This window comes from Spermophilus citellus (genome assembly GCF_964194105.1).
Source record: "Spermophilus citellus genome assembly, chromosome: 4".
NCBI lineage: Eukaryota > Metazoa > Chordata > Mammalia > Rodentia > Sciuridae > Spermophilus > Spermophilus citellus.
The window spans coordinates 151429622-151490569 of NC_138185.1; the positions used below are offsets into that span (position 1 = coordinate 151429622).

The window sequence follows — 60948 nt, forward strand, 5'->3', positions numbered from 1 at the left end:
TATTTTAACACATAAGAAAGGCTCAACTAGCCATTAGGGAAATGCAAATTACTACCACAAGGAAATACCACTACACAATTATTAGAATGGATAAAATCAGAAAAACCAACAATGTTAGTGTTAGCAAAGACATGGAGGGAGTGTGTTATGGTTTAGATATTAGGTGTCCCCCTAAAGCTCATGTGTGAGAAAATGCAAGAACATTCAGAGGTGAAATGATTGTGTTATGAGAGCCTTAACCCAGTCAGTGAATAGATACCTTAAAAGGGATTAACTGAGTGGGTAGGGTATGGCTGAAGGAGGTGGGCATTGGGGGAATGACTTTGGGGTTTATATCTGGCTAGTGGAGTCTCTTTCTCTGCTTCCTGGCAAGGTTCTAAACAGCTTCCCTCCAACACATTCTTCCGTCATGATGTTCTGCCTCATCTCCAGCTGGAGGAATGGAGCTGGTTGTTTGGACTGAGACTTCTGAAACTTGAGTCCCAAAATAAACTTTTCCTCCCCTTAAATTGTTAGCAGTGAAAAAGCTGACTAAACAGAGTAGAACACTCACCCACTGTTGGTGGGCATGTAAAATGGTACAACCACTTTGGAAAACATCTGACATTTTCTTATAAAATTGAACATAAACTACTTATTGACCCAGAAATCTCACTCTTAGGTATTTACCCAAAAGAAATGAAAAATTATCTTCCCACAAAAGCCCTTATACAAATATTTATGACTGCTGTATTTATAATTGTCCTAAACTTAAAACACCCCAATAGCTCTCCAGGGATGAAATAGATGAATAGTCTGTGATATATCCAAGTAGAAGTCTGGTGAATGTCCCTCCCCATAAGATAGCCATGTTGGAACCTGTAGTGAAAAAGGACTGCAGAAATGATTAAGGACTTTTTCCCCCAGTACTGGGTATTGGATGACTAAGGAACTTGAAATTCACAAGTATTCTTATAAAAGAAAGGCAAAGGGAAATTTGATTCCAGACAAGAGAAGAAGTCATTGTGACCACCAAGGTAGAGACTGGAGTGATGTGACATGGACATAAATCAAGGAATTCCATCAGCCACTGAAGCTGGAAGAGGTAAGAAACAGATTCATCCCTACAGCCTTACAGCCTTCAAAGTCCTTGTCAACACCTTGATTTTGGCTCACGAATACTGATATTGGACTTCTGCCCTCCAGAACTCTAAGAGAATGAATTTTATGTTGTTTTAAGTCACCAAGTTTTTGGTAATTTATTACAGAAGTCAGAAAAAACTAAGTATTCCAGCCGGTGGAATACTACTCAGCATCAAAAAGAATGAATTATTGAAGCACTCCAGTAATCTCAGAGGCTCCGGAGGCTGAGGCAGGAGGATCACATGTTCAAAGCCAGCCTCAACAACTTAGCGAGGTCCTAAAGCAACTCAGCAAGACCCTGTCTCCAAATAAAAATATAGAAAGGTCTGGGGATGTGGCTCACTGGTTAAGCACCACTGGGTTCAATCCCTGGTACAAAAAAATTTCAAAAAGAATGAATTATCTACATACACAACAATGCACATGTGTCTCAATGCAGTATTCTTAGTGAAATAAACCAAACTGAAAGACCACATGCTGTATGATTTTATTTATATGACTTTCTTGAAAAGACAAAACTGTAGTGATAGAGTAGTTCAGTGGTTGCTAGGGGTTGGAGTTGATTACCAAGGGGAGCCTAAAGAAGTTTGGGGGGATGATAGAACTGTCTTGAATCTTGATTATGATGGTGGTTTGTACATTCTTATTAATTTGTCAAAACTCATAAAACTGTACAATGTAAGAGGTTAGATCTTATTGTATGCACATGTAAAAATAAAAATTTTAAAATAGCGCAAGCTTCAGCAGCCAGGAAAAATATGGAAGTGTTAAACTTCAAAGATCATATAACACAAATCTCTGTCCTGAGAGGCATTGATTTTCAGCACAGATCTCAATGAAAAAAAAATTTCCCTTTCCACCAGAGGATAAGTTAACTCTTTGATGGTTGACAATACATACGATATAGAAGGTGGGAACCAAGTGCACGTTTTTTTGAGGAGAGAGCACAAAGTTCCCAGACTAGAGAGAAGAGAAACTTCTGGGCTATGAGAAAAGACAGAGCCTCATTCACAGGGCACCTGGTAATACAGGTCTGCATTTGTAGGGTGTGTCAAATGGAAGAAACTTCTTCAAAAACTGTCCATAAGGTGAGTTTTAAACAACCAGAGACTAAGAATTGCAGCCGAAGGCCTGAAACCCAGGTCTAGTCCAGCAGACTCCAGTTGGAGTTTCCAGAAGACTGTGTTCTTTCCTAAGGAAGATGGAAGATTTGCCCTCCTCTTCCTGCCATTTTGGGATTTAATGTCTGAAGTGGCAACAGCCACCTTGTGGTCCTGAGGCAACAGACACTGGTGTAAATGGCCCTCTGGTAAACATCAGCAGAAGTGGAATGGCCTTTCCCAAATTCTGCCTGCTCCTCCTGTAAGGCCTGACCTTTGAAGCACCTAACTAAGAAAGACACTGCAGACCTGAAGGAGACAAAATGAACCTTTTCCTTTACTATACAAGTCATGTGTCCATTGAAAATAAATTATGTACTATAGGTGAGTTTTTAAAAACCTAGATAGGACCTCCAGTTTTTCAGTCTGGAACGTAAGGAGTTTATAAGTCATCCTCTCTGTTCTGCCTGAACAATCTGAAATATCAACAATTCTTCCTGAATTCATCAGAGAACGAGATCACAGGGCAATCTGCTGCCTCCAAAGCTAGAGAGACGGACAGACAGAAACAGAGCATCACAATTACCCTACTGGAGCAGAAACCTCTGTGAGGACCACTTCCAGGGTATAAACCTGAGGTGTTGGTGGAACAATAGTTTTTAAATTTCAGCATGACAATTCTTGAGAGTTAAAAACTTCAGGGACCCAGTAATAGAGAGTTTTACCTCTGGGAGCTCCACCAGGTCCTCAAAGCAAATGTTGGTGAAAATTCCCCTGTGCCTCTGGCAAGGCGAGAGGAAAAGGAACCATTTCAGATTTGATCAGAGCATTTTCTTTTTAGCAAGGTCTGTCTTGGGAGAAACCATTTTCAGAGCCTAAACTGTCTGGGCCTTATTAGAGCCTGCCCCACCTGGAGAAGGGACAGATCAACTCTAGCTGCTCTGGTGTCCGTGTGGGAGAAGGGAAATGCCCAATTCCAATCTAGCCTCAGCATTCTGCTCCACTTAGGGGTGAAACAGAGGCATTAATGAAGTTCATAGTCCAGGGATATGATTTTACCCAAAGAGGCTAATCATAGGAGTATAGAAAGCTTTCCTCACCATACACCTTACCACTATGTTTCTAAAGACCTGTCTGCTGCTATATATCTACCCTTCGACTAAAGCTTACAAGCCACACTACAAGGAAGACAGTTAGAAGGGACTGAATAAATATCAAAACCAGATTCAGATGCAGTAGGAATTTTGTGGAATTATCAGGCCAGGAATTTTTAAAACTATGATGAATGTTCTAAGAGCTTTAATGATAATACACCATGCAAGTACAGATGAATAATGTATACACAGGGGTGGAAATTCTAAAAAAGAATCAGGAAAAAATTCCAGAGATAAAAAACACCACTATAGAAGTAAAAAATGCCTTTGATGGAACATGACTGAGGAAGTTATTTCTGAGACTAAGGATTGGACAATAGAAACTTGTGAAGCTGAAAAAGAGGAAAAACTGGAAATAAACAAACCCCAAAATCCATGCTGGGGATGTAGCTCAGTGGTAGAGAGCTTGCCTAGCACACAGTAAAGCCCTGGGTTCAATCCCCAGCACTAGAAAACAAAACAGAAAAAAATATTCAAGAACTGTGAGAAAACTGCATAAGAGGTAATGTACATATAATGCAATTATCAGAGGAGGAGAGAAAGGAAAAGAAGCAACACAAAGGGAGCAAAAATAAGATTCCATTTGACTTCTCAAACTGAAGTGAAATATTAAAATTATTGAGGGAGGGGCTGGGGATGTGGCTCAAGCGGTAGCGCGCTCGCCTGGCATGCTTGCGGCCCGGGTTTGATCCTCAGCACCACATACAAACAAAGATGTTGTGTCTGCCGAGAACTAAAATAAATAAATTCTCTCTCTCTCTCTCTCTCTCTCTCTCTCTCTCTCTCTCTCTCTCTCTCTCCCTCTCCTCTCTTTAAAAAAAAAAAATTATTGAGGGAGGAAGAAAGAAAACCAACCTAGAATTCTTTATCCTTCAAGTCTTTTTCAGATAAACAGTCCTTTTCAGATAAACAAAAATTAAGGGAATTTGGTATTATTAGACTCATTTTGTAAGAAATGTTAAAAGCAATTAGAAAGAAGGAAAATGATAAAGTCAAACACTTGGATCCATATAAAGAAAGGAAGAATTTCAGAAAACAAGTAAATGACAATAAAATGTTTTTTCTTTTTGGCAGGGTGATGGAGATTTAACCCAGGCCTCAATCATGCTAAGCATGTAGTACCAGGGAACTATACCCCCTTCCTTTATTTTTCTTATGAAAGACAAGGTCTCACTATGTTGCCTCGCCTCGACTGGCCTTGAACTTGTGATCTTCCTACTTCTGAGTAGCTAGTGAAACATGTGTACACCACCACAGTCAGCTTATTTTTCTTATTCTTCTTTCCTTAATCTTAATTAATCTAAGAGATAATATTTTTCCTCAAAATAACAACAGTAATACTTTAATTACATGTGATTGTGTGAGTGCACACACCTTTTAATCTAGATACTGTCAGAAAGTTTAATGCCTTTTCCGTATATTTGTTTTTTCTTGCAGCACTGGGAATTGAACCCAGGGACTCCTACATGCTAGGCAAGCACTTTATCACTAAGCTATAACCCCAGCTTTTAAAAATGTCTTTTTTTTTTAAACAAGTTCTCCCTAAATTGCCCAGCCTGGCCTTGAATTTGTGATTCTGCTTCAGCTTCCTAAGTAACTGGGATTACGAGTTTGTGCCACTACGCCAGTTTCCATCTTAACTAACGTTCCACATACTGGCTGTAACTTTTTCAATTTAAAGTACAAGAGAAAAGCTAGCATGAATTTCTTTTTCCTTGCTTATAATTTTGTAGAGGGAAGATTTGTGTCTTACTTTAGATCTTAACAACCTCAGCATACATTTTTTTTCTTTCCTTATGAAGTTGAGAACTTTCACTTTTTCACTTAAAGAAAACACTTTGTGGTTTCTTTTTTTGACTTTGAAATTGCCAGTATCATTATTCTTGCACTTTGGAACCATTTTTCCTTAAAATAAAGGCTATTAGAACACTAGCCCTGTAATGCTGTGACTGATCATCATGATAGCTACTAAGTGACTATGTTAGTCGGCTTTCAGTTGCTATGACAAAAATATCTGAGTTAATCAATTTATAAGGTGAAAAGATTTATTTTGGCTTACAGTTTCTTAGATTTCAGTCTATAGGCTGTTGGCCCTATTTCCTTTGGGCCTGTGGTGGCACAGTACATCATGGCAGGAGTATGTGATAGATCTGTTTATCTCATGGCAGTCATGAAGGAAGGAGAGAGGAAAAGTTGGGGTCTTCTTTCTCCCTTTTTATGGTACTGGGGATGAAACCCAGGAGTGCTCTACCACTGAGCTACATCCCCAGTAGTTTTTACTTTTTATTTTGAGACAGGTTCTAACTGAGTTACCTAGGCTGGCCTTGAACTTGGAACCTCCTTCCTCAGCCTCCTGAGTTACCAGGATAATAGGCATGTGCCATAGCACTAAGCTAGTCAAATCTTTTTCATGTATTATTGAGAAATGCACAAGATAAAAAGTACTTTTCTTGCTAAAACAAAGAAATACTGCACCCAGCAGGTACCCTTCTCAATTTAACACAGAACTGTTAAATTACAACTTTTTGCGATTTATCATGTGAAAATAATTATTTAAAGACATTCAACACAGCATTGCTTATAATGTAAAGAGAAGTAAAAAGTCTACAATTTAATCTTAACCCATAGGAATTCCGTTATATAAAAAGCAAAGAGCATACGTACTATCCACAATGAAAAATGTTGATGTAGACCTATTTTTTACATGCAAAAATATTCACACTATGCTGTCACAGGAAAATAGGTTATAAAACCATACATAAATCTGCATGTGTTCATATGTAGATGCTAGAATTCAAAATATCTGCCAGTTACCAACTTTTTGTCTTTTAAATTTATACTTCATTATCTGCTCTGAAAAACTGGAGCTGACCCCTTTAGATATTTTCCATTTGCCAACTGGCACATGTGTTGAACTTTATCAGCACAGGGATCTGGAGTTACATTGCCTGAGGGGAATTTTCTTCCTAGTTCAGTGTGCTGCCTTGGCAGACTCCTAGGGTCGGCAGCTTCCCCTAACACCCTGACCTGTCAATTTGTTCTGTACAAGAGTGCTTCCAGTGAAACATCTCCCAGTGGGCAACTTTCCCCAGCATTCTGGAGAGAAAATTGTAAAGAAGTTTCAACACACAGCAACATAGAAACTTGTCTGCCAGCTGCTAAGCCCAACTTGTTCAGTAGCCTCATAGCCTTGTGAACTAGATCTGGAGCTCAGGCCTCAGCAGGATTTGGTTTCTCTATCTCGAACCTGGGCGATGTAGCTACCTCTTCTACCAGTCATTCTTTTATTCTTTAGAGTTCTCTTACTTACTGACTGTTTTTCTGTTCCTCTGTTACAACAATTCTTTAATTAAACTTTCCCTGCTCAAACAAACAAACAACCCACCTAGATAAAAATTACCTATAACCCTACTCTCTCTGTGATAATTACCATTCACATCTTGGTGTCACTTTAAGTCTTTTTTTTCTATACGTGTGTGTGCATATTGTGTGTGTATATACATATAGGTATTTATATATACATATATATTTATATCCATGTACCTACACATTTTTTTAAAAAATATAAGCAAACTATATGGAATGTTTTGTGAGCTTTTCTACATCAATATTTAGAGTGGTTACAAAGCATACATAACTTGTTATAAATTACCCCCTAGAGTGGCTCACCTACGTTATTTCCAAGCATATGTTTTTATAATGCTGCAGTGAATGTCTTAATGCCAGATACTTTCTTATTTATTTCTCCAGATCTTCTTTCTGCTCTTTTCCAGCCGTGGCTCTACTCTCCTTTAGGCATTAGGTTTACATCAATGGGTGCCTTTGCCCCTTGGCTTCCAGTTAACCTCAGCCAGCAGGGGATGAGAGGAAGGACAAGGGTGAGATGAGAGTACTGGTCCTGACCTCTCTTCTCCTGAGGTCTCTAAGTTGGCTGTGCCCCTCCACTAGGGGGCACTGCTCTCAAGGTGGCCACCTCTTCACAATACCTTCTTTACCTTCCTCTGACCACTCCCTCCTTTATCCTTTCTTCTGGGCCTAAGGGTGGTGACAGCTCTGCTGCTGCTGCTGCTGCTAGCCCTGGACACTGGCATGATCTCTTGTGGTTTATCTACAACTCTTCCATATCTTTATTTATTTATTTATTTTTTTATTGGTTGTTCACAACATTACAAAGTCTTCCATATCTTTATAAATCAACCTCCCTTGAGTTACCCCAGCTGGAGTGTGCCAATTATTCTCTGACTGATTCGACCTTTGTTCATAAATGCTAATGCATATTTAAATTATCTTCTTCAAGTGAATTCCTTGGTAACTTTGCTAGAACATTTAGTACACTTGTTTTACAAATGTGTGATAGATGGTAACTTTGCTAGAACATTTAGTACACTTGTTTTACAAATGTGTGATACATGTTTATTCAATTTAATTAATTAATTAATTAATTTTGTTGTTGTTGTTGTTGTTGTAACAGGGGTTGAACCTGGGTCTCACATGGTAGGCAAGTGCTCTACCAGTGAGCTACATCCCCAACTCTTTTTATTTTATTTTGAGGCAGGGGCTCACTAAACTTCCCAGGATAGTTTTGAACTTGTGACCCTCTTTCCTGCCTCAGTCTCCTGAATTAGCAGGGATTAAAGATGTGTGCCACTATGCCCAGTTATTGGCATTAATTTTAGATTGACTGTCTATGATCTTGGTTTTGCAGAGTCACCCTTTAAAGAATAAGTAGTCTACACTCTGAATCCAACCAGAAAAAAATATACCTAAGGATTTAATACCTAAGGATTTAAATATACCCAAATCCTTAGGTATATTTTTTTCTGGTTGGATTCAGAGTGTAGACCACTGAATAAAAAATAAAAATAAAAAATAAAATAAAAAGATACCTGGGATCCAACATGGCCGCCGGCGAGGAAGCAGCGATTCCAATGTCTCCACATTAACGGGATCAGAAAGACCCATTGGAACAGCGGCAGTCTACCTACTGAGGAACTTCTAGCAAAATTCCGTTAAGAGGGGACCTGCGGGGAATTGGTAGGTTTATTAGAAGTGTCAGTTTTTCCCAGACAAGTGGATCTTGGCCGGCCATGCGGGCGCGGAGGTCCACTCCCACAGCCACCAGCCGCTTCTGCAAGCGGCCAGCGGCCCAGAGCGGCACGGCCCGCCCAAACCCGCAGACGGCATCCGCCATCCCACTGTCCCGGGGAGGCCCTGCTCTCGCTCTGCGAACGGCCACCACGCCTGCCAGGCTCGCAGCCACGCGGCCGCAGCTGCCCAGCTCTACAGGCGGCCCCCCGGCGGGTACAGAGGTACAATCCCGCGGCCACCAGCCGCTTCAGAAAGCGGCCGGCGGCCCCGAGCAGTGCGGCCCGCCCGAACCCGCAGACGGCACCCGCCATCTCGCCTTCCCGGATCTTAGCCACGCAGCTGCAGCTGCCCGGCTCTATAGGCAGGCCCGGTGGCCTGGCGCAGCGAGAAGTGTCCCCGCCTGGCTCAGCAGACAGCCCGTGCCCTCCCGGCTCTACTAACAGCCCCGCCCACCCGGCGAATGGCTCCCCCCACTGAGACAGTATGAAGGGAATCTAACCAACCCTTTATGAAATAGCGAACTGGGAACTAAAACCAGAGATTGTGTCAGACCAGAGACAAGCCAGTTCCACCCCTCCCTTCGGACACTCCGGCAAGGAGCCAGGGGCCCGCCATAGCAGAGAGGGGAAGTCACCAAAGTTCGGCCAAAGAGATTCCTTCCCAGCAGAATCTACTTTAGCAGGTGTGTGACTCCCACCCACACCAGATACAAACAACCGGGAAACTTCAAAATCTCTCCGTGGGCGTGACCGTAAGGGCCAAAGGACTCTCGACCCCCAACTCCCCGTACTGCCAGTGACGAGGGCGTGACTGTAGGGGCAGAGGGAAGCAGAGAAGACTCCCCACCCCCAAATCCCCCAACCGCGAACTGAGAGGGTGTTACGGTAGGGGCGGAGGGAAACAGAGGACACTCCAGACCCCCAACTCCTCCTACCACCAGCAGTGTGGTTGTGACTGTAGGGGCTGAGGGAAGTAGAGGGGATCCTCGACCCCCAACTCCTATTACCACCAGCAGCGACACCAGTCGTCTTAGCTGCCAGATTCCGAAGGTGTGCCCACCAAAGGGGTCCGGAAAAATTAAACAATTGACTCCCAGACCACAGCTCCACAGCACTGGGGCTTAGATGAATGACAGCGAGAGTGCTCAGTAGTTAGGGAAATAGAGCACTCGGTGGGGCTGAAAGTGTAACCAAATCCTAGGGGAACTGCCTCCGGTGAGCAGGACCTGGCTGGCTGGCAGGAGGAAGGGGAGGAGGGGCCATAGAAGTGCAATGGCTCTGGACCAACAGGATTGAGAGACTCCCAGGAACTGCCTTACAGGGATTGCTGTTGACATATTGAGGGCAAAACTCAGCCCGGAGGGCACAGCTTTGCCTAAGGGAAGAGAAGAAAATGGATCTCTAAGACCTAATTTTATTTCCTATTTCATTTTAATTTTTTCTCTCCCTTTTCCCTCTCTCTCTCCCCTTCCAAGTTTTACTGCTCTTTCCATTCTCCTCTATGCTATCTATCTCCCTCTCCTTCTTTCTTTTCAAGAGCACCTACCTTCTCCTTCCCCCCAACATTCATACCAAGCATTACGTCCTCCATTTCGCGTAACTGTCTAAATACAAATAGGTGTGCGCCCTCCCCCCGCGCCTGCAAGGTAGCCGGATCTGCAAGCAACCAGCAGGTCAGGCCCAGCAACCTGGGAGTGGCAGAGCCGCCCCACGCGCCTGCAAGGTAGGCGCACCTGCTACCAACCAGCAGAACAGGCCCAGCGGCCTGCCGATGTGGTAGGCACAGTGCCCCAATTGGAGGAGGAGCAGAGCCCCTGCCCGCGCCTGCGCGGGAGACTTTGCAACTATACAAGAGTAATACAAATATATAGGGGGAAAATTCAACAACACAACAGTCTCAGTGAGCAGAAAGAAATGCGAACAGTATGAAGAGACAAGGAAAGAAAGGACCACAAGCAATGCAGGTCAACTCAACGTTAGAAGAGGTAATATCTGCAGCAGATGGAATGTCAGATAAAGAATTCAGGAGATACATGCTTCAGATGATCTGGAGTCTCAAGGAAGACATGAGACAGCAAAATCAGACAATGAAAGATCTCTTCAACAATGAAATACATAAACAAATCCAGGAAGCAAAAGATCAACTATACAGGGAGATAGAGGTTATAAAAAACAAACAAACAGAAATCCTAGAAAGGCAGGAAGCAATAAACCAACTTAAAAACTCAATTGAGAATACTACCAGCAGAGTAGAACACTTAGAAGATAGAACATCAGACAATGAAGACAAAGTATTTCAACTTGAAAAGAACATAGACAGCTCAGCAAGACTGTTAAGAAACCAGGAGCAGAACATCCAAGAAATATGGGATAACATTAAAAGACCAAACTTAAGAGTCATTGGGATACAGGAAGGCACAGAGCTCCAAACCAAAGGAATGAGCAATCTATTCAATGAAATAATTCGAGAAAACTTCCCAGACTTGAAGAACGAGACAGAATCCCAAATCCTAGAAGCCTACAGGAATGTAGGCCGAATGTGCAAAATCATAAGAGATCCACACCTAGACACATTATAATGAAGATGCCCAACATACAGAATAAGGAGAGAATTTTAAAAGCTACAAGAGAAAGGAAGCAGATTACATTTAGGGGTAAACCAATCAGGATAACAGCTGATCTCTCAACACAGACTTTGAAAGCTAGAAGATCCTGGAATAACATATTTCAAACACTGAAAGAAAATGGGTTCCAACCAAGAATTGTGTATCCAGCAAAATTAAGCTTCAAGATGGAAGATGAAATTAAAACCTTCCACGATAAACAAAAGTTAAAAGAATTCGCAGCTGGAAAACCATCTCTCCAAAAAATCCTCAGCAAAACATTACAGGAAGAGGAAATGGAAAATAACAATGAAAACCAACAGTGGGAGGTAGGACAGTAAAGGGGGGAAAATAATCAAAGAGGAAAACAAACCATATTCAGTAACATAAATAAACAAATATGGCTGGAAGGATAACCCATATCTCAATAATAACCCTAAATGTTAATGGCTTAAACTCACCAATTAAGAGACACAGGCTAGTAGAATGGATCACAAAACATGACCGAACAATATGCTGCCTACAGGAGACGCATTTGATAGGAAAAGACATACATAGACTGAAGGTGAAAGGTTGGGAAAAATCATATCACTCATATGGACTTCGAAAAACAAGCAGGAGTGTCCATACTCATATCAAATAAAATAGATTTCAAGCCAAAGTTAATCAAAAGGGATGAAGAGGGACACTACATACTGCTCAAGGGAACCATACACCAACAAGACATAACAATCATAAATATATATACCCCAAACAATGGTGCAGCTATGTTCATCAAACAAACTCTTCTCAAGTTCAAGAGTCTAATAGACCACCATACAATAATCATGGGAGACTTCAACACACCTCTCTCACCACTGGACAGATCTTCCAAACAAAAGTTGAATAAGGAAACTATAGAACTCAATAACACAATTAACAACCTAGACTTAATTGACATATATAGAATATACCACCCAACATCAAGCAGTTACACTTTTTTCTCAGCAGCATATGGATCCTTCTCAAAAATAGATCATATATTATGTCACAGGGCAACTCTTAGACAATATAAAGGAGTAGAGATAATACCATACATCTTATCTGACCATAATGGAATGAAACTGAAAATCAACGATAAAAGAAGGAAGGAAAAATCATGCATCACTTGGAGAATGAACAATAGGTTACTGAATGATCAATGGGTTTTAGAAGACATCAAGGAGGAAATTAAAAAATTCTTAGAGATAAATGAAAACACAGACACAACATATCGGAATCTATGGGACACATTGAAAGCAGTTCTAAGAGGAAAATTCATTGTATGGAGTTCATTCCTTAAAAAAAGAAAAAACCAACAAATAAATGATCTCATACTTCATCTCAAAATCCTAGAAAAAGAAGAGCAAAATAACAGCAAAAGAAGTAGAAGGCAAGAAATAATTAAAATCAGAGCTGAAATTATTGAAATCGAAACAAAAGAAACAATTGAAAAAATTGATAAAACTAAAAGTTGGTTCTTTGAAAAAATAAATAAGATCGACAGGCCCTTAGCCATGCTAATGAAGAGAAGAAGAGAGAGAAGTCAAATTACTAGCATACAGGATGAAAAAGGCAATATCACAACAGACACTTCAGAAATACAGAAGATAATCAGAAATTATTTTGAATCCTTATACTCCAATAAAATAGAAGATAGTGAAGGCATCGATAAATTTCTTAAGTCATATGATCTGCCCAGATTGAGTCAGGAGGATATAGACAACCTAAACAGACCAATATCAATTGAGGAAATAGAAGAAACCATCAAAAGATTACCAACTAAGAAAAGTCCAGGACCGGATGGGTATACATCAGAGTTTTACAAAACCTTTAAAGAGGAACTAATACCAATACTTTTCAAGCTATTTCAGGAAATAGAAAAAGAGGGAGAACTTCCAAATTCATTCTACGAGGCCAACATCACCCTGATTCCTAAACCAGACAAAGACACTTCAAAGAAAGAAAACTACAGACCTATATCTCTAATGAACCTAGACGCAAAAATCCTCAATAAAATTCTGGCGAATCGGATACAAAATCATATCAAAAAAATTGTACACCATGATCAAGTAGGATTCATCCCTGGGATGCAAGGCTGGTTCAATATACAGAAATTAATAAATGTTATTCACCACATCAATAGACTTAAAAATAAGAACCATATGATCATCTCGATAGATGCGGAAAAAGCATTCGACAAAGTACAGCATCGCTTTTTGTTCAAAACTCTTGAAAAAATAGGGATAACAGGAACATACCTCAACATTGTAAAAGCAATCTACGCTAAGCCCCAGGCTAGCATCATTCTGAATGGAGAAAAATTGAAGGCATTCCCTCTAAAATCTGGAACAAGACAGGGATGCCCTCTCTCACCACTTCTGTTCAACATAGTCCTCGAAACACTGGCCAGAGCAATTAGACAGACGAAAGAAAATAAAGGCATAAAAATAGGAAAAGAAGAACTTAAATTATCACTATTTGCAGATGACATGATTCTATACCTAGCAGACCCAAAAGGGTCTACAAAGAAACTATTAGAGCTAATAAATGAATTCAGCAAAGTGGCAGGATATAAAATCAACACGCATAAATCAAAGGCATTCCTGTATATCAGCAACAAACCCTCTGAAATGGAAATGAGGACAACCACTCCATTCACAATATCCTCAAAAATAATAAAATACTTGGGAATCAACCTAACAAAAGAGGTAAAAGACTTATACAATGAAAACTATAGAACCCTAAAGAGAGAAATTGAAGAAGATCTTAGAAGATGGAAAAATATACCCTGTTCATGGATAGGCAGAACTAACATCATCAAAATGGCGTTATTACCAAAAGTTCTCTATAGGTTAAATGCAATGCCAGTCAAAATCCCAAAGGCATTTCTTGAAGAAATAGAGAAAGCAATCATGAAATTCATATGGAAAAATAAAAGACCCAGAATAGCAAAAACAATGCTAAGCAGGAAGTGTGAATCAGGTGGTATAGCGATACCAGACTTCAAACTATACTACAGAGCAATAGTAACAAAAACAGCATGGTATTGGTACCAAAACAGGCGGGTGGACCAATGGTACAGAATAGAGGACACAGAAACCAACCCACAAAACTACAACTTTCTTATATTTGATAAAGGGGCTAAAAGCATGCAATGGAGGAAGGATAGCATCTTCAACAAATGGTGCTGGGAAAACTGGAAATCCATATGCAACAAAATGAAACTGAATCCCTTTCTCTCGCCATGCACAAAAGTTAACTCAAAATGGATCAAGGAGCTTGATATCAAACCAGAGACAAGGCATCTGATAGAAGAAAAAGTTGGATATGATCTACATACTGTGGGGTCGGGCTCCAAATTCCTCAATAGGACACCCATAGCACAAGAATTATTATCTAGAATCAACAAATGGGACTTGCTCAAACTAAAAAGTTTTTTCTCAGCAAAAGAAACAATAAGAGAGGTAAATAGGGAGCCTACATCATGGGAACAAATCTTTACTCCTCACACTTCAGATAGAGCCCTAATATCCAGAGTATATAAAGAACTCAAAAAATTAGACAATAAGATAACAAATAACCCAATCAACAAATGGGCCAAGGACCTAAACAGACACTTTTCAGAGGAGGACATACAATCAATCAACAAGTACATGAAAAAATGCTCACCATCGCTAGCAGTCAGAGAAATGCAAATCAAAACCATCCTAAGATATCATCTCACTCCAGTAAGATTGGCAGCCATTATGAATTCAAACCACAACAAGTGCTGGCGAGGATGTGGGGGGAAAGGGTACACTTGTACATTGTTGGTGGGACTGCAAATTGGTGCAGCCAATTTGGGAAGCAGTATGGAGATTTCTTGGAAAGCTGGGAATGGAACCACCATTTGACCCAGCTATTCCCCTTCTCGGTCTATTCCCTAAAGACCTAAAAAGAGCATGCTACAGGGACACTGCTACATCGATGTTCATAGCAGTACAATTCACAATAGCAAGACTGTGGAAGCAACCTAGATGCCCTTCAATAGACGAATGGATAAAAAAAAATGTGGCATTTATACACAATGGAGTATTACTCTGCATTAAAAAATGATAAAATTATAGAATTTGGAGGGAAATGGATGGCATTAGAGCAGATTATGCTAAGTGAAGCTAGCCAATCCCTAAAAAACAAATGCCAAATATCTTCTTTGATATAAGGAGAGTAACTAAGAACAGAGTAGGGAAGAAGAGCATGAGAAGATGACTAACATTAAACAGGGATGAGAGGTGGGAGGGACAGGGAGAGAGAAGGGAAATTGCTTGGAAATGGAAGGAGACCCTTAGGGTTATACAAAATTACATACAAGAGGAAGTGAGGGGAAAGGGAAAAATAATACAAGGGGGAGAAATGAATTACAGTAGAGGGGGTAGAGAGAGAAGAGGGGAGGGGAGGGGAGGGGGGATAGTAGAGGATAGGAAAGGCAGCAGAATACAACAGACATGAGTATGGCAATATGTAAATCAGTGGAAGTGTAACTGATGTGACTCTGCAATCTATATACGAGGGAAAAATGGGAGTTCATAACCCACTTGAATCAAAGTGTGAAATATGATATATCAAGAACTATGTAATGTTTTGAACAACCAATAAAAAAAATAAAGAATAAAAAGATAAAGAAACTGGCAAGGAATATAGTTCAGCATGTACTTTGATCCTTAAAAGGTTCTAGAGACCTTCAGAGATTTCTGGGCTTTTAAACAAACTTATTTTGTGAAGGATTATTAGTAGGATCCAGCCATAAAGTGGATTAAAGCAATAAATGCAGGGCTGGGGTTGTGGCTCAGTGGTAGAGTGCTCACCTAACATGCATAAGGTACTGGGTTTGATCCTCAGCACCATATAAAAACAAAATAAAGGTTATTATGTCCACCTGCAACTAAAAAACAAATATTAAAAAAAAAACAGACAAAACAATAAATCCAGCCAGATGAAGGTGGTTTGTAGAGTGGGGTAAGGCTTCTACATGTCAGTTATAATCTGGGCTTCTGAGACACCATACATCAAATTTCTTTTTTTTTTTTAAAGAGAGAGTGAAAGAGGAGAGAGAGAGACAGAGAGAGAGAGAGAGAGATAATTTTTAATATTTATTTTTTAGTTCTCGGCTGACACAACATCTTTGTTGGTATGTGGTGCTGAGGATCGAACCCGGGCCGCACGCATGCCAGGCGAGCGCGCTACCGCTTGAGCCACATCCCCAGCCCCAAATTTCTTACATAAGAATCCAGGTCCCTAAATTTGTCTTCACTTTGCAATTGAAGGCCAGACTCTACATGAAAATTTCTTATACATGAGCTTCTTTTTAAGACAATAAAAAATTTAAGGCAAGTGTGGCAGTTACAAATGTTTTCTTTTTTTAAATTTTTAAAAATGTGTTTTAATTAGTTACATATGACAGTATGATGATCTTGACATATCATACATTTGAATCAATTAGGGTATAATTTCTCATTATTCTGAGTGTACAGTTTGCAGAATCACATTGGTCATGCAGTCACATATATACTCACAGCAATAATAATGTCTATTTTATTCTGCTGCCCTATCTCCCCTTTCCCTCCCCTCCCCTCCCATCACTTCTCTCTACCAAATCTAAAGTAACACACTTCTTCCCCCCCCCCCCACATCATCATACATGTATTCTGTATAACAAAGGGGGTCTCCTTCCATCTTCCATGCAATTCCCTTCTCCCTCTCTTTCCCTCCCACCTCTCTTCCCTATTTAATGGTAATCTTCTTCTCATGCTCTTCCTCCCTACCCCATTTTGAGTCACCCCCCTGTATCAAAGAAGACATTCAGCCTTTGTTTTTTGGGGGATTGGCTAACTTCACTTAGCATAATCTGTTCAAATGCCATCCATTTCCCTGCAAATGCCATGATCTATAAAACATTTGAAATATAATTTTTCAATATAATAAAGAACTATGATACAAGGCTGTGGGCCCAGCACCATGCATTATGAGACTTCTGATAGAAAGAGAGTGGAGGGGGTGCAGAGAATATTGCACTCTTTGTAGTTTGAAATATATGAATTGGATATTTTTGAAAGTCAAAATTTGTCTAATTTTGAGGAATTTCAGTTGGTTTACCCTAGCAATTTTTCTCTAAATGAATTTAATTCTATTTTGAATCTTTACCTTCACCTTGGATAGAAAGTTAATTTCAGTCATTTGCAGGATTTCTCTACACCTTCCCTTTTCACTTGCCCCACCTTACCTACCTTCGGCCTCTTTTCCTGCCTGGGAATATGCCAAAGTTCCAGGGAGAAGAGGGCTGGAGGATAGTAGTGAGCATCTGGTCAGGTCAGTGCTGTGTCTTCCATGACTCTGTCTACTTCGGTTCTTCCTGTGCTGTTCTGGAGATGGGCAGCAAGAGGGCCAGCCTAGGGATCTGCCTGCTTAGGCACACAGTGGTTTGTTTTCTGGGGTCTTGTTTCCACAGTAGCACAACGTGGAGTACAAATGGCTTTCCTGATGACCATGACAAGGCTTACTGTAAAGAAAATGGATCATTGTCCATAGTGCCTGGAACATCATAGGCACTCAGTAAATATTGATTGAAGGAATAAATAAATGATCTGAGGTTTCAGTCCAAGCATAGTAAGCAGAATGTGCAGGAAAATAGCAATAGCTGACACTTATAGGGCTCTTAAGGTGGCAAGCCATTGTTTTAATTGCTTGACATATTTTAACTCCTTAGTCCTCAGAATGGACATATGAGTGCAGAGCTAAAGTGATATTCAAGTTTGTGGCAGACTCCTAGAATCTGACTCAAAAGCTTGTAGGTTTAAGTACTTGGTCCATACTGCAGCATAAGCATGGATTCAAGGATGTTGTCTAACTTCCTAGGGAAAGTACTAGGCCTTCGATGCCCTTGAATATTGTAAGTAGTTTCAGCACAGATTTCACCAGTGACATCTATCTATGATACTTAAGATCACTTACAAATCCTAGTCAACATCCTGGCATGCAGCCAGCCCACTGGCATTCCTATTTGGCACAATTTGCAGGACTGGTCATGTGAGAAAGACGGCTAACAGCAACAATTGCTGAGTGATGAACGGCTAGAAGTAGGGCAGCTCGGAGCATGACGGGGACAAGGAATGCAATCAGGAAATGCTGACCTGGAACTTGGAATGGATAAGTGAGGCTGTGATGGATGGAGGCAGCAGCTGCACGTACAGCATGTTGGCATGCACAGTCTGGGAAGCACTGCTTAATCTGAATTGAAACGGGCAGCTTGAGGGCAGAGAGGCAAGCAGTGACCAAAGCCACAAACGGAAATACAAACCTTTCATTAATCTTTCCAACCACACTCACACTCACGAGAACACAACTTTCCAAACAGTTGAACACAACACACTGTTGTTCTGCATCATTTTTCAATATAATAAAGAACTATGATACAAGGCTGTGGGCCCAGCACCACGCATTATGAGACTTCTGATAGAGAGGAAGTGGCCGAAGAGGCTTCAAGCTGAGACCTAATGGGCATGTCTGAGCCAATCTGTGAACAAAGAGTTTTTTGAAATGGGAGTTCTGGAATGTTTTGTTTTGAGTCTTAAAATGTTCCCCCAAAGAGCTCATGTGTTAAGCAATGCAGCAATGTTCAGAGGTGAAAAGATTGAATAAGAGTTGTAACGTCATCCATGGATTCATTCATTTGATGGATAAATAATTTGAATGGAGTACTGGGTGGTAATTATTCGTAGGTAATGTGTGGTTGGAGGAAGTATGTCACTGAGGGCATGGCCTTGGACTGCATCTGTCTCCCTCTCTCTCTCTCTCTCTCTCTCTCTCTCTCTCTCTCTCTCTCTCTCTCTTCCCCTCTCTTCCCCTCTCCCCACCCCCCCCCCCACCGCTTCCTGGCTGTCATGAACTGAGCAGTTTTTTGTCTATCGTGCTCTTCTGTCATGATGTTCTGCCTCACCTCAGGCCCAGAGCAATGGAGCCAGCCAGCCCAGGACTGAACCTCTGACCCTGGAGTCTCCATTCATTTCACATCTCAAAGAGAAGGGCTCCTCCTGTTATTTCCCTCCTCTCTGTGGTACCTAAAGCTCTTGTCTCTCAGCATGGGCCAGAGATGTGGGCCTCGTGGAGTCAGCAGGCTCAACCCAGCAGAAACCATTCCTGAATCGCCTGTGCAATGCTATGTTCCATGATACGCTGGAACTTGCCCAGCTTGCAGGAGGAAGTAACTTCATGGATCTGTGACTTCTTTTTTAGTATTTATTTTTTAGTCGTAGTTGAATACAATACCTTTATTTCACTTATTTATTTTTATGTGGTGCTGAGAATCAAACCCAGGGTCCCACATATGGGAGGCGAGCGCTCTACTGCTGAGCCACAACCCCAGCCCATAGATCTGTGACTTCTTATTGAAGGCCTGAAATGACTTCAAGTGGATGCTCAAAGTTAAGGAAAAAAAAGTCTCATTTAATTTTTAAACTTCCTAAGGATTTTCATAAAACCAACCCCCAAAACAAAATTAAAATTCCAGTCAGAGTGACTTCACATTTATGAAAGTAATTCCAGATCAAGGTGCAAAAGATTTTTAATTTCCTTTCTGAATAAGGTCATATCAGCTCTTAGATGATTTACTCTGGACCTATGATTTATGTAATCATACAGTTCTAGACCCAGATTAAATTTCAAAGATGACCTGGCAAAACCCCCTGGTTTAGAGAGATGATGATGAATAGAGGGTTAAGTGACTGGTCCAGCATCACACATCTGAAGAGTGGCAAAATCTGGTGCTAGAGAGAACATATTCCCCATATTCCCCATTTCTGGTTTTGGTTCACCACACCCTTGGGAGGCAAAATGGCATGCTCTACCTGGCTTGTTTTGGCTCTACTTCTTTCCTCTTTCCCTCCAGGGGCTTTGCCTGAAGATGAAGTCTGCCAATGATGCTGGAAATTCCAATTCATCTTCATCAGTTATGAGGTTGGTACTTTGGCCTCCATGTGACTCATATTTGTTGTTGTTTTTCTACACCAATGTGCTTTCACTTTATTCTCCTGTTTATACATCCTCCTGCTCCAAGATTTGAAAGCAAAACATGATGTGAGCCCAGCAGTCCAGCTCAGAGTTGTGCACCATATTTTCTCAGTTTCACTTTCTCCCCCAGCTCCACCACCAGTCAGGACCCTTGCCTATGTGTTGGGGTAAAAGAGCAGAGAGAAGACTGAGATAATGGTCCCCATAGCTGGTACCCAACTGTAAAATTAGTCCTGGATAAAAAATAAATAAACTTCCAATGAGGGATAAGAGCCTCTTTCCAAGGCACATGGGGCCATCTCAACATGGCCACTGGTTAGTTCAGATTTGAGTAGTGTGCAGACCAGGAGCTGAGGGTTGTAGTGTCTCCAACTGACTGAGGAGTAGAGGAATGGTATGTGAGGGTATTACTGGAAGTTCACAGTCATCATGGAGGCCAGCAGCTGCCATAATGTTGAAAAATGCCTGGGGATTTGCAGGATGTTGAGTAGGTTCTACACAGCAAAGGCCATACTGTGAGCTTTCTGAAACACCATGTCGTAAGGGCCTTCTCCAAACATCACAGGATAAAGCACATAGCCCGGGGACCAGACATCAATCCACTCATGGATGACACAGTGACTCTGCATAGAGAAGGGCTCTGGGGCCAGGTAGGAGATGGTGTACGGATCAGTTGTTCAGTCTTACAGAGTCAGAGCTGGCAGGAGCCCTCCATGTGACTACATGCTTGATTCATAGAACCTAAGTCCATTAATACTGGCTGCCACTCATCTCCAAGCAAGATATTGGTGGGCTTCAGGTCCCCGTGGTCATACCTTTGGCATGAATGGCCTTGAGGCCTCTGCAGATAACAGCAGCAGCTGAAGGATTTGATCCCAGTCAGGAATTTGCCTTTGTCTTTGGCCTTTCTATCTCATTCCACAGCTACCTTTCTTGAAGAAAGGTAGTAGCAGCCAGGCCTCTTGCTTAGCACCCGGCTCTCTCAGACAGTAAGCCATGGGGCGAAGGATGTTGGGAAGCTGGAAGAGGCAATGCATGTCTGCTTCTTGCTGAGCCTCCTCTCAGTCCAGCTACTTGTGACACAGGATTCACTTTAGGGCATACTATTATTTAATTCCTCCTTTAGGTCCACATAGCAGAACTCACCCTCCCCCAGGTTTCTGAGAGAAGAGATAATGCTCAATGTCAACGGTGACAGTTCCATGAGAGGAGACACACAGGGCGTGTCCCACAATGTCTCAGTCATCCTTCTCAAGGACAGACTTTGGCTGCCAAAGGGCTCCTCCACAGTGAGTGGGCTCTTCTAGTGATGCCCTGGGAGCCCAGTGGATCATGTTGGGAAGAAATCGTGTCGCTGGCCCAGTATAATCCAGATGGCCCTGGTTCAGGCTAGAGCAAAGCACCAGGGTCATATTTCTTTTAATTTTCAAAAATTTCAGAATCTGGGCTGGGAAGGGGAATGGTACTAGTCTGGTTGCCTTCAAGCCTCCAGAATGTTATGGAGTCTTCGGACTCCCAGACCTTCTCCTGCACTTCGATGCTTCCTATAGCTTTTTAAAATTTTTTAAAAATTTGTTTTAATTAGTTATACATGACAGTAGAATGTATTTTGACACGTCATACATAAATGGAGTATAACTTCTCATTCTAGTTGTACATGATGCAGAGTTATATTGGACCTGTAATCATATATGCACATAGGGTAACAAAGTCCAATTATTTTACTATCCTTCCCACCCTCTTATCCCTCCCCTCCCTTCACTTTCCTCTATCTAATCCAAAGTACTTCTATTATTCCTTAGCCCCCAAGCCCTTATTGTGAATTAGCAACCATATATCAAAGAAAACATTTGACCTTTTTGTTCTTTGGGATTGGCTTATTTTGTGTAGAATGGTTCCCAGCTCCATTTACTGGCAAATGCCATAATTTCTTTCTTCTTTAAGGCTGAGTAATATTCCATTGTGTATATTACTACATTTTTTTATCCACTCATCTGTTGAAGGGTACCTCAGTTGGTTCCATAGCTTAGCTATTATAAATTGAGCTGCTATAAACATTGATGTGGCTGTGTCACTGTATATGCTACTTTAAAATCCTGTGGGTATAAACCAAGGAATAGGATAACTGGGTCAAATGGTGGTTCCATTCCAAGTTTTCTAAGGAATATCCATACTGCTTTCCATAGTGGTTGCACCAATTTGCAGTCCCATCAGTAATGTATGAGTGTACCTTTTCCCCTACATCCTTGCCAACATTTATTGTTGCTAGTGTTCTTGATAATTGCCATTCTGACTGGAATGAAAGAAATCAAAGTGTAGTTTTGATTTGTATTTCTCTCATTGCTATAAATGTTGAACTTTTTAAATATATTTGTTGATCAATTGTATTTCTTCTTCTGTGAAGTGTCTGTTCACTTATTGATCAGGCTACTTTTGTGTGTGTGTTAAGTTTTTTGAATTCTATGTGAGGTGCATGTGGTAAAGATTTTCTCCCATTCTGTAGGCTCTCTCTTCATGTTTGATTGTTTCCTTTGCTGTGAAGAAGCTTTTTAGATTGATACTATCCCATTTTTTGATTCTTGAGTTTATTTCTTGTGCTTTAGGAGTCTAGAATAGCAATACAACATATTAAAATCTCTGGGACACTATGAAGGCAGTGCTAAGAGGAAAATTCATTGCATTGAGTTCTTTCATTAAAAGAATAGAAAGTCAACAAATAAATTACCTAACATTACATCTGAAAGCCCTAGAAAAAAACAAATCAACACCAAAAGCAGTAGAAGATAGAAAATAATTAAAATTAGAGCTTAAAGCAATGAAATTGAAACAAAATAAAATAATTTAAAAAATTGACAAAAAGGTGGTTCTTTGAAAAAGTGAATAAAATTGATAAACAGCCACAGTAATGAAGAGAGACAGAAAACTCAAATTACTAAAATTCTTGATGAAAAAGGAAATATCATCAGACACTACTGAAATACAGACAATAATCAGAAACTATTTTGACAATTTATGCTCCAATAAAATAGAAAATCTTGAAGACACAGCCAAGTTTTTAGAGATGTATGACCTATCCAAACTGAATCAGAAGGACATACAAGATCTAAACAGATCAATTGCAAAAAATAAAATAGAAGACACCATCAAAAACCTACCAATTAAGAAAAGCCCAGGACCAGATGGATTCTCAGCTGAGATCTACAAGACCTTCAGAGAAGAATTAACAACTATACTCCTCAAATTATTCCATGAAATAGAAAAAGAGGAAACCCTTCCAAACTCATTATATGAAGCTAGTATCACTCTGATACAAAAAACAGACAAAGACACCTCAAGAAAAGAAAACTTCAGACCAATATCCCTGATGAACATAGATGCAAAAATTCTCAACAAAATTCTGGCAAATCACATACAAAAACATGTTAAAAAGATTCTGCACTGATCAAGTGGCAATTGACCCAAGGATGCAAGGTTGGTTCAACATATGGAAATCAATAAATGCAATTCATCACATCAATAGACTTAAAGACAAGAATCATATGATGATAGATGCAGAAAAAGTGTTTGACAAAATACAGCACCCCTTCATGCTTAAAACACTAGAAAAACTAGGGAATATATCTAAACATTGTAAAAGCTATCTATGCTAAGCCCAAGGCCGATATCATTCTAAATGGAGAAAAGTTGAAAGGATTCCCCTCTCAGAACTGGAACAAGACAAGGATGCCCTCTATTACCACTTCTATTCAACATTGTCCTTGAAACTCTAGCCAGAGCAATTGGACAGAAGAAGAAGCTAAAGGGATACGTGAAAAACTGATGTGACTCCATTTTTGAGAAACCAGCTTCTACCTCAAGGCCTGTCCTAAAGAAGGGGGCGTGACCCTTGTCCTGGGAAAAATCCACAGAGCACTCCTAAGCACTTACCCACGCTGCTGAGTTGTTTGTCTATAAATAACAGGGGAGATCTGTGGCACCAGGTGTCCCTGACTCAGTTAGGCTAGGTGAGGACCCATAGCAACACCCTAGCAACCTTCAATCAGAATGAGATAGGGAAAATACCTGGGATGCCAGATGACTCCCCAGTAGGTTATGGTGGTTGATAACATGTTGGGAAACCATGTAGTTCAGCATGTACACCCCTTGTGGCTTAAACCAATTAGTTCAAACGAATCCCCCTATTGTACTAACCGATCACCCCTACCCAACTTGTTCCCACCAGTGAATGTGCTAATCAATGTTAAGAGTTGTTGTTTGACTTTCCGCAGTATGAAATGATTTGCTGTGTGATGTTGTGACGCATAGAATATCCCCCCCCCCAAAAAAAACTATAAAATCTCACTGGACAAAGGACCGGGACTCACTCCATGGGACCGCTGCGTCGGAAACGGTTGTGAGTCCAGGCTTGAGCTTGCAATAAAGGCTCTTGTGTGTTTGCCTCGGATTTGGCTCCTGGAGGTCTGTTGAGGTCCCACGAATCTAGCATTACATCCGGATAGGACAAGAAGAACCCAAATTATCACGATTTGCTGATGACATGATTCTATATTTAGAAGATCCTATAGCTTTCCAGAAGGAAAGTAGCAGGTGTCATCATATCATTTCAGCATAAGTAGGACTTGTCCTTGTTCTTCTTTGTATTCCCCTTAGTGTCACACAAAGCTAGACACACAGTTAGTACTCAATCTCCTTATCAAATGAAACAGGCCTAGCTCTGGAAAACTTCCTTCAAGTGAAAGCTTTGAAGGTGACAAACAGTGAAGTGAAAGATAATGTGTTTTGTGGACCCCGACTCCATGATCATGCTAGTGGCATTCGCTCACATATCTTGTTTCACCACTCTTCAGCTTTAGGTTTTATTCTCGCCCTTTTTACTTATGAGGAATTTCAGGTTCAAAGACATCAGGAAACTGGCCCAAGGTAGACAACATTGGGCACAGAATGTCAGGGAAATGGAATCTGACCATTTTGTGTCAGGCTTTTTCCACTTCACATAAAATACATCCACAATGTTGTGGAACAATTGCTACTGTCTATTTCTAGAACAAACTTTCACTCCAAATTAAAACCGCATATATGTTAAATAGTCACTTTCCATTTTCTCTTCCCCCAACCCCTGACAACCACTAATCTTCTTTTGTCTCTATGGATTGGCTTATTTGAAATATTTTATATAAAGTGGTGACATGCAACATGTCACCTTTAGTGTCTGGCTTTTTTTTTATGAGGCCAAAAGTTTTCAAGGTTTGTCTTTGTAATTTGATTCAGCACTTCATTCTTTTTTTGTGGCTGAATAATATTCCATTTAATAGACACATCTGCATTTTTTTTAAATCAATTTATTGGTCACTGAACATCTGGGTTGCTTCTATTTTTTGGTCTTTAAAAATAATGCTGCTAGCCAGGCACAGTGGTGCATGCCTGTAATCCCAGTGGCTCTGGAGGTTTCGGACAGAGGATTTCAAGTTCAAAGCCAGCTTCAACCATTTATTGAGGCCCTAAGTAACTCAGTGAGACACTGTCTCTAAATAAAATGCAAAAAAAAGGGCTGGGGATGTGGTGCAGTGGTCAAGTGCCCCTGAGTTCAATCCCCTTGTATCAAAAAATAAATAAATAAATGTTAATGCTGCTATAAGCAGCATAATTCACAATAGCAAACTATGGAAAATGTAGTATATATACAAAATGGAGTTTTATTCAGCCAAAAAGAAAAATGAAATTATGTCATTTGCAGGAAAATGATGAAGCTTGGGACCATATGTTAAGTGAAATAAGCCAAACTTAGAAGGTCAGGGGTCATATCTTTTCTCTGTGGAAGCAAGAGAGGAGAAAAGTAAAGAAAGGTGGGGAGATTTCATATAAACAGAAGGGAGATCAGTAGCATAAAGGAAAGGGATGGGGGCAGGGAGGAGGGGAGGGAAAGAGGAAATATGGGGCACTGATATTGGCCAAATTATACTGTTGTATTGTGTGCAGGCACAAAAATTTAACAATAGAATCATCATTATGTACAACTATAATGAATCAATAAAATGTGAAAAAGATGCTGCTATGAATACTGGTATACAATTGTTTTGTTCTGAGACCCTGCTTTTAATCCTTTTGGGCATATTCTCAGAAGCAGAATTGTCAGATTATGTAACAATTTATGTTTATTTTTTTGAGTAACCTTCATCCTGTTTTCCATGGTGGCTTCATCATTTTACATTCCCAAAAGAGATGCATTACTGATTCCAATTTCTCCACAACCTCGTCAACATTTTTTCTTTTAAATGTAGTCTTTCTATTAGGTTCAATGTGACATCTCATTATAATTTTTATTTGCATTTTCCTTGTGACTAATGAGATTGAGAATTTCCATGTGGTCATTGGCCAAGTGTGTATCATCTCTGAATAAATTTCCAGTTAAGTTCTTTGCTCATTTTTAAATTGGATTTTTGTCTTTTGTGGTTGAGTTGTAACAGTTCTTCACATTCTAGACCCTAGACTTTTATCAGATATATTATTGGCAAATATTTTCTCCCATTCTGGGGATTGTCTTTTCATTCTTTGGTGGTATACTTTCATGCACATGACTTTTTAATTTTGATGGGGAGAACAATTATGTTTTTTCTTTTGTTGTTTGTGCTTTGGTATCTAAGAAATCATTGCCAAATGCAACGTTATAAAGATTTACCTCTCATGTTTTCTTCTAAGAGTTTCATAGCTTTGGCTATAATACTGTTATTAGATCTTTGGTTCATTTTGAGTTACATTTTATTGTTGTTGCTATGCTTTGAATGTTTTATGATCCTCCCCTAGCTCCTGTCGAAAGTAAATTTCTAATGCGATAATATTGAGAGGCAAGGCCTTCAGGAGGTAATTAGGTTAGGACTTCTCCTTTTGAGTGGAATTAAGGCCTTTATTAAATAGGCTGCACACAGCATTTGACCTTTCTGCCTTCTACCATGTGAGGACACAGCATTCGTTCTCTCTGGAGGATACAGAATCAAGGCATTGTCATGGAAGCAGAGAGAGCAGGCCCACATTAGATACTGAGCCTGCCTGTGCCTTGATCCTGAACTTCCAGCCTCCAGAACCATGAGAAGTTTCTGCTCTTTATAAATTACTCAGTCTCAGTTCTTTTGGTATAGTAGTAACAATAAAGTAAAACAGTAGTGCCAAGTAAGGGTCTAATTCTGTTTTTTTTTTTTTTTTTGCATGTGGAAGTCTAGTTGTTCCAGCACTATTTGTTGATGAGACTATTCTTTTTCCCTCTCTGAATTATTTTGACACCATTATTGAAAATCAATTGACCATAGATGCATAAATTTTCTTTTGGGTTCTCAACTCTATCCCATTGGTCTACATGTCTCTTCAGCACTAAACTGTGTTGATTACTGTAGCTTTGTAATAGGTTTAAAAATGAGGACATAAAAATCCTCTAATTTTGATCTTTTAAAAGACTGCTTTCAATATGGGCCAAATTATATTGTTATATCATGTGTATGTACAGATATGTAGCAATAAATCCCATTATTCTGTTTAATTATAATGCACCAATAAAAATATGGAAAAAAGAAATATGAGGTAAACACCAACAGAGTTGATGATTATACCTCTGGGAACAAAAATTATCATTGGAACATAGGGTAGAACACATTAAAAATTCTCATTACAAGCCTTAAAAAAATCTATTTGACTTTTTTCTTTTTATATTTTTTAGCTGTTGAGGACCTTTATTTATTTATTTACTTATATACAATGCTAAGATTCAAACCCAGGACCTCATACACTCTACCACTGAGCCACAACTCCAGTACCCTGTTTGACTTTTAAATCTATGTACAACCAGTTGTTTAATAAAATTGAAATAAATATTTTTAAAAGAAAAAAAATCATTTGACTTATCATCCTCTGATTTCCATATGAATTTTAGGATTGACTTTTCCATTTCTGCAAAAAAAGTCAGAGGGCTTCTGATAGAGATTGTATTGAAATTTCCATCTTAATAATATTAAGTCTTCCAGTTGATGAATATAGGCCATCTTTCCATTTATTTAGATCTTTGATTTCTGTCAGCAGTGTTCAGTAGTTTTCAGCGTACAAGTCTTTTATCTGTAAGTTCTTGTTATCTGTGAATAGAGGTAGCTTCACTTCTCCCTTTCCAATTTGGACTGCTGTCTTCGTAGCTTCTGAGGTGTAGAGCAAGGTAAGAGAAGTACCCAAAGCTCTCCCACCAGGTTTCTGTGGCCTATTCTTATTGGAGCATTTATTTCCAACTGTCTTCCAGTGTCCTGAACCAGTTGATTCTGAAGGGTTTTGACAGCTCTTCTGTGTTTCTGTAGAGTTTCACTTGGTACTGTCAGAATTTTTAACTTCAACCATTCTAGTAGGTACACAGTAGGATTTATGTTCTAAATTTCCTTAGTGAGTTAATAACATTGAACATTTTTTATTCTTCTTATTTGTACTTAATTTGGTCTTTATTTGTAATTTTTTGATTAGTGATATTAGACATATTTCTGTAGCTAATTGGCCACTTTTAAAGTGCCTGTTCAAGTACTTTGCCTGTTAAAAAATTAGGATGTCTCTTTTTTTTAGAAATACGGGAGTTATTCACATATTCTGGATATAAGTACTTTGTCGGGTATCTGTATTGCAAATATCTTCTCCCAGGCTCTAGCTTGCACTCTACTATCTTAATGGTGATTTTTTAAAAATATTTTTTAGTTATATATGGACACAATACCTTTATTTTATTTATTTTTATGTGGAGCTGAGGATTGAACCCAGTGTCTCACATGTGCCAGGCAAGCACTCTACCACTGAGCTACAACCCCAGCCCTTAATGGTGTTTTTTAATGAAAACAAATTTTTAATTGAATGAAGTATCATTTTAAATATTTTATGTTATGCTTATATCCTTAGTCTCCCATTTGATAAATTTTTATCTACTTTAAGATTTTGAAAATATTCTTTTATGTTTTCTTCTATAGGTCTATAATCTATTTCAAATTATTATTATTATTATTATTATTTTTACCAGAGGTTGAACTTAGGGACACTTGACCACTGAGCCACATCCCCAGCCCTGTTTTGTATTTTATTTAGAGACAGGGTCTCACTGAGTGGCTAAGCACCTTGCTTTTTCTGAGGCTGACTTTGAACTTGCAATCCTCCTCCTTAGCCTCATGATTAAAGCTTCAAATTAAATTCTTGTGCATGTGTAATGTGAGACAATCATCATATTCTCTTTGTTCAATTGATCCACCATGATTTACTGAAGGACAGGACGCATGAAATTTTAACTCTGGATAGTATATGAGGAATGGAAGGCAGAGGTATTCCAACATGAGGAAAATGGGAACCAATACCAATGAAATAATTATTTAGGAATGAGCAAGTAGGTCTGTCTGAGGTAGATGCCAAAATTTTAACAACCATAAATATTATTTATTAAAAATGTCAGTTCCTGGATCTGCCTCCTTCTGTCATCCCTTGATTCCTCTCTCCTCAAATAATTAAGATCAAGATATGGGGTGTGGATCACGAGTAATTTATGAATTATCATAATTTATGAATTATGCTGGTAAAATCAGGTACACTATTTCTGTCTTTCTGAGTTCAAAACCACAAGTTTTACTTTTAAAACTTTGTGAATTTTCTGAGTGTCTGTTTACATTTTTATTTTATTTTTGAAGTGCTGGGGATCAAACTCAGGGTCTCATGCAGTCTAGGCTCTAATACTGAGCTAACTCTCCAGCCCCCTGAATGTCACTTTATAATCTTGGGTACTATATAAAAGACAAGCCCATAAATCTATTTGAAATAAGTCTATTCAACTTGGACTCCCTGTGATGCTGCTGTGGGACAATGACCTTAGAGTCTGCAATGGTCTATGAGGCACCATCACAAGTTTCCCTGTCTTCTTAATAAAAGATCTTACAACTTTTTTGCTCTGAAGCCATTTGAGATTTGTTTGCAACTGACAATAGACTCCTGCTGGGACAAGATCAACTAAAAGATTCCTTAAAGGAAGCTGGAAAAGAGTTTAGGATCATTCAAACCTGAAGCTTCTTGTAATGCTCCAACTGTGAACACTTCCTTTTAATCAAAACATATATATATTTTTTTCTTTCAGAGATATCTGTTATTTCTCTTTTCTCAGTACTGGAGGACTTTGACATGAGTATTCATACAACTTCTCTGTGGAGCATTAATGCTTGGTCTGGAATTTTTACTTAACATGTCAGCTATTGTCAAGCTAGATGCTGATAGAAGTTTGTTGCTGTTGACCTCTACATTCTTGTAATCTTGCTTTTTTTTTTTTTTGCAAACTCCTTAACTAATAGAAACTGACATTACTGTTAACAACCCTAAAGCCCTCAAAAGAAGAAAATAAATTTATAAAATAATAAAAAGTTAAAGAAGATTGTTATAGTTTGGATGTGAAGTATCCCCCCAAAGCTCACATGTGAGACAATGCAAGAAAATTCCAAGGAGAAATGATTGGGTTGTCAGAATCTTAACCCAATCAGTGAATTAATCCTCTGATTATTATTATTATTATTATTATTATTATTATTATTATTATTATTAATAGGGATTAACTGAATAACTGAAGTGGTAGGTTGTGACTGGAAGTAGTGGGAATTGCGGGCATGGCTTTGGGGTATATATCTGTATCTGGCAAGTGGAGACCTCTCTTTGCTTTCTGATCATCATGTGAGCTGCTTCTCTCTGCCACACTCTTCCACCATGATGGAGCTGGCTGTATATGGACTGAGACCTCTGAAACCATGAACCCTCAAATAAACTTTTTCTCCTGTACAGTTGTTCTGGTAGGGTCTTTTAGTCAACAGCAGTGAAAAATCTGACTAAAACAAAAGAAATACCACCAACAACAAATCTTCCATTAGAATTTTTCTCTTTCTGCCCCCCTTCCTTCCCTTTCCCATCCCTTCTCTTTTTCTCCTCCCCTTCCTTCCCTGCCCTTCCCTCTGTCTTCTTTTATGGTACCAGGTTGCTCTACCAATGAGTTACATCCCCAGTCCCTTTTATTTATTTATATTTTCATTTTGATTTGCCCAAGCTGACCTCAAACTTGTGATCCTCCTGCCTCAACCTCCCAAGTCACTGGGATTTCAAGTGTGTGCCACTGTGCCTACTAAGAAAGGGGATTTCTAGTGAGCCCCTGTCTCCAAATACAAAATAAATAAAAAGGGGTAGGGATATAGTTTAGTGGCAGAGGGCTCCTAGGTTCAATCCCCAGTAGCAGGCTCAGGCACATGCACACACACACACACACACACAAAAAAAAAAAAAAAAAAAAAAAGAAAGAAAGAAAGAAAAAAAAATTCCTTTGTTTCCTGGGAGATGAATTCTAACAAACTAGTGTGAATTTCCAAGTATACTGAATATTTCTTGGTTACTATTTGTAATCACAGTTAATTGTTTCTGCAAATTCTGCTTTTCTTTATTGTTGTCCTAGACAAATTAGAGCACTGATTCATAAGAACATAATAGAAGACCAGTGATCTATTACTGTCATTATTTGGTTGAGAGCAACACCAGTGGTTTTGTGGGAGGGTATTGTTTTATCACAGTTGTTTCTCTTCTGAAATGAAATAAATCTTAATCTTGGTTTTTGAGTTCTATTCTGTGGTTGGTGCTGTAAGCCAGCTCCATACGGAAGCAGATCTTTTGACAATCACAGATGTCATTACCAAGACACAATAGAAAATGGGACTGATGTGCAATACTCAAGAGACCCAGGCCCCTCATCAACAAGCTTTCATTGAGGAGTGATATTTCATAAGATGCTACAGGACACTGAGGTTTTGAAAGTCAGAGTTCAGCATCATTACCCAAGTGAAAATAAATTACACATTGGCTAAGTGTACAAGTATAATTTGGGGGTCATTTGAGGAAATGAATACTTGGTGAACATAATAAATCATAAACTAAAATAAAATAATGATGTTTAAATAATAGTAGGGCAATTGCAAATGAACATGCTATATTTGGGTTTGGATTAAATGATTTCTATGATCCCTTCCAGAACTAACATAAAATTTCCATAGTTCTTCAGAAATTACATTAATAAAAGAATTCACATATAAAATAAAGCTCAAGTGAGTACATCATTCCTAGAAAATATTGGGAAATATGAATAAAGAGCTAAATTGTGTGGCATGCATCACTTTCCCTTCAAGTGGCCAAGGAAATATTACTCTGTTCTGAAAGGCATACAGCCCACAAAGATGATGTCTATAATTAGAGGTGAATCAATGAAGAGCAAACCTGTGCAATCTTTGAACATTTCTCCTTAGAATACAAAAAAAAAAAAAGTTTGAGTGTCATTGAGTATATATTTTGGGAGGTAGGATAAATTCTGCCTAACATAAATAAGATCCCTTCTAAAGCAAATGTATTGTGTGTCTTCAATCTCAGGGAAACTAGTTGAATAACTAACTGTCCCAGTTTGCCTAGAACTAAGGGATTTCCTGGGATGTGATTTTAGTGATAAAACTAAGAAAATATCAGGCAAATTGGCATGAATTTGTTACGCTAGTTATGAGAGAACCAAGCAAAGGTCAGATATCTGCTGTCAGAAGAACATATTCCTTCTCTGTTGTTCAGTGGCTTGAGAAAAACAAAATGGCCAGATGGAAGCGTTGACTTTCTGTTCAATAGGACCATGTTTGGTGGAAGCCATCCTCCTTGAGAACTAAGACCTCTAAGCCTGTAGAGATTAGAAACAAAATTTTCATAAGCAGATCATTCTATCAATAATAACAGCCACTCCATCTTCTTCTTTTACCTATTTATTCTGTGACTGCACCTACATTTCCTGGTAGCTGATTTTGGAGCATATCTTGCATCTTGTAGAACAGCACTCCAATGTTGGAAGACATTGTCTCAGTCTCTCACTTGTCACCCAAACTAGGTCTTTAATAGCCATTCTAAACATTTTATTTTTTAAAAATTATTATTATTATCATTTGGCAGTATTGGGGATTGAACCCAGGGTGCTTTACCATTGTTAAATCTCAACCCCTTTTTATTTTTGAGACAGGATTTTACTAAGTTGTCAAGCCTGGCTTTGAACTTGCAATTCTTCTGCTTCAGCCTCCTAAGTCACTGGGATAACCAGTGTGTGTCATCATACCCCAGCTACATGTCAACCATTTTGTAATGTCAGGTACTTTTGGTGAATCTTTGGGCCTTAGCCTGTTGCTACATTCTTTTTGCTGGAAAATGAGTTCCCTTGTCAGAAGCTGTGTTAAGCTTTTCAAGAAATAATCAATGGTTGTGACATATGACTGAGAGGTTCTACCAAATAGACTCAGAGATGCTGCATTGGCATTAGCAGCTGGAATGTCATTAGGAAGTGTTTCAGAATCCATCTGTGGGTGCAGAAGCTGACTGCCATAGTAAAGGAATTGATGGATACTAAGAATACAAATACTTGTATTTCTCAAGTCACTGGATAAAGAAGTACCTCTTTTCCAACCACCCAACCAACCAGGGGATAATATAGATGGAGTGGTCTGGAAAGTACTTTTAAAATTATTTCCATCTAAGTGGAAAGAGCCCTGACTGCACTAATGGCTGACAGAGAGGGAAAGGTTGACAATTTAGACAGAAAGGGCATTGCTGATGGAGTGAGGTCCCTGAGGAGGCCCAGAGGGCTGACATCCAGAACTCTTGTGTCATGAGACTTGGCATCCACAGGAATTATTCTAGAGCCTTCACAAAATAATGATTTGTAATGGAGCTTGGAATCTGTTTACTTTTTCTCATACATATAAAATTTCCCAAACAAGTACCAAATGGTAGCTTTGAAAAATTGTTGATCTAGATCAAAAGAAATTGGTAATTTGGAGACATATGATCAGAAGTAAATGGAGCAAAGCTTATGAGGGTCAATTACAGGGATGCTGTATTACAGGGGGGAAAAATACCAGGCAGGGACTGGCTAAGATCTAAGAGTTACCACAGAGAAGTTGGATACGAGTCAGCAAATAGAAGTGTGGTTTAAAAAGTCAGCACCATTCTGGAGAACCGAAAATTTTAAATGAACATTTTACATTTCAATACCTAACATGATGTTGTATGCATTGAGAATGTTTGCTGATTAGATTTAATTTGATTCATTGCTACAGATTTGTCTTACAAGGCCACAATCTTATAAGCTTCTTTTGGCAGCAGTGTGGTGGTTTATGCAGAAATATTGACATTCTCTTGCTTGATTCCTCAGGCCATGGCTCAGTCCTTCAGGGTGAAGGTTATTTGTGCAGTGGTGATAGGAGAGAGGTATTTCCCCTTATGAAACTCGATCCACTTGTAATTGAATAAAATTTTGTATTCAGGCCTTATTGAAGAGCTAACACTAATCAACTGAGACTAATCTCATCTACCAAACAAAAACTTGTCATGTGAGGAGTAAAGAACCACTAAATAATCTTCCACAACCATGGAGTTATTTAGCAATCTTGCTAGTAAAAGTGTAGCAGCTACTATTAAAGAGAGCCAGGAAAAACATTTAATAGATGAATTCAAGATGAGCAGAGAACTGGAAAAATAAGATCTGTGAGTTACTGAATTTGAGAATGGAGAAGACCCCAAGGCAGATGTTAATAAGCTCTTCAAGTATTTACAAAGAAATGCAACCACTCTAAAAAAGATTGAAAAGGACACTGTTGTCCTTAAACTTTTTTTTTGTTTTCTCCAATAGCCATTTCTTTCTTTTTAATTTTTTCTCAATATTTTATTGTGAAAAATATCAAACATTCAGAAATATTGAAAAACAGTACAATGTGTACCTGTACATCTTCACTTTAGACTCAACAGGTTTTGACATTTTTCCATATTATCTTTTATCTATCTATCTATCTATCTTTTATCTATCCATCTATCTATTGATTGATGGGTTGATCATCTCTTTATCTGCTTACCTATCTTTGCTGAATCATTAAAAAGTAAGTTATAGGGGGCCTGGGGTTGTGGCTCAGTGGTAGAGTGCTCGCCTAGCATGCACAAGGCACTGGGTTCGATCCTCAGCCACATAAATGTAAAATAAAGATGTTGTATCCACCTAAAACTTAAGAATAAATATTTAAAAAAGTAAGTTATAGATTTCATGTTTTTTATTCCTAAATACTTCAATGATGGGGTGTTTCTAAAAAATTAAGGTATTCTACACATTGTTGGGATGGTCAACAGCATAGAAACTCCTTTTGACTTAAATGATATTTCTTGCAGTTATTTAAAGAAGTGGAAGAAATGAAAGCTGTTCCATTTTTCTTTTACTGCATGACAAACCATTAAAAAACAATAACCCACAAAAGGTATTTCATTTTTATGGGGTCAGAATTCTGTGAGGTCAGATTCAGGCTTGTTTGGTGATTATTCTTCCTCATGTGTTAGTGATTGGGTATACCAAGTGTGGTATTTAGTTTGTAATGTAGTTCAAGAAAGCTTCATTTGTGTGTGTGTGTGTGTGTGTGTGTGTGTGTGTGAGAGATGGCAATCACAGAGTCCTACCAGATTTAAAGAAGAGGGGATGTCAATTCCCAGCTCTTTATCCTCAAAGTGGCAAATAATTTGTAGCCATCTTTAATCTGTCATGAAAGCACAGGATATCGCATACGTGAAAAGACTATATGCCAAAGGAGCACAATGCAGACCACTATTTATGTGCCAGATACTTTGTTAGAATAGCTGGTTACTTTTTGTCTACAGCTGGATAAGTTTCCAAGAATCTCCTCACTCCCATTATTTGGCTGAAGGTGGACCTGGAATCTTCACTTTTAGTTCTGTGACTTGCTTCCTATAAAAATTCATCTCTGTCATCCCTGATCTGGTGGTGTCAGGAGATGTAGTGTATTACTCACACGTTATTTAAATCTCCACATAACTCTGTTTCTGGGAAGTCCATCCTAGACCAGACAGGAATAGACAGCTTTCTCTTCATTTGCTGGAGAGATTTATACTATGTGTCTTTAAATCTTTTCCAAAACTCAGCACAAAGGGAATTGTTATATGTGGAAAGTCAGAAGATAGTCTCCAGTGAATTGCACTTTTGTAAAATAAGATTTGGGGTGGGGAGGGAAGGAGAGGCACAGAAGTACTCTTTAGGTCACAACATTATACCTTATAGTATATTAAAGTTCAATTTCTTAGTTGTTAAAAGAGATAGCTCAAAGGCTGGGTGCCCCAATCCTTTTTAGCAAGATAGTTACGGGTTTCAGTGACATTGGAGGGTAGTAAGTAGCAGCCGAAGTTAATTATATCTTAGGTTAATTGTATGTGTTAATTACAGTTAATTATATTACACTATATTACACTTCAAAACTTTAGTGTTGGTCTTGATTCCTAATAGGGCTTGCCATGCATAACATTTCTAATAAATCTTTTTGTTTTGATGTGAATAATTAGAAAGCTTATAAAGAATGAAGCATCCAACCACTTCCCTTTTAAAGTCAAAGTTCAATTACTCACAAAAGCTGAAGCACTGGATGCATTTATATTCCTTTGTTTCAAACTATGCAACACAGAAATAAATGGTCCTTAGCTAAAAGCAGCAGTACATTAGGCAAACCATGTTTCTTTATAAGTGTACCTAAATATTACTGTTTCTAAAATGATATTGTGGTTTTACTAAAGCCAGGAAAATGATAGAAATTTTTATTTTAACCTAAAACTGGCTTTAGTACTAACCTGAGGAAATCACATTAGCTAATTTGCTTATAAACTAATCAATAGCCCTTAAACTCCATTATAGAAATGATACATTTCCCCTTTGTATTAAGACACCAATGGCTTCCCTTTCCAACAAAGTTGGATCTTCTGTCTTGAGGGCACTGGAGCCACTGAGAGGCTGGGTAATTCTAAGAAAGGGAAAAAAGAAGATGCTCCTGGAGTTCAAATGCGACAGAATGTGTCTTTGTAGAACAGAGTGAGGGAAGACTGGTGGAATCTCAACTCTGCAAGGTGCCATATAATGTTCAGTTTTCACTGAACTTTGGAGGTGCTCTAGAAAGGTTACAAAAAAATAATTAGAGGGGGCCTGGAGATATAGCTCAGTTGGTAGAGTGCTTGCTTCCCATGCCCAAGACCCTGGGTTCACTCCCCAGCACCCCTCCCCCAAATATATATAATATAAATTTATATGTATAAGTGGTCACAAAGGCATAGTATACTTTCAATTAGCACAGATTAAGGCAATTCTGTTGGTATATAAACTGTTCCGCAGTTCCATCCTTCAAGATTGCTCCTATTCCTACCTTGTCAGGATGCAGGGGGGAAGTGTTGATGGTGAGTCCTAATTTCATGAATCTGTATCCACATTCCAGAACCGTTTGAATCATTTTGGACTTTCCTTTGAATCATTTAAGGAGAGTTCGGAGTGCTTTTTACATGTCTGGGCAGAAATAAATAATGTTTATCAACACATTTCATTTGCCCGTGTACCAGGAATTTCGCTGCCATCCTCTTAGCAAAAAGCAAACATAAGCAGGGATTCTGTCCAATCCCTCCTTTCTGCTGAAATTTCTCGTTATTTACCCCGGCTTAATAAATGGCCACCAGCTGGCCAGACACAACAGCTTCATAATATTTGCACACAATTTATTTGGGTCGGTTTTTATTCCTCTCTCTGCTTGGAGCTAGAGTTGCCCGAAGGAAGGAAAATTCAGTAAAAGAACTCTGGAGGAAGGAACGGAGGATTTCGTTTTCCTGTGACTTCTAGGGAGAAATCCAGGACGGGCAGAGAGAAGTTTAGTAGCATTAATTTAAGGCTTAAATAAAAATAAAAATCACCCGGTATGAGGGCCAGGTGGTGCTTTGGAGCGAGGGCCGAATAAGAGGAAACCAGCCTTGGGATAAAGGGGACGGAGACAGAGAGAAAGCAGCGCTACTGAATGAAGGTCATTCCGCTGAGCGTCCAGACCCTAGTTTGCCACCCGCCAAAGGTGGGGGATCCCGTCTCGGCAGGAAAACCCGGTAGTCGCAAGTCAGCCGGCAGCCGGTCCGACGCGCGCGGGCTGGCGCGCGGAGCCGAGGCGGGCGGAAGCCTGTCCCTTTAAGGGGCCGGTCTCCGGGCACCGCCGCCCCGACGCCGGGACGTGCCGGGGCCGCCCCGCCCCGAAGCCGCCCGTTTCCTGCGGGGCGGCGCGACGGCACCTGAGTGACTGCGGCGGCGGCGCCTTGGAGCGGGCGGCCCGGGCTGTGGTGCCGGCGCCGCCGCGTCTTCCCGGTTTCCTTCCCCAGCGCGCAGGGTGAGGGCGAGCAGGCCGCGCTGGGCCCGGCGCCGGCCGCGGGAGCTGCGTGGGGAGGGCGGCGCCGGCCGCGGGGTCCCGGGGAGGGCGGGGGGCGCGGCCGCGGCCGCGGGACTCGGACTCGGCGGGCCGGCTAGGCCTCGGGTCCTGGTTACCGCCGCGGGGCTTCTGCCCGGGCCGGACCCCCAAGGCGGGCGGGGATTGGGGGGCCGCTCTGCCTCGCCGGGCCGCCCAGGCCCGACCCAGGCTCTGCGGGCGCCTGCCTGTGCGGCCGGTGACTCCCCTGGGGACGTCTCCCGAGGGCGAGGTCGGCCCGAGAGGGCCTTGGGGTGACCGAGGCGCCTATTTATAGCCGGGCCTAAGGGCCCCCGGGAGGGAAGGCGGATTACTGCTCCTCAGCCGGTGGACCGAGGGAGTGCGTCTCCGGCGGCTCCCTGGGCCGGAGCTGGGCCATGCTTGAGCCATGCTTACGCCATGCTGGAATTTCGGCCCTCGCCGCTCCCTCCGGCACTTGGGGCACCCGCTTTCGGGTGCTCGCCCCTTCCCTGGAGCCACTCCCACTGTCCTGTGCTTGTCCCGAGGTAGTGGTGGGAGGCGAACCGGGACGGGAAAGCAGCACGTGGGGAGAGTTTGGGAAAAGAGGACCGCTCCCGAGACGGGCGAAGTTATCCTTTCCTCTCCCCGAGGGGTGTGTCTTCCTCAGTGATTCGCCCCCACTCCCCGCCACTTCGGTTTCCAACAATGAGGTTTTTGGCGTGGAGGACTTCGAAAGAAAACCAAACTGGCAGTGTAGAGCAGTCGTTTGTCAGTCCAGCACCTGGTGGGGGGTGTGCAACCCCGCCTGCGGGTGAAGGAGCATGAGTGCAGCAGAGAAGGTGGGCCCCCAAGGCGTCCTGACCTTGTCTAGGTGCAACCTTGATTAGGTTAGTAGGGGGCTGTTTAAAGTTAGCTGTTCCGTCTGGGAGGAAACCAAATTCTTAACTCTGCTGGGCTTGTACCAGAAACAGATTCCGAAGCAGCTATTTGAATAAGAACTGCTTAAAAAGCTACAGTTAAAGTTAACTGTTAAAAGTTGGGTTGTTTTTTTTTTTTTTTTTTTTTTTTTTTTTTTTTTTTTTTTTTTTTTTTTTTTGAGATGCTTGACAAATTCAGACACTCATAGTAAGCTAAATAAAGATAAACACCTTGGGGGTCAACTAAACACTTGGAATTGTGTAGCTGTTCACTTAAAAGTTTGAATTTTGGATGAATTAGGTTGCACTTTTCCACCCCACCTAGCCTAGTGGGCAAGTGACAACAGTGTCTTCAGTTTGGTTAAAAGCAGTTGTTGATGAGACTTCAGATAATTTTCCCAAGAACAGCGCTGGAGTACTCTTTAGTTGATCTGTATTTTTGGATGCTTTGCAGTATAGACTTTCATATTTGATATGAAAAATGCAAGGTTTTTTTTTTCCCCCTCTCTTTCTTTCAAGGATCTGACACCATATTGCTGGCCCTTCCAACATTGAGTTAAAAATCTCTCTGCTAATTTTATAGCCCTCATCACACCTTAAGTGTCTTTGACAGATGGGTTTCTAGAAAGAATAAGGTGTTCCTAATTTACTGAGGCACACTGAAACTTGAAATATAATAAGATCTATTGAAAAATTTTCTTCAGTGTATTAAACACTTCACGATTATAAAGGATATCCAGTATTTAACTATTTCTTGGTGATTCAGGGTTATTTATGAAAAGCTATTAGTTTTTAATTTTGTTTCCATCCAGATATTTCTTTGGCCTTGATATCAGAAGTTTCTTCTGCTGAATAGAGTGCTTTCCCTAAAAAAATCTCTCACCCCGAAATATTTGCTAATTTATAGGATTTAATCTGCTTTTGGTAGGGAGAGGTTTTAAGAATTGTATGTTAAATGTCAGTTTTAGGGCTTTTCTAAAGGGCCTAAGAAATGAAGGCTTTTTTCTGAGGCTTAACTTCTGAAGGACCCATGTCAAGACTGTGACTGCTGGTAAGTTCTTAACTTCAGTCTTACTTGAAATATTTGGAATATTTGTGCGTGCGCGCACGCACGCACGCATGCATGCATGCATGCTTGTTCATGCTGTTGGGCTTTGAACGAAGGCTCTCCCTGGGAAGTGCTCTCTCTCTCTGAGCTACACACCTAGCTCTGGATGTATATTTATGTGCTCACCATAAATTTTTATAGCAAAGGAAGTTTTTTTTTTTTTTTTTTTTTTTTTAACCTTTATTTTATGTGTGTGCTGAGAATTGAACCCACTGCATCACACATGCTAGGCAAGTGCTCTAGCCACAACCCCAGCCTGCAAAGGAAGTTTTAATCCAAAAGATTTCCAATACTTTGTAAAAATCTTAAGTTGTTAATAAACTTAATGGCTCCAAGAAGGTTTTTATCTTTCTTAGGATTCTGACTTACAGAGAACTGTGCTTTATGAGAACATTTGAATATTTGAGGATGACATCTTATCAGCTGCTTGTTCTGTCTACTGTTTATAAATTTAGTTACTTTGAAAGTAAATACAAAGTATACTTAAAGGCTAGAAGCAAATAATTTTCTCTACAACTGACATTGATCATTATGAACAAATAGTTGCATTTCATTGCTTCCCCTTTCAGTTCTCTGAACATGATTTAGGATGTTCTGATCTGAAAAATGTAATTTATATATAAATCACTGGCAAAATGTTTATTCAAATAAAAATATAACCCCCCCCCATGTGAATGAAAATTGAACACTAAGGGGAAAATCCTTAGATGCCATGAAATTTAGAGTTAAGTTTGATTAACTTAACTCTGTTTCTGAGATCTAGAAAACAGACAATTTATAACTATGTCAGGTGGTTGAATTGATGCTTAAATGTATTTTTGGTCTTTTTTTTTTAAATTAATTTTTTAGTTGTAACACAATACTTTTCATTTGTTTATATGTGGTGCTGAGAATTGAACCCAGGGCCTCGCATGTGCTAGGCCAGTGCTCTACCCCTGAACCACAAGCGTAGCCCCTATTTTTGGTCTTTGAGGGAGGTGTTTAGACTGTTCTTTTTACTTCTATAAAATGGTGTAGGCTTTTATTTGTTTTATTTGTAAATAGGTAAGATAATTTTAATACTAAGAATAGTTTTAATAGAGACTAATGGGAAATTTAATATTCCCAGGAACTATATAAGAAATGCTCAACTCCCTTTTAAAAAGTTTATGTTTTGGAATTTACATAGCCTCTTAACTACTACAGGCTAATTAAGAACTTTTTAACAGTAACTTAAATCTGGTTTCAGCAAAGTGATTTGTATCCTAAATGTAACAAAAAAATTGTTTATAGTCTTCCTCTTCTGGGAAAATCTTCTTTTTGGGTTTTCTCCTTACTAATTGCTCATTTTATCTTTATAGATAAATTTCTTTTTTTAAAAAAATTTTTAGTTGTAGTCAGACACAATATCTTTATTTTTTATTTATTTTTATGTGGTACTGAGGATCGAACCCAGGGCCCTGCATGTACTAGGCAAGCACTCTACTGCTGAGACACAACCCCAGCCCCAGTCTTTATAGATAAATTTCTACTTTTAAAGTTGACATGTTCTTGGGGCCAGGGTTGTAGACTCAGTGGTAAAGCACTTGCCTAGCATGTGTGAGGTACTGGGTTTGATCCCTGGCACCACATAAAAATAAACAAATAAAAGTATTGTGTCCATCTACAACTAAAAAAAAATTTAAAAAAAGTTGACATGTTCTGTCTTTTGTTTATTTTTCTTTTTATATTCCTCCAATGATCTCATATAGTGTCATGGCTTTCCATACTTACATGCTGATGGCTCCTCCTGTATTTGTTATCTCCAGCCTAACTTCCTTCCTGAGCTATAGGCAACCTGTTAGGCCTATCTACTTGTATGTACACTCAGCATAAACTTCCATAAACTTTTGGTGCAGTAACTTATCCCATGGCAGCTTCATTCAGTGTTCAGCCAAAAAAAAAAAAAAAAAAATTGGGGTTATCTCTGACTTATCTTTTTCAGATTTGGTATTGTGCTCTTTCTTATCTTGACAATATATTTAGAATCCAGTCACTTTTTACCACCCTGCTCACCAATCATAAGAATGGTTCAGGCCATTATTGTATCTTGCCTAGATTTCTGCAGTTAGCCCCCTAACTGGTTGCTCTGCTTCTATACAAGTTTTCTATAGTTTTTTCAACATAGCAACTAGACCATATCACTTCATAGAACTCTGCAATGACTTCTCATATGTAGAATAAAAGTCCATAAGACTTTATAGAACCTGGGTACTTACATTCCCTTCATCTCCCTTGCTTCTCAAGTTAGCTGCCATTCTTCCCCTTGCTTGTTTCCCTCCAGCCCTCCTATCTGTCCTAGGGTCTTTAGAAATTGTCCCTCCCTGGAACATTTTTCCTGTAAGGTATTTGCACAGCTTATTCCCTTATCTACTTTGAGTCTTTACTCTTTGTCAATTTTTCAAAAAGGCTGCCATTTTCTTTAAAATGGCACCCCCTTCTGATTCCTGTACCCTGATCAATTTTCTCCATAGCACTTGTCATCTATCATACTATGCAGTTTTCTTATTGTTTATTGTCTTTTTTCCCTGTCTCCAAAAACATAATATTATCTCTATGAAGGCAGAGCTTTTTTGTTTTTTGTTTTGAACTAATTGAAATTAAGAGTTTGGCACACAGTAGTTGGTCAGTAAGAACTTGGCAGATTAATGCATTAAGTCTTTATCCTTCAGTTCCTTCCTTTGATGGATACCACATTCTTGGACGCATGTAGTTTTCTGTTTGCTCCTTTTCTCTTCTAGGAACCATTGGAGAGCAGAAGAAAGTAACAGGGAGCTTTTGGAACTCCTTAGAGAAGGGAGTGATGTTAATGAGCTAGAGAATCCCTTACCTGCCCCCACATGATAAAGACTGTTGGTTAGATAACTTAAAAAGTTGGCCAAAGCAAGGACTCATAATATGTGCACCTTAAATGTTTGTACATAAAACATTTGTCTGTCTTTTTATTGGGATCATTCTTTTGCTGAGAAAAGGTCTTCTGTTTTTCCTTCCATAATTTGTACCCTAAATCAATATCCATTACCTATAGTATTTGGTTCTTTAAAATGGAGTGAAAATGTAGGCACTAAGAAATTCCAAAAGTACTTCTAGATTTTTTCAATTCTTCATCAAGGGCTTCTGAAGGATTTATCTTAGGTTTTGTAAACTAACACTTTTTGTTTTTCAGAGGTGTCATAGAATTTTTGAGCCTACCATTAGTAGAGGAGAATGTCATTTACCCACATTTCTTTGATTCTGAGTAAATTTGCAATTAGTTATCAGAGTTAATTATAATTAGTTTTATGAATTGTAAGTACACTATTAAGAGATGTGACATTATGCTATCCTCACTGGAAAATGTGGACAATTGTTATTTATTATTACACCTGCATTTTACACATTTGAATTTTCGAAGAAAACAGTTTGTAATAAGCTGAGTTAGTAGTTAGGAGATGTATTTAGATCTTATTAATTCTTAAGATTTTATGCAAGTTCTTTATTGCTGAGTTCTTTAATTATATAATTGTATATTGGAGAGAATATGAGTTCTAGGGAGTCTGAAGACTTAAATTTGGCTTTGGAAGTTAGTACCACTTATTGCATGTGTGATTTTATCTTAACCTGCCTGAGGCTCATTAAGGAAGTATGTTCTTATCTTGGTAGTTGCTACATAAGTGATAGCTAACTTTAGAGTGCTTATTTGCTGTCAGGCTCTGTAAATACTTTATGAACAGTATCACATTTAATCCTTTTAACAATCTTGTGAGGTAGATATTGTTTGGAAACTAGGGTGAGAGGTTAAATAGTTTGCCCAGAGACAGCAGAGGAGAGGAAGAACCTGCATTTTAACTGAGTTATGCTGATTTTAGAGTCCATTCTTATCATTGAGCTGTTTTGTAAAAATGCTTCAGGTGGAAACCATTTTTAAAGTATGATTTGTCTGGTGTTAGGTGTTAGCAAAATAAAGATAACAAAGATTTTTTTTCCTCGTAAGAGAATATTAACTTTTGAAATTAATGACTTAAATTTGAAGGTTAGAAAGTTTTTCAAGTGGAGAAAATAATAAAAAATAATAAAAGCTACTTAAAATGAAATGCTTCATGTTTTTGTTATATGGAAAGCAATGGGTAGTTTGCAAGAATTTTTTTGTGTCAGTTCCTATGTATGTACATTATGGGTTGCTTATGGTTTTATGGACATTGTTCAGTGGTTATCTCAGAAAGGCCAATGCTGATCACCCTACCTAAAACACATATCCTCTATTCTTTGTCTCAGCTTTATTTTTCTTCATTGCACCTTTAGTCAGTTCCTGATACTACAATATATGTTTGTTTATATGCTTAATGGTTGTCTCACCTATAAGAATGAGGTAAGAACTTTGTCTTGTTCATTACTGTGGACTGTATTTTTCTGGCACTTAGGTAATGATCACTTTGAATGAATGGATGGCCTGATTTTTGAAAATAATTGGGGAACTCACTGATAATTGTCATTTGTGCCATCCCTCCATTAGCGTGGGTAATTGAATCGTATTTGAAATGCCATATGAAGTGAAACCTTATGGGATAGAGTTTCAGATTTACTTTTGGAAGAGTGGAATGGAAAGCAATTCAAAGCCCAATTTCAGCAAAATACTTCTGTATTTCAGTTAATTTTATTGATCAGTAATTTAATTATTCTGAGTGGAATCTGTGTATAAATAAGGGATTTCATGTGTTTAGATCCAGTTAATCTTTGAAATAAATTTGGACAAAGTTAAGGTTTTTACATGGAAAGTGCCATAATGTCCCAAATGCTATGTTGATGAGCATTTAAAACTTTTCTTGGGCTGGGGATGTGGCTCAAGCGGTAGCGCACTCGCCTGGCATGCATGCTGCCAGGGTTCGAGCCTTAGCACCACATACAAACAAAGATGTTGTGTCCGCCAAAAACTAAAAAATAAATAAATAAATAAATAATAAAAAATTCTCTCTCTCTCTCTCTTAAAAAAAACTTAATCTTTAATATCCAAATTCAGGATGAATTTATTTATCTATACACCTCTATTTACCTAGGTTATTGGAAAGTCACATTTATTTGAAATATGTTCTATAATTATTTTACATAGTTTTCATATCTGGATGTCTAAGGTTGGGTGAATGTCATGATTTCTATGAAGTGAAAATTTTAAGCTTGTCATTATTTCTGGATACAGTTTCAGATAATGTGCTTTATAATAATCTTTGTGGTTGGTACTCTCCCTGATGACTGGGGAATCATTTCTTAAACTACTTCATTTGTGTTAAATGTTTACAGTAATTTTAAGTTTTAATTTGGATCCGTTGTAAAGGTGGCTTAGTTCTTTTGCTTGTTTTGTTTTTGGTCCCCAAAATTGGATTTCGTTTTAATTTGAAGGAAGTATTTCTGAATGTGAAGTTTTGGGTACATTTAAGATTAACCTTAGAATTACCTATAAGATATAACCCATGCATTTACCTTGTCTGGAGATAGGGGGAGAAAATAAATCATTCGTATTTTACTTAGTTGTAAAATGAGCAAAACTGAATTTTTGTTACGATTTAATAAAAATTTTTGTTCAGATTTAAGTCTGAACAAAATCTAATCTTCTAGCATTATTTACTTTGTATAAATAGGTATACATTTCATATCCTTTTATTGTTATTTAACCTTCATTTAGGCAAAAAGTCCCAGTAGCATTTAATACTTATAATATTATGTCTTTTGTGTAAAGAGAAGCTTTATTTATTTATTTATTTATTTATTGTTGCTGTGTCCATCTAATTTCCTACGGTCGCTTTGTATTAAGTCAAGAAAACCCTAAGCATTTTCTGTGAGATTTTTAAAAATAGAATTCTTATTTTTATTTGCTTTTCTTTTTTTGGGGGAAAACTTTGTTCCAAAGTATAACTTTTCTAAAGTTATTCAGCACTGTTATCATAATTGTGTAGATTAAATGAGTAGGGAGGGTTATACCATATTTACCTGTCTGCTTTAATTTGCATTTATCTCTTTCTACTTGAAATTAAATATTAAATAATTAGAAGTACAAGAGTACAGAATGTTTGTATAGTTTAAAGATTAAAAGTAAAATTCTCATGTACTGAACGCCTGTCTGTATGTGTTTCTCTCAGCTTTTTAAGTTTTTTCTTTTACATATAAAATATTTGTGAATTATGTATAAGATACAAAGATACAATGAATAGTCTGTACCTAATATCCAGTTCAAGAATATTTTCCTTTTATTCCTTTGTATACTCTTTGTTGTCGTGCCCCACCCCCTCTCCAAGTAATCAATGTTTTTCTTACCTTTGCTTTTCATGTTGCCACATCTACTTATATATCTAACCTATTTTTGTTTTGTATCTTTTTGAACTCTGGAAATGTGACCCTTTTGTATGAGTTTATTTGTAGACTTTATAGATGACTTTATGGATATGATTTTGACCATGTTGTGTATACCTCTAATTCATTTACGTTCACTTCTCATGGGATTTCATGGTGTAAATATTTTACAATTTATCTGTTTCCTGTTGATGGGTTTGGGTTTCCAGGTGTTCCCTCCCTTTTCTTTTTTTTTTTTTTTTGTTGTTGTTATATGCAATGCCGCTTGCATAGGTACATTAGTGCACTTAATTGTCTCCAGGATAGTGCTTTTTCAAACTTTTTTTTTTTAACCATTCACAATAAGAATTCATTTGACATTATGAGTCAGTACATTTTTAGGTACACACATGCAACAAAATTTACTTAAAAATCAACCTTTTAGTATTGAGGTTCTTACTATTGTTTTGTTAAAAACAAAAATGCTAGTTAAGACTCACTATGTTGATTTTTGCTATCCACTAATGAATTGAGATTTACAGTTTGAATAAATGATTTTAGTGCTTATATCTAGTTAGGAACGAAATTGCTGGATTGTGGGGATAGTACATTTTCAGCTCTACTAGGTAATGCCAAATTGTTTTTCAGTGTTGTTTTCCAGTGTAAATGTACCATTTATTCCCCTTGCCAGTAAGTATGTATTATAATAGTCTCCACGTTTATGCCTATACTTGACACCGGTAAAAACTCAAGTGGGAGAATCTGTTCTGTATGCATTGATACTAGTAGATTTTTGAATTTCTAGTATCTAAAAAAACCTTTATCTTTTCAAGATAATAAGATCTTTATCTGTGCAGGACATTTTTGTTTCTTGTTCTCAGAAATGGCTGTTCATTTTTCTCTTGGGTGGTTTGTTTTCTTTTTGGCTGGTAGGAGTTCCTTATATGTTCTGAATACTAATTCTTTGTCAATTATGTATCACAAATGTCTTCTCCCACTTTGTGGTTGGTCTTATTTTTATGTTGTCTCTATTAATAATAACTTAAAGAGTTTTTAATTTATTAGTATTTTCCTTTTGTGATTTATACTTTGTGTTCCATTTTAAGACATCTTTTTCTACCTCAAGTTTAGAAAGATAGCCTTGGGTTTTTGTCCTAAATTATTTTTTATATTGTCTGAGAATTATTCCCTGAAGTTCTTTTTAAATTTCTTCTCTCTCAAGCTGTTTACTTTTCTCCACGTTTTTTATTGCTTAATATTTCAGGTTTTTTTAAAGGCTAAAATATATTTGTTTACTAGATGCCTTGAAGTAATTCTTAATTGTTTGCTCGAACAATATAGGGTCATTTTGAGGATTGCATCTACACTTTGCTTCTAGAGCTATAAGAAAATAACTATGTCGGAATGTTTTAAAAAGTATGCTATTTGCATGTACCAATTGTTACAATGAATTCCAACATTATTTATAATTAAAATGTACCAACAAAATAAAAGTATGGATAGTTCAGTAAACTCTCTATTACCTCTTGTTTGGTGGTACTGGGAATTGAACCCATGGCTCCATGTTGCCAGGCAAGCTGTGTACCTCTGAAGTTATATCCCCAACCCTGTTCAGTAAACTTTAGTAGTCTCCAACTCAATCCCTATGACATTGAGATTTGTAAACATTTCAAAATGATGCTAATATTTTCATGTGTTTTCCTTAAGTTGTTGTGGACATTTGATAAAGTGCTTAGTATTTGTCATTTTCACCACAGTGCTATTGAAGTGTGAATAAATTTTTATATATACAGTTGCAACTGCAGAGCATATTTATAGTCTGAGGAACCAATGTTTTCTTCAATTTTGGAAAATTCTCAACTCTTTAAATACATAATTGCTTTTGTTATTTTCATAATTGCTTTTGTTATTTTCATTTTCTTACCTTTCAATAGACCTATGTTGGAGTTTCTTGGTTTATCGTTGGTGTCTCTTAAATGCTTTATTTTTTTCTTTTTATTTCCTGTGCCTTGTACTCGGTGAATTCAGTAGAATTAGCAATTTACTGAACCTTTCCTCTACCCAGTCCAGTCTAGACTTTATTCCATCTATTTGAGTCTCTATGCCAGTATGCACAATTTTCATTTCTTAGATTTTGGATTGCTTTTTCAAATCTACCTGTTTCAATTTTGTTTTGTAAACTTTTTCTTTAAAAACCTCTCTTGTTGATGAAGTCAGGGCACGACAGGGCTGACCCCTTCACCTTTGAAGGTCCCGAAATAGTGGACTGCGATGAGTGTACCATTGTCTGGAAGAAAGGAAGAAACGTCATGGTCAAGACCATCAAGAAGAAGCTAGAAGCACAAGGGGCCAGGGCACTGTTAGGACCATCACTCAGCAAGTCCCCAATGAGTCATTTTTCACCTTTAGTCCTCTGAAAGCCTCGGGGAATGGAGACTCACTGGATGAAAATTCTGAGTTCACGTGAGCCTCTAATTTTGAGATTGGACACTTCTGTCAGTGGATAGTGCCTGGGCTGTGCTCTGTTTCAATGGAGAGACCATGGAGGATGATGACAATTTTGAAGAAGGCTAAGAAGGAGAGAAGGAAGATGAGGATGATGCCAAAATTAACCCCAAGAAAGAGCCCAGCCAGCAGCAGAGTACAAGTCACACTGAGAAGCTATGGCCTGGTTGGCACCAGTGGACAGCTGCCAGGATGTGCCTGGTTCTGCTGCAGCACATGGACAGTGCTCATAACATCTAATGCACTTTCAAATGCATGACTTTGAAATTTCCTTAGGTTCTGTTCTGGTACCTGCAGCTTTGCGCTTTTCCAGGCCTGCCTTGGGGGCCATAGAACATGTGGATGGAGTAGGGCGGAGGGCCTATGTGCCTCCCACGGCCCTGCTTTGATTTGAGGAACTCACACTTTTGATGATACTGAGCCTGCTGAGAGCTGCTATAGCTCTGGCATCCTGGCAATCTCAGTTTTTAGAGTTTTTTTTTTTTTTTTTTTTTTTTTGCGTTGTAGTTTTCAAGGGAATGGGTGGGTTGTGGCATACACCTTTGAGGCAGGAGCTTAGTATCCCATCCTCATATTTATTCATTGATGCTTGGAGGACTTTGAACTCACGCTGCCACTCATGTTTCCTGTTAGTGAGACCTGGTTAATGGCTGGTCACCAGAGTGTGTTCCAGTGGGAGCACTGCTTCCTGTGGTGCTGCTGAGGGCAGGAGCTGGTTCTGTGACACACACAACTGGTTCTGCTGTTGGTGTCGGTGGTAGCCAAAGGGCCAGGGTTCCTCATCCTCTAGTGAGGACTAGGCAACAGTGGAAGTTATATCTTGCTTTCTCAGCAACCCCATCTTTGGACCCTACCACTTATTTTGTCTTAAAAGCTCTGGGTGAGGTTGACCAATTGGCAGCTAGTTTGATGTTTCTGAGTATGTGGTGGTGCTGGTCTCTGGCAGCTGGGGATAACTGTGTCCATACCAGATGTGTAGAGTGTGTGCAGCCTTACCTGCTAACATATTTGTGCCTGAATACAGTGTTTTCAACTTGTACAGAATAGTTGGAATATTCTATTACAGTTGTAAAATACGGAAAAAAAAAACTTTGTTAGACTATTTCATGAAATCAATACCATATAGTATGAATTGATGGTTTTATTGATGATTTGTTTTTTCTTGTTAAAATTCTTAGTGTTTTGGATTAAAAAAAAAAAGAAAGTCTTGTTATTGGTGGTTGTTGTACCAGCTCATTATTTTGACAACTAAAGAGAAATAAGCATTTAACCTATTTTTCCTGTATTTGGATAACTGAATTGGTCATGCAAAAAGTTTCTATAGATGTATTCAAGCTAATAAAGGAGTGATCTACTTAGAATATCCCCATTTTGTATCTTCTAATGAATAAGATCTAGACAAAGATCACTGATAGTTATTAATATACAAAGAGATGTCCAAATATTAGGTTCTTTCCAAAGAAAATCTGTCACACTGCATGTTGGTTTTGTACTCAGAACCCTGAAATTTGATCTAGCCTTTAAACTCAAGTACCAGTTGACAAGAAATAGAAAAGACAAAAAATTTTGTTAAACACTGTGGGGATATCATCAACCAAATTCAGATTTAGAAAATTGATAGCTACCTGTTGTCCCCATTCCCATTCAAAAAATTGAACAACAAAGAAATGCAGGGTTGGTAGATGAAAGGAGACAGGAAGTATATCAGTCACAGAAAAACAAAAAAATGTTTACAAAGCAGATGGGGAAGATGTGAGCTCTGGTTTGATAGTTGACTTCAAATAATAATTGTTTTTTATAATACTGGAGATTGGACCTAGGGCCTCAAACCTGCTAGGCAAATGCACTGAGCTACATTCCCAACCCTTTTAAAAATTTTGAGACGTGTTTTCACTGATTTGCTGAGGCTGGTCTTGAACTTGGGATCCTCTTGCTTCAGTGTCTCAAATGTTGATTTTTAAAATTTTTAAATTTTGATACTGGGTATTTAACCCAGTGGCACTTTACCACTAATCTACATCCTCAGCCCTTTTTATTTTAGAATTTTGAGATGGGGTTTACTTGGTTCCTTAGGACCTTGATAAGTTGCTGAGACTGGCCTCAAACTTGCACTCCTCTTACCTCAGCCTCTGAGTTGTTGGGATTATAGGAGAGCACCATAGTGCCAGGCCCCAAATGTTGATTTTTTAAAATTTATTATGAGACTGGGTGTTTTTTCTTTTCCACTTCTGGCTCAGAACTTATGTAAAACTGTAGCTCCATATACTGGGTTTGCAAGTTGATTTTCATACTTTTTTTCTACTCCTTTCTTCTTCCCACCTTAAAAAAAAAAAAAAAAAAAAGCTCTTTTTACAAACTGCAAAACCAATCCCTGCCTCCTGCCCCTTGGTGTCAAACATTGAACCTGGTTCTATTCTGTTGCTGTTACTTTAGGAGGTAAATTTCTGACTTGCCTACTTCAGAGCCAGTGTCCAGCCCTCCTCTCCATTCATTTTTATCTCTGTTCCATTTTAAATATGGTTGATAGTTTTGATTTTAATTACGTTTCTGACCTAGTGAGGTGATTATCTTAGTTTTGAGTTTCTGTCTTTTAAATATCTCTTTTTATATTTCATGCCATTACTTAGTGTTTGGAATGGAAGTATCCTTATTAAAAGGTCTTCCCATCTTCTTCATTTTTACCTACTTAAATTATTATTTTAGTCAGCCTTTCCTCACTGTGACCAAAATACTTGACAAGGACAATTTAGAGGAAAAAAAGTTTATTTTGGCTCATGGTTTTAGAGGTTCAGTCATTCCATGGTCAACTGACTTCATAGCTCAGGACCCAAGGCAGGACATCATGGTAGAAGGGTATGGGTGGAGGAAAGCAGCTTAGGACATGACAACCATGAAGCAGAGAATGAACTCCAGTCCGCAGGGACAAGATATAAACCCCAAAGACATATCCCCAGTGACCTACTTCCTCCCTACAGTTATCACTCAGTTAATCCATATCAGTGGATTAATCCACTTGATTAGGTCATACCTTTCATTGTATAATCATTTTACCTCTGAAAATTCTTGCATTGTGGGGGACAACTCATATCTAACACTTGTATTTTGAAGCCCAGCTTTATGTATTCTGGGTAATCACTGTATCCTGAATAGTTTAGTTTTGCTTAAAAATGTCATTTTTCAATCTTGTTGGATTCTATTCAACTCTATAGAACCAATTTGATTTGAGTATCACAATAATTTATAATTATAACAGTTCATATTGTTTAGCCTTGGTGTGATTATTGTTCCTGCTAGTTGATCTACTCATTCTGTTTTTTCAGTTTGTTTTGTAGTTTTGATAGTCCAAGTCAAGCTAAATAGAGTTTATTCTTTTATGAGGTAGGGTTGGTATCTCTTGTTATCTGAACTATTATTGCTAGGTATCTCAAACTTGAGAATCACATGTCTAATGACTTGAATTCAGTTTTGGAAACCTGGCTATTAAGTGAAAAACCATTAAGTGAAAGTATTTACATTAATTTCAGTGGGAAATTATGTGTGTAACATTTCTACTAGTTTTCTTATGTAGGTAAATATTAATCCAACTGTGAAGATGAGTTAGTAATTATAAACAGTTTCGAAGAAAGTATACCTTTTACATAAAATGTACTTTGATATAATGAAATCTTTTCATTTCATTGCATTTGCCAAAGTAGAAAGAGAAAACTGGATAGTGAGTGGTGGTGGTTAGTCGGGTGTCATTTTTCAAAAGTCTGTTCTTTCTCTACAACTTCCTTCAACAGTTTCAACCATTTTGGATCTCACAGTTATCTTACTTTTAATTTGCACTTAAAAGGTAAGTTGTGGTGCAGAAAAACATTATAAAGGCTAAACACAAATCCTTTAAACAGTGTGAAAATAGAGCACATGTACAGAAGACAGACGACTTTGTAGTCTCTTATGTATATAAAGCAGAATGTCTGGGTTCTTCCAAATATGACATACAGCACATATTATGTATGATATACTCTGACTGGAAACTGTTATGTTGAATGAAATGTTAGGTGTGTCTGCCTGAAATAATAATGTCTAAATTTCACTCTTTATAGAATATTGTGTGTATAGATATCATTAATAAAAAGTTCATTGCTTGAAAACCAGCTAATTGAACAATTATGTGAACTGAACTGAAGAAGCTGTTGAAATTTCTGGTATTCCAAGTAGGTAACTGAAAGAGTAGCCAAGGATAGCAAAGAGTGAAATGATCTTGTTTTATGAAACATGAATTGATTTGCCTTTTGTTCTCATCCTTGTGTTCATCACATCATTTATAAACCAGCAGGCTTATGTTTATCCAAGCAGTTGATTAAGATATTAGTAAGGTCAGGCTAAGAACAGAGTACTTTGATATATGATTAAGTTACCTTACAAACCATTAATTAGCAACTTTGGGGTATGATTGTTTTTAACTTTTAAAGTATTTCTCCTTTTATGCTATTATTCAGTTATATTCAGCACTTAACTATTTTGTCCTTAATGGTATCATATTAAGTATTCTGCCAAAATCAGACATTATATAATATGCATTGGGTTTTCTTGATATAGTAACCTTTTTATTAAAAATAAGACATTGAAATGATTTCTCTTTGTAGTGGCTGGTTTATAACAGGTGACTTTCATACACCTACATTTTTTTAGTTAATGGCATTGTCTAGATTTAGCCCCCTCCCCCTTAACTATTTTGGAAAAAAGCAGAAGCATTTCATGGAATTTGACATGTAGGATTGTGGCAACTATGCACTGTGTTGAAGACAAGTTCTATCTTTGCAGAGTAGTAGAGCTGTTGTGTAACATGGTTTCTAAGGAAAATATCCAGCAGGAAAGCCACCGAATAGGGGCCTTTACTTGTGGCTGTATTTTAGGTTTCTCATAGTGATCACCATTCAGGCTCTTAACTCATTTCTGTTGTCTGGAAGAAGGAGTCTTTGCAGTCACAGTTTTGAAGGTATACAGTGTTTAAATTATGTTAACTTAGACCAACTTGAAGATTATGGAAATTTAGTTAGTGAAATCATAAAGACTATGTTTTCTTGGAGTTCATTCCCTAAGGTGGTTCTTAATAAGATCATTTTTTGTCAATATTTTTTGCTTAGGTTTCTTATTATTAGGAGTGTTGTCAAAAGAATGGAATTCAACAGGCAGAGTGATGGATACCTGTAATCCCAGATACTTGAGAGGACCATCAGTTTGAGGACAGCCTGGGCAATTTAGGGAGACACTGTCTTAAAATAAGATTAAAAAGGGCTAGGGATATAGCTCATTATTAGAACCTTTGCCTAGAAAGGTCTAGGCCCTGGGTTCAGACCCTACTATCACAAAACAAACAGCAGAGAGCCACTTTTTAAAATGTTTTTTATTAACACATTATAGTTATACATAACTGTATACATAACTGTAGGTTTCATTTTGACATGTTCATATGTGTATATAATATTATTTGCACCATTCCTATCCCCAGTGTTTTTTTCCCCTTTCCCTCCCTTTTGACCTGCATTCTGATCCCCTTTCTCTAACCTATTAGTCTTCTTTCTGTTAATTTGTTGCTTTTTTAATAGGTGCATTATAGATATACGTAAAAGTGGAATTCGTTATGATAGATTCATATATACACATAGCATAGTTTGGTTAATTTAAATCTGTAGTGTTTCTGCATATGAGAGAAAACATGACTCTTTGAGTCTAGCATGATGTTCTCCAGTTTCATTCATTTACTGTCAAATGCTTTGATGTCATTCTTCTTTATGGCTGGGTAAAACCCCATTGTGTTATATGTCTCATTTTCTTTATTTTTTTTGTCTGTTTCTGGAGCACCTGGGCTGGTTCCTTAACTTGGGTATTTTGAATTGCACTGCTATAAACATTGGTGTGCATGTATCACCATACTATGCTGATTTTAGTACTTTTGAATAAATACCAAGTGGGATATCTAGGTTGTATGATTGTTTCATTTTCATTGTTGAGGAATTTCCATATTGCTTCACACGTGGTTATACCTATTTGCAGTCCCACTAACCTTTTCCCTCATATCCTTGCCAGCATTTTTTAAAATTTGTATTATTTTTTTGTTTGTGATATTGGGGATGGAACCCAGGAGTGTTCTACCCTGGGCTACATGCCCAGCTCTTTTAAGAAACTTAATTAAAAAAAAAAAAAAAAGGTTGACAACAGGGTCTTGCTTAATTGCTGAGATGAGCCTTGAACTTGTGATTGTTCTGCATCTTGAGTTGTTAGGATTGCAAACATGCATCAGATGCCTAACTTTATATTTGTATTCTTGATGATTGCCATTCTAACTGGTGTGAGATGAAATTTAAGATTGCCTTTCCCTGATTGCTAAGGATGTTGAGCATTTTTTTTCATATATCTGTTGGCCATTTTGTTTCTACTTTAAAAAAAAGTCTGTTTAATTCATTTGCCCATTTAGTGATTAGGTTATTTATGTTTTTGGTGTTAATTTTTTGCAATCTTTTTTTTTTTTTTTTTGTGGTGCTGGTGATTGAAGCCAGGGCCTTGTGCATGTGAGGCAAGCACTCTACCCACTGAGCTATATCCCCAGCTCAAGTTTTTTGCATTCTTTTTATATTTTGGATATTAATCCTTTGTTGGAAGAGTAGCTGGCAAAGATTTTCTCCCATTCTGGTGGGGGCTGTCTCTTCTTACTTTTAATCATTTCCCTTGCTCTGCAGAAGCTTTTAAATTTGAAACCATGTCATTTATTGATTGGGAGTCTGATAAGAAAGTTGGTGCCTGTACCCATATGTTGTAGTGTTGATCCTGTATTTTCTTCTAAAAGTTGCAGTTGTTTCTGGTCTTTTATCTACTTTGACTTGATTTCTGTTCAGGGTGAGCAATAGGGATTTAGTTTTATTCTTCTATATATGGATAACCAGTTTTCCCATCACCATTTGTTGAAGGTTATCTCCAATGTATATTTTTTACACCTTTGCCAAGAATCAGATAACTGTATCTAAGTGGTTCTTCTCTGTTTTATGTTCTGTTCCATAGGTCTACATGTCTTTCCTTTTTTTTTTTTTTTTTGGAAATATTGTTTTTAGTTGTCAGTAGACTTTTATTTAGTTACATGTGGTACTGAGAATTGAACCCACTGCCACACACATGCTAGGCAAGCGCTGTACCACTGAGCCACAACTCCAGCCCCTTTGTGTCTGTTTTTATGCCAATACTATGCTGTTTTTATTATTATAGTTCTGTAGTATAATTCCAGATTAGGTATTGATGCTTCTGGCATTGTTCTTATTGCTTAGTATTGCTTTAGCTGTCCTTCAGTATGAGTTTTAGAAATTTTTTTCTAACTATGAAGAATGTCAGTAGTATTTTGATGGGATTTGCATTGAATCTGTTGATTAAGTTTGGTAATATGGTCATTTTGATAATATTAAAATTCTACTTATCCAAGGACATGGAACATCTTTCCATCTTCTGATGTCATCTTTGATTTCTTTTTTTTCTGTAGTTTTCATTACAATATTCCTTGTTCACATTTATTCCCAAGTATTTTATTTTTTTGAGGTTATTATGAATGGGATTGTTTTCCTTATTTCTTTCTCAGCAGAAAGATTCATAAAGAAAGGTGTTGACTTTTGTTTGTTGATTTTTTATCCTGCTAATTTGTTCAATTTGGTTATCAGCTCTAGAAGTCTTCTGGTGGAGATTTTTGGGTCTTATAGAATGTTGTCATTGGCAACAGGGATCATTTGACTAATTATTTTTATTGTTATCCTTTAATTTCCTTGTCTTGCTTAATTGTTCTGGCTAGAGTTTCAAGAACTATACTGAATAGGAGTGGTGAGAGAGGACATGCTTGTCTTGTTCCTGATTTTAGAGGAAATTATTGTTTTTCTTTGTTCAGTATGTTGTTGATTTTGGGTTTGTCATATGTAGCCTTTATGATATTGAGGGAAGTTCCTTTATCTATAGTTTCTAAAGTGGTTTAAATGTGAATGGGTGCTGAATTTTGTTGAAGACTTTTTTCTTTTTCTTTTTCTTTTTTTTTTTTTTTTTTTTTTTGATACCAGGAATTGAACTCAGGGGCACTTGACCCTTGAACCCCATCCCCAACCCTATTTTGTATTTTATTTAGAGATAGGGTCTCACTGAGTTCCTTAGTGCTTCACTGTTACTGTGGCTGGCCTGATCCTCCTGCCTCAGCCTCCAGAGCCACTGAGATTACAGGTGTGTGCCACCATGCCTGGCGAAGGCTTTTTCTTTTTTTAAAAATATTTTGTTTTTTAGTTGTAGTTGGACATAATACCTTTATTTTTATGTGGTGCTGAGGCTAGAAGCCAGCACCCCACAGGTGCAAGGCGAGCGCTGTACTGCTGAGCCACAACTTCAGTCCCCCCACCCTAGGCTTTTTCTTTTCTTTTTAAATTTACTTTTGCATTACAATTCTTAATACACCATAATACCATAATTTATCATATCTCTGATTATATAAGGTATGTTGACACCAAATTCACAGGCTTTTTCTTTATCTATTGAAACAATCATGTGGTTTTTGTCCTTAATTACATTTATGTGGTGAATTACATTTATTGATTTGTATAAGTTAGACCAGTCCTGCATCTCTGGGATGAAAACAACTTGATCATGATGTACCGTCTTCTTAATGTGTTTTTGAATATGGATTGCCAATATTTTATTAAGGGTTTTTTAATAAACTTTTTTGACATTATAAATTTCAGTGTGTCAAAATGTAAATTACACTTATTTCCAATTCATAGTAATTATATACTTCTGATTTTTTTCTGTTCTTTTGTGGCTTTAAAGACCATATCATACTAAAACATCTTGATTTTGTGGTTCATAGTACTAGTGAATACAAATAGGATTGGTGTACACTGTATTTATGAAATTGCATTATGAAAGAAGGTGAAGACTTACAAGGACTGCCTATGTAAAATTATTTAATTCAGAAAAGTAAAACTCTTTTTTCTTCCCAAGATTATAATGGATGCAACAAACTTGACAGTGTGATGCATCTGGCACTGTGTGGGGCTCCTAGAAGATAGATGGGAAAGAACATAGATAAATAGTCACTTTAAACTTTGAGTAATATAGACTGAACCTTTTATAATAAGTGAGAAAAAGTTTTTTAGCGAATGTTTTCTTAATCCATTGTTGTAGAGGTACATTTTCATGAAATGATGACCACATGCTTATGAATGCAAACACAATGGCTCTTAATTTCAGTAAATCAGAATGGAAAAATTTCTTAATTTTTAGATTCTTTTTCTTTAACTTCACTGTATGGATTAATAGTCAAATAAGAGTTCATAAGTAATTTTTTGACCTATTTTAGTTGTTTAAATTATGTGTACTTAGAGCATGTTCAAGATTTTGTTTTTATTCACATTTTTGCTGTTTATATAGACTGTGTATCTCTTTTCTTTTAAATAGCAATGATAGGAATTTGTTTGTGGAATGATATTAAAATTAAAACCAGTGTAGACTGAGAAAGTGTAGAAATTGAAATGTTGACTACAGAATAGATTACAAGGTTTTAGAAAATATAATTAGGTTTTCAAGTATTATTTAATTGCTCTACTTGACTATAAAATGCTGTGACTTTGTACTTGGAAGCTTGTGATTGAGGAGCCAGAGTGTAGACGGGCTAGCAGTCTTTATCCTGGCTTCCTATAAAGTGTATTAGGAACTAAAACAAAACAAAAACAAAAGGTCAGCAGTAATTCCTAATGTGAAAGAGTATGGGAGTATTCTCACTTATATTTTGGTTGGAAGAGGTGTACTGCTTACTTAAAAATACTACTTTTTTTAGTTTAGTATATTTCATATAAAAATATTGTTTACTGACATTAACTGTCAGTTTTGTTACACATAGTGACACTTCTGATAATTAAAATTTCAATATTGAGCTTGGATCTAGAGTCCTATGTTATTGGTTATTGTTTCTTCAGAGATTTTATTCCATTATCCTCTGGCTTCTATTGCTGGCTAATGTGAGTCTAATTTTATTCCTTTATAGGTAATTTTTCCTGTGTTGCTTATAAGACTTGCTTTACACCTTTTGAATTATACAGTGTTACTACAGGTATGTAAAAACACTTTATTTATTCTGCCCAGATTTTGTTGTCCTTCTTGAATTGGAGATCCATAATGGCTAAGAATTTCAACAATTTTTGAAAATTCTTAGCCATTTTCTCATCAGATATTCCCCTCCTTCTTTTCTCTCCTTGAATTCCCATTTGATTTATTGGACCTTCTTATTATATGCTTCTATTAAGGTTTCTTTCATATTTTCCCTATGTGTCCTTTTATGATGCATTGTCAGTTTTTGTCTGATCTGTCTTCCCATTTGATTATTCTTTAACTTTGCATAATTATCAGTTCTTTAGTTATAATTTATGGGTGCTTGTGTGTGTTGTGCATATGTGTTTATGTATACACCCGTTTTGTTTTTTTTTCCCTTTTGGCAAAACTGGGGATTGAATTCAGGGCCTCATGAATGCTAGGCAGGTCTTCTACCACTAAGCTACATTCTCAACTCTTTTATTAATAATTTATTTTGAGACAGGGTTTCACTAAATTGCTAAGGCTTGTCTAGAAGTCAAGATTCTCCTGCCTTATCTTCCAAGTAGCTGAGATTACAAGGATTAGCCACCACACCCAGCACACATGATACCTAATTTACTTAGTTTCTACAAGTCTTTCTAATTTTTGTTGTGTTAATGAGTGTTTTCTGATTTCTTTTACAGTTCTAATGATCGAGAAAATTAATAATTTTTCACTTTCTGTTGTCTGGAGTTCTTGGTGGAATATTCTGTTTGTTCTTTTTTTTGATTGAAGTTCACCTTCTACAAGAGTGTTTCTACAGATACTGTACTGTGCAGGCTAGACTGGATAGAAGGAATTTTTTTTTTTTTTTTCTGGAGGAATTTTGTTTTCTTCCTAAGAGTCTTTGGCTTTCATGACCTTTGAGTCATTTTTACATTAATATTTTTGGTAGGTGTGGGGAGTGGGTAGTCTGGATTACAAACTGTAAATGCAAATCTGGGAATCCATGGTTATGCAAGTCTTAATGGAAACTTTTTATTTGGCATTTGGAAATCTGCAGTCTTTGTGTCTTTGTTTTTCCTCATTGTGTTAACATGGAGATTTACCCCACTTCAGTCTCTCCTTCACTGATTGTGGACCCCTTGCAAAGTCTCTGTTCTATGTAATTTGTATCAATTTCATTTCTTCAAGAAATTGCAGGCCAACATCCTCCTTTCTTAGCTTTAAATAGACATTAACAGTATTTGATCTTTCTCCTCCTGAAGACAGGACTTCCTTTAATTTTAGAAAGCGTGCCTCCCCCCCCCCCCCAAGTACTGGGGATTAAACCTAGGGCCTCATATGTGCTAGGCAAGTGTTCTACCCTTCAGCTGCACCTCCAACCCCAAACTTGTTATTTAATTTTATTTTTTAGTGCTTTCCTTTATTTATTGGTTCTTTTTAAAAGTTGACTATTTTAAAGCAAACATTTATTGATTTTTTAATGGAAATAGTTTTAGTTTGTATTGTTAGAAATAGTCTCCAAATTGATTTTTAAAAGTCATGATTTAATTTACAATTTCAAATTACATGAAGTTTGACTTTGTATTATAAAA

General features: G+C 38.0%; 1 long non-coding RNA gene and 1 pseudogene across 2 annotated transcripts; one reads left to right on the forward strand and one right to left on the reverse strand.

The window, feature by feature from the left end:
* Positions 1–20450: 20450 nt before the first annotated feature.
* On the reverse strand, positions 20451–26872 carry LOC308648252 (serine/threonine-protein kinase 16-like; annotated as a pseudogene). The gene is made up of 2 exons: positions 26806–26872; positions 20451–21366 (listed from the first exon to the last, which is right to left on the reverse strand). The product of its transcript is annotated as a serine/threonine-protein kinase 16-like (transcript).
* Positions 26873–37739: 10867 nt separating this feature from the next.
* Positions 37740–59408, forward strand: LOC308648348. The gene is made up of 2 exons (XR_014021798.1): positions 37740–38395; positions 59325–59408. It is a non-coding gene; the product is annotated as an uncharacterized lncRNA (long non-coding RNA).
* The last annotated feature ends 1540 nt before the right edge of the window (positions 59409–60948 follow it).